General features: G+C 43.2%; 2 protein-coding genes and 1 long non-coding RNA gene across 9 annotated transcripts; 2 read left to right on the forward strand and 1 right to left on the reverse strand.

The window, feature by feature from the left end:
* The first annotated feature begins 4,372 nt into the window (after nt 1-4,372).
* fbxo42 (F-box protein 42) lies at nt 4,373-39,568 on the forward strand. The gene is made up of 10 exons (XM_033048344.1): nt 4,373-4,480; nt 11,793-12,050; nt 15,868-15,984; nt 22,547-22,681; nt 25,713-25,866; nt 27,364-27,474; nt 29,678-29,774; nt 30,662-30,718; nt 31,961-32,077; nt 33,734-39,568. Exons 2-10 carry the CDS (start codon nt 11,804-11,806, stop codon nt 34,862-34,864), a joined length of 2,166 nt encoding a protein of 721 aa, XP_032904235.1. The 5' UTR covers nt 4,373-4,480; nt 11,793-11,803; the 3' UTR covers nt 34,865-39,568.
* Nucleotides 39,569-42,888: 3,320 nt separating this feature from the next.
* Nucleotides 42,889-49,592, reverse strand: LOC116990561. The gene is made up of 2 exons (XR_004416574.1): nt 49,168-49,592; nt 42,889-43,091 (listed from the first exon to the last, which is right to left on the reverse strand). It is a non-coding gene; the product is annotated as an uncharacterized LOC116990561 (long non-coding RNA).
* A 76-nt stretch (nt 49,593-49,668) lies between these two features.
* Nucleotides 49,669-59,740, forward strand: cplane2 (ciliogenesis and planar polarity effector 2). Of its 7 annotated transcripts, XM_033048351.1 has the most exons (7): nt 49,669-49,804; nt 51,341-51,348; nt 53,443-53,592; nt 54,315-54,467; nt 54,843-54,967; nt 55,951-56,087; nt 57,098-59,740. In XM_033048351.1, exons 3-7 carry the CDS (start codon nt 53,481-53,483, stop codon nt 57,336-57,338), a joined length of 768 nt encoding a protein of 255 aa, XP_032904242.1. In that variant the 5' UTR covers nt 49,669-49,804; nt 51,341-51,348; nt 53,443-53,480; the 3' UTR covers nt 57,339-59,740. The 7 variants fall into 7 exon arrangements, with proteins under 7 accessions (XP_032904242.1, XP_032904236.1, XP_032904238.1 ...); XM_033048345.1 differs by lacking the exon at nt 51,341-51,348 and having other exon boundaries at nt 49,669-49,826; nt 53,427-53,592; XM_033048347.1 differs by lacking the exon at nt 51,341-51,348 and having other exon boundaries at nt 49,669-49,826.
* The last annotated feature ends 11,993 nt before the right edge of the window (nt 59,741-71,733 follow it).

A 71,733-nucleotide genomic window follows, 5' to 3' on the forward strand; every position in this document is an offset into this window, starting at 1 on the left:
AAGACAATAAATTAAACTTTAAAAATAAATAAATAAATAAATAAACAAATAAACAAATAAATAAAGGGTGCCAGGATCTGGCAACGGGGGGTAAAAAAACCCAAAACAACAAAAACAGACTTGGTTGGTAGTCCCCTTTCTGCGGAGTTTAATGTTATAATAGAGCGATTGTTTCTCCTTCTTTTCTAGGGTCTACTTTCTTTCTTTACTTCCTTCTCTAACTTCTTTTCTAAGGGGCTTTCTTTTCTCAACACTCTCCTGCACCTTCACGACTCTTGCGCACTTTCTTTACTTCTATCTTTTTCTTAAAGCTCAAAAAATGAAGCGGTACAAAAAATGTATTAAGACATGTGTTGTGTAGTATTGTAACTTACCGTACTTCTAATAAAAAATAAATTAAAAAAAACACGTCACGATGTGCTATCGGGGCCATTTTTCAGGAATCTTGATATCATTTGTTACCAAACATCAACTACCCACTTGCATTTGTTGCTCATAGGTTAGTTTACACATAAAAGGACCTCAGTTTCTACACGTCATTTTTATGTTGAACTTAGTCGGCGGCACAGTGGTGCAGCGGTGGAGTTGCTGCCTTACACCAGAGACCCAGGTTCGATCATGTCTGTCTGTACGGAGTTTGTACATACTCGCTGTGACCACATGGGTTTTCTCTGGGTGCTCCGGTTTCCTCCCACACTCCAAAGACGTACAGGTAAAATTGTAAATTGTCCCTAGTGTACAGAATAATGTTAGTGTAAGGGGTGATCTTTGGTTGGCGTGGGCTGAAGGGCCTGTTATCACGCTGTATCTCTAAAGTCTAGACCTGTGTAGAGTAGAGTCTAGAAGCTGTATCTCTAAAGTCTAGACCTGTGCTGCAAAGATCTAAATTGAACGTTTCCTCATGGTGAAGTGATTGAGGTCATAAGAGATAGGAGAAGAATCGGCCCATCAAGTCCACTCTGCCATTCAATCATGGCTGATCTATATCTCCCTCCTAACCCCATTCTCCTGCCTTCTTCCCTGCCACCCGTACTAATCAAGAACGTGATTATCAATGTGAATTGGAAATTATTTTGTATAATAAATCCCATCGTCAGTTGGCCATGACTTTTCTTAATGTTGTTTCATTCTGATTCATTCTGGCAATTGTTGACATCACAATGTAGACATTAATACATTGCAGTAGCTATTGTACATGATAATTAGACCTGTCTATCTGGTACTCAGCCTCTTTATGTAGTTTTGTGTTTGGTAACGTTTATAACTTTACACAAACAGACTTGATCATTGGGCAGAACCAGAATGGCACTGTCCTGTAATCCAGGTAGCATTCTGACAAACCTCTTCTGCACCCTCTCCAAAGCCTCCACACCCTTCCTGTTACAGAACAATCAAAACCAGAGTAAGCCCTTGCTTTCTCTCTCCATCCCCTTCCCCTTCCCGGTTCCCCCACTAGTCTTACTGTCTCCGACTACATTCTATCTTTGTCCCGCCCCCTCCCCTGACTAGTCCGAAGAAGGGTCTCGACCCAAAACGTCGCCCGTACCTTCTGTCCAGAAATGCTGCCTCACCCGCTGAGTTACTCCAGCATTTTGTGTCTACCAGAGTAAATTGAGTTTCGTTTAGAGATACAGCGTGAAAACAGGCCCTTCAGCACGCCGACCAGCAATCCCCACACACTGATACTATCCTCTCTCATTTATCATATTGTTTACAGTGTACTGTTTACATATTCTGTTGTGCTGCAGCAAGTAAGAATTTCATTGGTCTATCTGGGTCATATGACAATAAAACACTTCACACATTTGGGATAATCTACAATTTTATCAAAGCCAATTAGCCTACAAACCTGTACGTCTTTGAAATGAGGATAGGAAGCTGGAGCACCTGGAGAAAACCCACGCAGGCCACGGCGAGAATCAATCAATAAACCAACCTTTATTGTCATCTTGCAAAGCCACAGTTGCACAGTGCAAAATGAGAAGACGTTTCCCAGGGAATACCGGAGCATCGCACATGAAACTTAAAACATTTCACACATAATAACAATAAAAAACAATCCAGTCCCTGATGAAACAGTATAAATAGTTAAAAGCAGGTAAAACAGCAACATTAAAATACAGTAAAAACAATCATTAAAATGTCCAGGGCAGCTGATTTGAGTGGCCAGTGCCAGAATTATTAAAATGTCAGTGCAAAGCCGCAGAATCAGGTGACTGTGAGTACAGAGTGACTGTTTAGCAGCCTCACAGCCTGTGGCAGGAAGCTGTTTAGCAGTCTTGTAGTCCGGGCTTTGATGCTACGGTATCTCTTGCCTGATGGCAGGAGATCCAGGTGTGTGTGGAGGGGGTGCAGTTTGTCCTTAGCTATTCTCACAGCTTTTTTCAGACAGCGGCTCTGGAACAGTTCTTGTACCGAGGGTAGGGAGACGCCAATGATCCTCTCTGCTCCCCTCACGTACAAACTACATGCAGACAGTCAGGATCAACCCAGGTATCAACCTGCCTCCACCGCCTCAGAGGGTGGTGGAGGCAGGTTCTCTGGATGCTTTCAAGAGAGAGCTAGATAGGGCTCTTAAAAATAGCGGAGTCAGGGGATATGGGGAGAAGGCAGGAACGGGGTACTGATTGGGGATGATCAGCCATGATTACATTGAATGGCGGTGCTGGCTCGAAGGGCCAAATGGCCTACTCCTGCACCTATTGTCTATTGCCAATCTGAAGCTGGGAGGCAGCAACTCTACCATCATGCCGCCCCAAATTCCTTCTGCACAAATCAGTTCCTTTAAGGCAGTCTTCCAATTATTTTTCACACAGAGAGTGGTGAATCTCTGGAATTCTCTGCCACAGAAGGTAGTTGAGGCCAGTTCATTGGCTATATTTAAGAGGGAGTTAGATGTGGCCCTTGTGGCTAAAGGGATCAGGGGGTATGGAGAGAAGGCAGGTACAGGATACTGAGTTGGATGATCAGCCATGATCATATTGAATGGCGGTGCAGGCTCGAAAGGCCGAATGGCCTACTCCTGCACCTAATTTCTATGTTTCTATGTAAATGAAAATAATAAATGAATGGCAGACTAGTCCACAGTTAAATGGAAAATATAGGATAATGTCAGAGTTGCTCTTTCATCAGAAGTCCATGATGTTAAAAGGCTGTTTTGTCCCAAGGCCACAGAGGAAGTCTGCCACTTGTATCCAACATTCCCTTCTTTCCTCTGCCACCGATGAAGTGTGTACTGTGTGTGTGTGTGTACTGTGTGCGTGTGTACTGTGTGTGTGTGTACTGTGTGTATACTGTGTGCGTGTACTGTGTGTGTGTGTACTGTGTGTGTGTACTGTGTGTGTGTGTACTGTGTGTGTGTACTGTGTGTGTACTGTGTGTGTACTGTGTACTGTGTGTGTGTGTGTACTGTGTGTATGTGTGTACTGTGTGTGTGTGTGTGTACTGTGTGTGTGTACTGTGTGTGTGTGTACTGTGTGTGTGTGTGTACTGGGTGTGTGTACTGTGTGTGTGTGTGTACTGTGTGTGTGTATACTGTGTGTGTGTACTGTGTGTGTGTACTGTGTGTGTGTGTACTGTGTGTGTGTGTGTGTGTACTGTGTGTGTGTATACTGTGTGTGTGTACTGTGTGTGTGTGTACTGTGTGTGTGTGTATACTGTGTGTGTGTGTGTACTGTGTGTGTGTGTGTACTGTGTGTGTGTGTGTACTGTGTGTATTGTGTGTACTGTGTGTGTGTGTGTACTGTGTGTGTGTGTGTACTGTGCTGTGTGTGTACCATGTGTGTGTGTGTGTACCATGATTGTGTGTGTACCCTGTGTGCGTGTGTGTGTACTGTGTGTGTGTATACTGTGTGTACTGTGTGTGTGTGTACTGTGTGTGTGTATACTGTGTGTGTGTGTACTGTGTGTGTGTGTACTGTGTGTGTGTGTATACTGTGTGTGTGTGTGTACTGTGTGTGTGTGTGTACTGTGTGTGTGTGTGTACTGTGTGTATTGTGTGTACTGTGTGTGTGTGTGTACTGTGTGTGTGTGTGTACTGTGTGTGTGTACTGTGTGTGTGTACTGTGTGTACTGTGTGTGTGTGTACTGTGTGTGTGTACTGTGTGTGTGTACTGTGTGTGTGTACTGTGTGTGTGTACTGTGTGTGTGTGTACTGTGTGTGTGTGTACTGTGTGTGTGTGTACTGTGTGTGTGTACTGTGTGTGTGTGTGTACTAATGTGTGTGTGTGTGTACTGTGTGTGTGTACTGTGTGTGCCTAGCGCGCCTGTGACGTGTACGCGCGCCCGCCTAGCGCGCCTGTGACGTGTACGCGTGCCTCCGCCTGCCCGCGTGCGTGCGTGCGCGTCGCCGTCGCCGCCGCCAGTGGGGGCACGTGCGCGCGCGCGGCTGTGACGCGCTACCCCGCGTGCGCGCCGCCGCCGCCGCTGTTGGTTGTGGCGGAAGATGGCGGAGCTGTGCGAGTGAGGGCGGGAGGCGCCGGTAGGTGGGAGGGTGGGAGGGAAGGAGGGCAGGCGGCCGGCCGGTCGGTCGGGGATCACGGTAGCGTCGCCACACGCGGCTCGGCCTCCGGGAGCAGTGGCTGCTGCGGCTGCGGCGAGGCGGCCCCTTCAGCGCACACGGCCGGGCGGCGGGGAGGAGGGCAACGAGCTGGGCCGGTGAGGGGGAGGGGGGAGAGTGAGGGAAGGGTCGAGGATGAGGGTGGGATGGGGAATGGGTGGAGGGCAAAGGCGAGGATGAGGGTGGGATGGGGAGAGGAGAGGAGAGGGGGGGACGGCGAGGAGGAAGGGATGAGGGAGAGGGGTAGGGGTGGAGGAGGGTAGGGGAGAAGGAGAGAGGGGGTGGGATGGGAGGAAAGAAGGGGGCGAGGGGAAGGGAGATTGAGGGCTGGAGCCTGGGAATGGGCCAAGCCCCATCAGGGAGGGTTCAGCAGGTTGCTGACTGTGGGTTGTGGCTACTCTGGGCCGGTGTCTGGCCCTTTGTACAGGAAGCCAGAGAACGGTGTTGGCCACATGCCAGTGGCAGCTCCGTAGGGCCCGTGGTCTAGGGTCAGATGCAAAGTTCACCTGCATTGAGATCCATTCTATCCCTATAACTGGGACATGGAGCTTGAATACAGAGTGTTAGAGAAGCCAATATTATCCTGTGATGTGGGTCCAAAAAGTGATGGCGAATGAATCCTATTAAGTAATTTTTGTTATATCAAGGTTGTGGATAAGGGACAATAGTAACAAGAGTCAAGAATGTTTTATTGTCATATGTCCCAGATAGACCAATAACTTCTTACTTGCTATAACATAACTATAATGCAAGGAAGTAGTTTTTGGATATAAGTTCAACATGAAGGCACAGTTGTGAAACACAAAATATTAATAGGGAGTAACAATGAATTATTGTATCTGTAATGTGGCAGAGAAGGTGTGTCATAGAGTCATATAGCAAGGAAACGGGCCCTTTGGCCCATCTCGTCCATGCCGGTCAAGATGTCCCATCTAAGCTCGTCACATTTGCCTGCATTTGGCCCATATCCGTGGGATATTATCAGATTTTCTTTGCTATGTACAGAGCATTACATTGAGAAATTGTCGTGATAGTCAGGCAATGTTGAGACTCTATTTTGGTCCAGTTTGTTTATGAATTTCTAGGGTGAGGAGGACTCCTTTTCAGTTTAACCCTAAAAGATCTAAGTGGTCAAATCAGATGAGTATTAGCAATGAAACCGATCATTCTTGTTTAATAGAAATTAATCATCTGATGGACTGCTTTACAATAATGGTTGGGAGTCTTGTAAGATTTGTTTAAAAAAAAAGTGTAGTTCGGTTGTTCAACCAAAACAATCCCATATGTGTTCTCAAGAAGGGTTTCGGCCCGAAATGTTGCCTATTTCCTTCGCTCCACAGGTGCTGCTGCACCCGCTGAGTTTCTCCAGCATTTTTGTGTACCTCCCATATTTGTTCTATTGTTTAAAAAAATCTGCAAATGTCTTGAAAAGAGAAAACATTTTATTTTGAACCAGCCAGAACTACATCATTTGAGTCTCGGATGACATCTGAGAACTGAGTTTATATATTTGAAATGGTTATTATTAAACTAACCATACTTTGTAGAATTGTTACAATGGTAACAAAGTGCATGTGAGTGTTTACATTGTTCATTTAAATCATGAAAATGATTCAGCTATTTCCCAAGGAAAGATACAAAGTGCTGGAGTATCTCAACGGGTCTGGCAGCATCCCTGGAGAACATGGATAAGTAACTTTTCGGGTCAGGACCCTTCTTCAAACTGATTTGAGTTAATCTAGCATTTTGTGTCTTTCCTTGGTAAACCAGCATCTGCAGTTCCTTGTTTCTACTGCCAACTCCCAATGGGTTTTTCCAACATCCTTTTCCAGTTTGTAAAACAAGGGTGATATTTTGGTTACAGAAGGAACTGCGTATGCTGGAGTCTTGTGTAGAACACAAAATGCTGAAGTAACTCAGCAGGTCAGACAGCATCTATGAAGGACATGTATAGGCAATGTTTTTGTGTTCAAACTGAAGAAGGTGTCACAACCTAAAATGTCGCCTATCCATGTTCTCCAGAAATCTCCCTCAGTCTCTGGATAATGTTTAGTGTGCTGAATTGGGTAGAAAATAAATAAGTTGTACTGCACATTAGAAATCTAAATAGTTGGCACTTAGTAGTATATTTTGTAACATTACGTCACCTGCTGCCCTGTTCTGCCACTAGAAGCTTCCGTTTCCAAAATAACTAAAAGGGTAATGGAATATTATCCTTCATTTCAAAAGGATTGGAGTTCAGAAATGTGGATCCAATCCTCGGTTACTGAGAACCTAGGTTGGATCTCATCTGGTTTTCCGTGTTCAATTTTGGCTACAGGATCTCCGAAATATATAATTGGTCTTGAAAAGACTACATTACGGATTCACCAGAATTATGCCAGGATTTAAATGGAAATATTTCATGTAAACTTGCTAATCCCTCGAGCTTAGAAAGTTGAGAGGTGAGCCAATTGACGTATTTAAAACGTTAAAATGGAGCAGATACAGTGAAACTGTTTTCTCTGGCAGAGGAATGCAGAATAGAGGGAATAATAAAATTAGAGTGTGGCCATTTAGGGATGAAATCAGGAAGTTTTTTTTCCTCTCGTCAAAGGACACTGGAAGTCTGGTATCGGATTTCTCTTCCCCTCCCATCTCATCACGCTGCCAAAAAATGCTCTGAATGTGTTAGACCAATTGAAGGTTTGGGTTATTGTTAGCCTGGCCTTTCAATGAATAGGGAATGTGAATAGGTAAATTAGTTGAAGTACAAATTGGCCACAATTGAATGGCAGGAAAAGCTTGAAGGAATGTATCACCCACTCCCCTTTTTGTGACTTCATGTCATTCATATTTATTCTGCAAACACGAACCTATACAAACTGTTGGAATTTTTGTTTGGTTGGAAAGTTGTGGTAAGTTTTTAACTCCAATGTTTATTTGAAGGGATCCAACATTTCCTCTGAAGTTTAACTTTACCGAGGTACATTGAAATGCTTTGTTTTGCATGCTATCCAATCAGATCAGATATAATATACATAAGTACAATCAAATCAAACTCAAGTACAATAGACAGCACAAAGGGAAACATGCAGAGTGCAAAATGTACTCAGCATTGTAGCGCATCAGCTCTATAGATAAAGCACAATTTCCTCAATGGGGTAGAGGTGAATTGGACAATACCCTAGTTTGTGGAAGCATGGTTCAGAAGCCTGATATCAGAGGGGACAAAGCTGTTCCTAAGTCTGGCGGTGCGTGCTTTTAAACTTCTGGATCTTCTGCCGGACGGGAGCAGCGAGAAGGAATGACCAGGGTGGGATAAGTCTTTGAATGTGAATAATGTTGGTTGCTTTTCTGAGGTAGTGTGAAGTATAGATGGTGTCATTGGTGGTTAGTCTGGTCTGTGTGATAGGAGAACCCCTGTAATTAAAACAAAACAGAGGAACAAAGACAATCCATCAAAACTCTCTCACCAGGCTGCTTGTAAAATATAGGGATAGGTGCAAGATGCAGTCAGACATTCCATTGAGAGATCCATTGATCCCTCTGGTTTCTATTGACACAATGTAATCAGTAGAATTGGCCGGGATAGAATGGTAATGATGATAAATAACAGTAATGGAGTCAGACTGTTGAAGTGGAAACAGACCTTTTAACACAGTCGTTTATCAATGATCAAGCACTCATTTTTACACTCAATCTTTGCAATCCCATTGTATTCTCCCCACATCCCCCCCACCACCCGACCACTAAATTTACCCACAGCTTATCCATGCAGGGGCATTTTACAAGTGGCCAATTCACCCATCAACCTTTTGAAGTTTTGGACATTAGCTTGATAATGTGGTTGTGGAAGGAATGTATCTAATGGGCAGTGTAGACTTCCATTCATGGTTTTACATTCACTAAAATTAGAAAAGAAATGAGATTGCCGTGTGACTTTTTATAAAATTCAGGAATTAACAGTATAACACAAAATGAAAGTTGTATTTTCTTCCTTGTATATTTTGAGAGATGGAAAGGTGTGGGTATGCGGAAGGATCAGGGTATCTTAGAACATGAATTGCTGGGAATTATATGGGGATTCGGTAAACAATTAGGAAATAAAATGGATTATGTGTTGGACGACACTCCCCCCGCCCCCTTCCTCCACCCAAGTTGTTTTACTAGTTCCACAGCTGTCTACATTGTTTCCCTGTGAAGATCACACCTTCCCGAACCACTCTGCCTGAAGTTATTTGTGGCTGGACTTGACTGGTCCTGGTCTATTCTCACCTCCAGCTCTTCACCCCCCCCCCCCCCCCCCCCTACATTCAGTCTGCAGAAGGGTCACCCATCCTTATTCTCCAGAAATGCTGCCTGGACCCGCTGAGTTACTTCAGCACTTTGTGTCTATCTTAGGAAAGCAAATGTTACATTGACTTTTATTGCGAAAGTGCAAAAGACCTCTTGCTCAAATTATATAGAGCCCCGTTCAGACATCATCTGAAATATTGGTATAGTTTGCTATTTCCCTACCTGAAGGAGGGTGTACTTATGTTTGTGAGTGCAGTAAAGGGCCTGTCGCACTTAGGCAATTATTTTAGGCGACTTTTTTTCGGCACCCGTCATAGCCGCAACAGCTTGCCGAAAATTTTCAAAATGTTGAAAATCCAGCGGCCACCAGAAAAAGGTATGACTCTTTGGGCGACTACTCACGACCAAACAGGCGTCACCCCGCGACATGTCGCCGAAAAAATGGTGTAAGTGGGACAGGCCCTTAAAGTTCACTGGATTGATTTATGGAATGGTAACTTTGTCATATAAACAGAGTAAGCAGGCGAGGTTTTATAGTCAGAAGTTATAAAACGAGAAGTGATTTCATTGAGACATATGGAACTCTTAAGGGGCAAGAAAGGGTACAAGCAGAGTTGAAGTTTCCTTTGGAAGGGGTGTCTAGAAGCAGGGATTATAATTTCAAAATAAGATGTTGGCCATTCAGGACAGACATGAGAAGAATTTCTTCAAGTTGAAGGTAGTGAATGTATAGAACTTCTCTTGCTGTGAGGCTCAGTTACGAATATGCTCAAGATACATGATCGATACATTTTTAGATATTAAGGGAATCGAGGGAATTTGGGTCACTACAAGAAGATATAAAAATTCAGCCATGATCTTATTGGGAAGGTTGAGCAGGCACAAGGGGGCAAATGGCCTATTCTTGCTTATTTCTTAAGTTCTCATTCTGGGAATTTGGATTCAAACTGCAAACCTAACTTTAAACACAGCACCATTATCTGCAGGGCTGTGGGGAGATTTGGTTCTTTTTGAAATGCTTGGTTATACTCCTGGTTTGTGTGTAGCTTTTGGTTGACCCCATTCCCTCCTTGGCAGGGTAAAAACATTTATTTCATCTAGTGGGTCAGATGAATCGAGAGATTTCATACACAACCATTTGTTCCTGCAAAATTTCAGGCCATTCTATGTAAGCCTGGGAAATGTTGGTGTGTTGACTTTCTGAATGTGGAGTTTGTTGCAAAGGTATACATGAAGCTTTCTGTGTTGCCGTCGCTGTGACGTGTGAGAGGATCCATCACTGCGGTGACAGGGTTCATTTTTCTGAACAATGGCTGTGTGATGACCGAGCATTTTGAACATGATACTGGAGAGTACTGTCAGATATTTCACTGTTAACCATATAACAATTACAGCACATAAACAGGCCATCTCGGCCCCTCTAGTCTGTGCCGAACACTTACTCTCACCTAGTCCCATCTACCTGCACTCAGACCATAACCCTCCATTCCTTTCCCGTCCATATACCTATCCAATTTATTTTTAAATGATAAAATTGAACCTGCCTCAACCACTTCCACTGGCAGCTCATTCCACACAGCTACCACTCTCTGAGTAAAGAATTTCCCCCTCATGTCACCCCTAAACTTTTGTCCCTTAATTCTCAAATCATGTCCTCTTGTTTGAATCTTCCCTACTCTCAATGGAAAAAGCTTATCCACGTCAACTCTGTCTATCCCTCTCCCTGTTGTGTGTGACTTTTTCCTGGTGTGCCTGTCTCTGTAGGACTGCTTCTTTCTATCTTCCCTAAACTGGTGTAGCTTCGACCTTTCCCAAAAAGAGAGAAAATACATGGATGTCAGCGGTGAAAGACCCCGAGATGATTTTGAGGCATCACAATAATAATAATAATTTATTACAACTTTACAGTAATAATTTTAACTGCAGTTTATTACTCCATAAGGTGGATGCATTGAGTTTTACAAAGTAGATCTAAATGTTGAGTTGCAGATAACGAAGGGATTATAAACCAAATGCAGAATGTCACAGTCGCGAGGTTTTCATCCAAGGGTTGCCGGCTGAGTAGGATGATTAGATATCTGGTGGATTCTCTCTCTGTGTTGCATAGATAGGCAAGATGTCCAAAACCTGAGCGTTTTGGCTTCATTTCCAATCTTTTTGTTTGTCCTGCTCTTTACTTTTCCATTTTTGCAAAAGGACATTTGGACAGGTACAGGGATAGGAAAGTTTTAGAGATATGGGCCAAACGGCAGGCAGGTGGGACTAGTATAGATGGATCACCTTGGTTAGAATGGGCAAGTTGGGCGAAGGGCCTGTTTCCATGCCTTCTGACTCTATCCTTCAATTACTATGACTGCCCTCATCTGACAACAGTTGCATGATTCCATGAAGTGGGGAAATTGTGAGCTCCAATGACATATTAGATTACTGACTCCATCAAACCACAGACAATACTTGTGCAAGAGAAGAGTTAGGTCCTGTTAAATTTTGACAACGTGATCATTTTGACTTCATGATTAATACGGGTGTCAGAGGTTATGGGTAGAAGGCAGGAGAATGTGGTTAAGATGGATAGATAGATCAGCCATGATTAAATGGCAGAGTGGACTTCATGGGCCGAATGGCCTAATTCTGTTCCTATCACTTATGAACATGAAATTTCAAGAAAGAAAGTTTGAGTCATCTGAGATATGAGGTTTTTAACCTTGCAGTGATGACGTGAACTATGGGGAGATAAAGTATTCTATATGTAGCTGGCGGTGCTCAAGACTCTGAAGAAGCAGGAGAAAAGGTAGATGGAGTTTGACCTTGGACCACTCAATAGTTATATTACCAGTATCTGGGTGATTTCATTGGTATTAACATTGAGTATTTCATTATTTAGTCTTTTGTGCAAGGGTGCTTATTGTTTCTGAGAGTTAATGTTTTCAACCTACATCTCTCATTTACAATCCAGAGTGGCATGCGATGGCCAGTTCATCGGACAGTGAGGATGACAGTTTTATTGCCATGGACACAGAAGAAGTATTGGACGGGCCCATGGAGCAAGACGAAGAAGCTCACGTCGAATTGGAAGTTGAAGAAATGAGGCATAACCGGTCAATGTTAGAATTGCCTGAGGAGGTGTTGGAATACATCTTGTCCTTTTTATCACCGTACCAAGAGCACAAAACAGCTGCTCTTGTTTGTAAACAGTGGTATCGACTCATTAAAGGTATGCAACATGGTTCAGAATAAAGGTTTGGAGTGGGATAAAATTTGGGAGTAAGATCAAAATGTTTATAATTTATAAGTGAAAAGACAAGAGATTGAACTTGAGTTGACTGCAGGAGCATGGCATTTCTATGAGCAAGCAAAGGTCAAGTACAGCAATAAACTGGTTCCTTTTTGATAGACAGGCAGTACTTTTTCCACTATAAACCATTTCCTAAAATAACATAATTTCTTGGACCTGTTTGCAACACCCTAATTATATCCTTTTCCCATAATATAACTGTTTTTTGAGTTACTCCACCTTTTCCTTTTCACAATTTCCTGGTCTTTATCTTAAATATCTTTTGTATCATTGTCTTCACAACACTAAAGAATTTATTCATAGCAATATGTTTTTAAAAAGTAATGTGATGTAGACACCAAGTCTGTGAGCCTTTTCATTTGATCCATGCAATTTGTTGGAGTCGAGAGCCTGTGAATCTTCCATTATGAGCACTGAATTTTCCCTCCAATATGAAACCTCTGTAGTAGATCTGTGTCAGTCTTCGTGCTGTATTGAACGTTTACGAGGAAGCCTGTCTGATGCTTCACTGCGCAAGAGTTGTCTTCATGTGCAGTCCTTTGGGAATGACTTGTTTTTGTTAGTCCTGTGAATTCTGAGGTAACTAATGAGCCCAATTCAGTATCTGCAGAACCTGCTGCAGATGCATCTCAATGGTTCTGGTGGGTAGATTGATTTGATTACTATTTTCTGTGATTGTTCCCATCAGATCTGTGATTAGTAAGTTCGCCAAGGCATAAAAATTGATGGTGTTATGAACAGCAAGAAATATTTCTAAAGCTGCAGCAGGATATAAATCTGATGCAAATTAGGCAGAGCATTGGCAGATGGAATTTAATCTTGACAAGTGTGGAATGATACGTTTTTGGAAATTAAAATCAGGGTAGGGCGCATACAGTAAATAGTAGGGCGATAAGGAATGTTGATGAACAGAAGGATCTTAGGGTTCAAGACCATAGTTTTCCTGAAAGTGACAACACAGGACTACATAGGATGGTGAACGCATATGGCATGGAGGAACAAGAGACTACAGATGCTGGAACTATAATAAAACTAAATTGCTTGAACAATTCAGCGGATCAAGCAGCATCTGTGGAGGCAAAAGGAGGGTCAATGTTTTGGGTTGATTCCCCGCTTCAAGACTACGTGTGTAGAGGGAAGATAGCCAATATATAGAGGGTGAGGTTAGACGGAGGAGAATGGTAGGTGATGGTACCGACAAGATGAGTGGGTAGGGAAGTGGTGATGGGCAGATGGGGGAGATGGTAGGAAAGGTGAACCAAGGAAGAAGAAACTCAAGATAAACACAAAGGTAGGTAGAAGTTTGAGTGAGGAAGTTGGGGGAGGGTGATGTCTAGGTAATGGAGGGGGCGGGGGTTGAAAAAGAGAGACCCTGGCTTGCAGATGTTGTGGCCTGCATCTCGGACTTAGTTGAGAAAGGATGCTGACATTAGTTTGTCAATCCTGCCAGTGAATTTGATTTTGCTAAGGCAATTTAAAATGGCACCTCTGGCCTATATCTCCCACTGCGTAGAGGAGGCTATGGATTGCTGCTGCTCTGTAGACCATGTGTTTGGTGCCTTTTCTCTTTAAACACTTTGTCAGCTGGACAAATGCTGTGTTTGTGTATTAGAGGCAGTTATGGATTTTATCATTGATGTTTGCACTCGTTGAGATATGGCTCCAAGATATGGGAATTGATCCATGTACCACGGGATCTTAGCATGGACTGTCAGGGGGTGGTATTAGGCTGAAGTTTTGATTGTGCCTACCTACCCTGTCAAATGTTCCAGTGACAAAATCGGTGATGGTTTGGAACTTGATGTGCGAGTAAGTTAGCGTCATCTGTATACTGTAAACAGGACTGTGGCTAGACTGATCTTGGTTCTGGATATGGGGGCAATGAAGAATGAGCAGATTCCCACTTGTCCAGTAGATTAATTCTAGTGGGGAGCTTGGTGTTGAGGTGAAATATTGCAGAAAGATTGAGAAGAAGACTTTTGTAATGACACAGCTTCTTTTGAACCCACTTTGTACAGAGATAGTTTTGTTTAGAGATACAGCGTATAAACAGGCCCCTTGGCCCACCGAGTCCACGCTGACCAGCGATCGGCCCGCACACTAGTTCTATTCTACACACGGAGGCAAATTTAACTTACAAACCTGCACTTTGGAATGTGGGAGGAAACCGGAGAAAACTCACACGGTCACAGGGGGAACGTACAAACTCCGTCCAGTCAGTGCCCATAGTCAGAATCGAACCCAGATCTCTGGTGCTGTAAGGCAGCAACTCTACCGCTGCACCACTATACTGTCTGTGCCCATGGTGCCTCTGTTAGTGAAGTTCACAGATGGCATGAAGTGGATAGAAGGTATTGATGAAGGGTTGAGCCAAATTTGAGAAGAACTCTCCACAATCTTGCTCGGGTGCATGATTTGAAAGTTTTCTTTGAAGTCACAAAACTTCAATTTTCAACTATGGATGCAGCTCCCTATTTTGTTCTTGTGTTTGTACGGTGATGGAAATTGTATTTGATGGGCTTTCAATGGACATAATTGGCATTGCAACAATGCAAGATGCTCTTCAGTCACTTGGAGTAAGTGGTTGAGAAGATTTCCATGCTAACTTTCACTATGATAGATAAAGGGGAGATTCTTCTGTTATTGCTGGAATCGGATATCTCTTGCCATGATTGTGGCACCTCCGGTATCCTCAGATGCTCTCCCTTTCCCAAATTAGAAAACTGGGGCATCCAGAGAAAACCCACGAGGTCACAGGGAGAACGTACAAACTCTGTGTAGACAGCACCCATAGTCAGGATCAACCCCAAGTCTCTGGCACTGTAAGGCACAACTCTACTGTGCCACCCACATGAAGACCATTCAACTTCCAGTTTGCTCTGCCAGCTGATGTATTTGCCATCTTGTTCCTTCTGCTGGCCTTCTCCAGCTCGTTAGGCCTCACTCAGGCCAGTAATATCAATGTTGAGATGTCTTGAGTTCTTGGGCCATAATGGTTTTGCAATATTTCTGGTCTATTGCTGTGGTCCATGTTGATCTTTATGCTCCAGGTGATCTCAGTAAACAAGGGGGTGATTGTTGTACCATGCTATCATGATAGAACATTATAGTTTAAAGGCAAGGAGGCATAAGATGGTGGAAACCAGGCTGTGATGCATGGATGCCACTCTTCCAATATGCATGTATCTGCTCACACTATAATCGCAGACAGATATTTTTGCCTACAACCTCTTTATGAGTGTCTCTCCTTCATACCTGCTCAAGGTAAATGGGAGAAGTGGAGGGGTGGGGAGCTGGAGCATGTTGGAGTGGGGAGCTGGAGCATGTTGGGAACTGAAGGGTTTTCGGAGGTGGAGATACTGAGAGAGGGCGGACATCAGAGGACAGGTGTACAGTGAGACTGTAGTGATAATGAGTGGAAAGGCCCCTTATTAACCCACTTACAGTTTTGTAGCTTTTCCTTGATCTTTCTTTGCAACTTCTAATATTTTATAGATTTTTCCAAATCTTGTGTCGAATTCTAGCTGCATCTTCAGAAAGTAGACCGAATCAAAAAAAAAATTGTCATGCAATATGCAACTTCATAAATTGGTAATAAAATTTGTGGGTTGTTGATAATGAACTTCTCACGGGAAACGAGGGGGAGGGGATGGCAAGGAGAAAATTTTATTAATTACATTTATTCATTATTTATGTATTAAAAAGGCCACTAAGCTTCTGTGTCTCTAACTCCCAGGTGTGGCTCACCAGTGTTATCATGGTTTTATAAAAGCTGTTCAGGGAGGATATATTCAGTGGGAGAGCCGAACCTATCCATATCCTGGGACTCCGATTACCCAGCGCTTCTCACACAGTAAGTAGAATCTCACAATACCATTGCTTTGGCCTGGGTAGACAGTGTTTATTAAAGTAGCGATTGTATAATAGCCCTGTCCCACGGTACGAGTTCATTCCAAGAGCTCTCCCGAATTAAAAAAAAATCAAACTTGTGGTAAGCACGGAGAATGAATGTAGCGGGTACGTCAGAGCTCGGGGACGTCTCTTAGCGACTCGTAACGCGAAAGGCAGGTACTCGGGAAGACTCGCTATCGGCGGGTAAGCACGGGAAGACACGTGAAGATTTTTCAACATGATGAAAAATGTCCACGAGAGCCCCGAGTACCGATGAGCGGCCATTACCGTAAATCTCCGCGTTCGAATCAGGACAAACTCGGGAGAGCTCTTGGAATGAACTCGTACCATGGGACATGGGGTTTAGTGTGCAAAAAAACAAAGTGCTGGAGGAACTCAGCAGGCCTGGCAACATCTGTAGAGTGAAATGGACAGGTGACGTTTTGGGTGTGAACCCTTCATTAGACTCGGAGACATTTGGCAAAATTATAACTATTGACGTGTGTTGCACAGCCACACAATTTCCATCACAGACGCTGCCTAACCCACTGAGTTCTCCCAGCACTTTATATTTTGCTCATGATTCCAGCAACTGCAGTCTGTTGTCTCCTGATTGTATCGGTGTCGTTGATTGAACTGAACCTTGTTGCGTACCGGGAGCAAACCCGCAAGTTTGTGCTAATCTGTAGAATTACCACTTGGGGGATATTTTGAATAGAGTTTTGGGTATGTAAAATGGGAAAGAATTATTCTTTTCAACGAATACTTGGTTTGTATTGGGATTGATTTATTATTGTAAGGTGTAGAGTGGAAACACTTTGTTTTGCCTGTATCCTGGTAAATCATTCCATACATGACTCCTACAGGCATTGCAAAAGAGAAAGTAACAAGATAGCGTTACAGCTACAAAGAAAATGCAGGTTAAAAAAATGCAGATTATCAATCTTGTCTGTGTGATGGCCTAGGCTGTGTCCAAAACCCTCTGTAACTTCCTGCGGCTTTGGGCAAAGCAGTTACCAAACCAAGTTATGATGCATTCCAATAGAATTGCTTTCTGTGGTGCATCTGTAGAAATTGGGTTGAGTGATTGGAAAAATGCCGAATTTTCTCAGTGTTCTGAGGAAGACCTGCATGTCCTCATCAACTATGCTGACCTATAGATAAAAGATTCCTTGAAAGACATTAATCTCTGATCGTGAGGAATTGTTATTGAAGAACTTTCAAGAATAGTTGTGTCCTTCTCTTTTGTATCTCTACACTTCCCTCCTGCGCCCCCAAAATGCTAACTATGACTGGGATTGTGTGGGGTTCTGTGGGTGTTGCAGGGGATGGTAACCCATAATATCTTTAATGTCATGTATTTTTCGATGACATGGTGAATGTCAGCAGTTTATTCAGCAATGCAAAGTCCATCTCTCGTTTCCCTCCCCTTGACTCTCAGTCTGAAGAAGGGTCTCGACCCGAAACGTCACCCATTCCTTCTATCCAGAGGTGCTGCCTGTCCCACTGTTACTCCAGCATTTTGTGTCTATCTTAGGTTTATTTAGTATTTCTCTGAAAATATCCATTGAAACTTATAAGGAAGTTAGTATGTTCTTTTGTCTCATTTGAGCAACAAGGGAAATATGTTTCTGTGGTCCTCATCATTTTAATACTTTCCCCACATAAGACATTGACTCAGAGAAGTTAAAAGGCAAAGGTGTTTGTAGCCTTGAGAATCCCTTAAGTATCAGTTTATCTTCTGTGTTTTGGCTCCTTTAAGTAGGAAAAACCTTCAAGTTCTTTTTTGCTATTGATTCTAACGTTTATTAGGAGATTGTGGTTCCTTGATCAACGTTCGTTCTAAGCTTGGGGCTTGTTTATGTTTTCAAGCCAAGTCTCCATCAATACTGTTAATTCTTCATGCTCCTCACTTGACCAGCTAGCTATATGTCATTATATCATCATTTATTTCAATAGTACATCATGAAGAGGAAAAACCCACAGTAAATTCCTGCGGCTGCACATTAATTAGTGGCTAGCTAGTCAGCATCGGTTCCATTCATCGTTTTTTCAATTGAAGAGCTTCCACATTTTAATGATCCTTATCAATGGGATGTATTCGGACATTATTAGAAGATCACATCCAATGCGATGATCTTAGTTTGATTTTTAGTTCAATTAATAATTCCAATATACTTTTTCACATTGTCCAAGTTTATGTTTACTGCTGCAATCTTTAGATGAAGTTAATATTGATGGAGCTTTGGCGTGATATGAATATAAATAAATCTCAAGCTTAGTACAAACTTTGATCAAGGAATTATAATCTCCAAATAAAAGTTCACCATTGCACAATCTTTTCTGAAGCATTTTTCCGAGTATAGGCTGTTCCCCGGTTATATCCCCGAACACATCGGCACCCGTACATACGAACAAGCTCCCATAATATTAAATTCAAAGGTCTAATGGACATACACAGTGCCCTCCATAATGTTTGGGACAAAGACCCGTCATTTATTTATTTGCCTATGTACTCCACAATTTGAGATTTGTAATAGAAAAAAATCACACGTGGTTAAAGTGCACATTGTCAGATTTTAATAAAGGCCATTTTTATACATTTTGGTTTCACCATGTAGAAATGACAGCAGTGTTTATACACAGTCCCCCCCCCCCATTTCAGGACACCATAATGTTTGGGACACAGCAATGTCATGTAAATGAAAGTAGTCATGTTTAGTATTTTGTTGCGTATCCTTTGCATGCAATGGCTGCTTGAAGTCTGTGATTCATGGACATCACCAGTTACTGGGTGTCTTCTCTGGTGATGCTCTGCCAGGCCTGTATTGCAGCCATATTTAGCTTATGCTTGTTTTGGGGGATAGTCCTCTTCAGTTTTCTCTTCAGCATATAAAAGGCATGCTCAATTGAGTTCAGATAGGTGATTGACTTGGCCACTCAAGAAATTACCATTTTTTAGCTTTGAAAAAGTCCTTTGTTGCTTCAGCAGTATGTTTGGGATCATTGCCTTGCTGTAGAATGAACTGCTGGCCAATGAGTTTTGAGGCATTTGTTTGAACCTGTTTGAAGCAGATAGGATGTGTCTATACACTTCAGAATTCATTATGCTACTACCATCAGCAGTTGTATCATCAATGACGATAAGTGAGCCAGTACCTTCAGCAGCCATACATGCCCAGGCCATAACACCCCCACCACCGTGTTTCACAGATGAGGTGGTATGCTTTGGATCTTGGGCAGTTCCTTCTCTCCTCCATACTTTGCTCTTGCCATCATTCTGATATAAGTTAATCTTCGTCTCATTTGTCCACAAGACCTTTTTCCAGAACTGTGGTTGCTCTTTTAAGTACTTGGCAAACTGTAACCTGGCCATCCTATTTTTGCGGCTAACCAGTGTTTTTTTTTTTTTGTCCCAAACATCGTGGAGGGCATTGTACATGGCAAAACTCTCCACTTTTCGTAACTTATTTCATATCAGTCTTGTGTGCTCTTGATGTCATTCATTGCAATACTGTGGAGGTACTGTTACCCTATCGAATGATTTTTTGAGTCTTTTCTGACAAAATTGACTTATGGATGTCTGAAAAAATAGAACCCATTTGTAACCCAGGGACGGCCAGAACTAAGGAGAGAGGAACGGAGATGGCATTTCCGATCGATGACCTTTCATGAGAACTGATTGAAAATCATTGACCTGAAATGTTCACGTTGTTTTTCATTTTCTTGATGCTTGCCTGATCTGACATGTTTCCCGTGTATTCTGTTTTTATATCTGATTTCTATCATTCAGGAGAATTTAGCATTAATGTTGGTGGGTGCCATCTATTGCAGGTGATGCACCTGCATTTAAATCGTGCAATATTTTCCCATGACATGCTTAAGTGATAAGTCCTTGTGTCCTTGTTTTCTAAGTTAAAATAACAAGCTGCAAGTACCATCATTTTTGTGAAAGTCGTACTGATCAGTAAATATTTTGCGGGCATTTTTTCACAACTAATAGGTATGTAATGTTGTGTAAATATCATGAAGCGATTATTAGGCAAGTCCAGGGTACCTATGTGGTCATGGAATGATCTTATTTGAAGTACAGGTGCACAACCTTTTATCCGAAGATCCAAATAGCGAAAACCTCCGAATAGCGGACATTTTTTCGGTCCTTGAAGAAAGGTCCTTGAAAACGTTCACCGAGGGCGGCCCGCAGAGGTGACAGCGGAACCTCCAGTCGGTCCTCCAACAAAGGGGAACTAAATCCCCATTCATAAAAGAGAAGGTGAGAGTATATTGGGTGAGTGTATATTGCGCGGGAGGGTAGGAATCATTGTAAATCATTGCTTAAATGTTAGTCAGTTAGTTTGGTGGGCTTTTGGATGGGAACTTTAATTCTTAGTCCCCTACCTGGTCGGAGAAGCGGGGAGCGGGCAATGCCTTACGGGGTCGCCGTGCAGTAAGCTCCGGACAGCTGTGCCGCGGCTCCCAACATCGCGGAGCTGGGGCTGTGGCCGGCCGCGCTGGATTTGGATTTGTAGCGCCGCGCAGCCAGGGGTAGAGTTCGCCGTGGTCGGAGCTACAACCGGCGCCGCCCGTGGCCGGCCCACCGCAGCCCCAGCTCCACGATGTTGGGAGCCGCGGCCCACAGCGGTCCGGGCTGCGGTGGTCCAGCCACGGGCGGCGCCGGTTGTAGCTCCGACCACGGCGAACTCTACCCCTGGCTGCGCGGCGCTACAAATCCAAATCCAGCGCAGCCGGTCACAGCCCCAGCTCTGTGATGTGGGAGCCGCGGCACAGTACTGCACGGCGACCCGGTAAGGCATTGCCCGCTCCCCGCCTCTCTGACCAGGTAGGGGACTAAGAATTAAAGTTCCCCCCTTCACCCCCACCACATAAAATCCCTCCAAACTAACATTTAAGCAATGATTTACAATGATTCCCCGGTCTCCGGGGAGGAGGCAGCCGCTCCAGACTTTCCAAGCCGCCAGCGCTACCTACCTAATCTACGCTAAAAATCTTCCATTCCGAAACCCGAAAATGTCCGATATCCGAAATGTGTCTGGTCCCAAGGCTTTCGGATAAAAGGTTGTGCACCTGTATGAGGTATTTAGCATTTATTAAGTGGGAGAAGGAACTGCAGATGCTGGTTTACACCGAAGATAGACACAAAAAGGTCTCAACCCAAATCGTCACCCCAGAGATTCCTTTTCTCCAGAGATGCTGCCTGACCAGCTGAGTTATGTCAGCATTTTGTGTCTATCTTTAGCCTTTAATAGTAATCTTTGCAAATGTAGATATCGCAACCTAGGGTTGCCTGTAAGTGAAGTGAGATTAAATGTTGGGTGAGTCCAGAACTAGGGGCCACAGTTTAAGAATAAGGAGTAAGCCATTTAGAACGGAGACGAGGAAACACTTTTTCTCACAAAGAGTGGTGAGTCTGTGGAATTCTCTGCCTCAGAGGGCGGTGGAGGAGGGTTCTCTGGATGCTTTCAAGAGAGAGCCAGATCGGGCTCTTAAAAATAGCGGAGTCAGAGGATATGGGGAGAAGGCAGGAACGGGGTACTGATCAGCCATGATCACATTGAATTGCGGTGCTGGCTTGAAGGGCCGAATGGCCTACTCCTGCATCTATAGTCTATTGTCTGTTGTCTAAATGATCGATACTAGCAATAAAATGAAAACTGCAGATGCTGGAAATGTGAAATAAAAACAGAAAATGCGGGAAATGTTCTGACGGTCAAAGATAAGAAACGTTAACTGTATTTTCCCCCCTCCACAAATGCTCCCTGACTTGCTGAGTGTTTTTCAGCATTTTCTGTTTATATTTCAAATGATGGATGAATGGACCGCAAGGTGCTGACAAATGTATCCCTATTTTCAAGTTCCGATTTTATGATTTTTGGTATTTTTTCTCATTTTAATGAAAACTGCTTTAGTATATATTATTTACAATTGTAGGCTATACACTATACCTTTCTCCCAACTAGTGGCATTGCAGCGTCCCTTGCCCAGATTATTGTTATTGATTGCCTCTAATTTGACATGGAATGTATAATTGTCAATAACTTGTCGATGTGTACAAGCATACTTGTTTCAATATCTTATTCTAAGCTTGAATTTAGCAGCAGCATTGACGATAAACACATTTGCATATCTGATTGTAAGTACAAGTTTGGAGTCCTATTTAAGACGGAACTGCAGATGCTGGAAAATCAAAGGTAGACAAAAATGCTGGAGAAACTCAGCGGGTGCAGCAGCATCTATGGAGCGAAGGAAATAGGCAACGTTTCGGGACGAAACGTTGCCTATTTCCTTTGCTCCATAGATGCTGCTGCACCCGCTGAGTCTCCCCAACATTTTTGTCTACCTTGGAGTCCTATTTACTGGAATTCAGTGTAGCGATAGAATATCATTAAGATAGTGTGACAGTTTAGCAGTTTTTTCAAGAAAATTGATTCTCCTCTATTCCTCCCTCTCCCTAGCTTCTCCACACCGAACTAATGTCAAACACTGTTCAATGTCTTTAATTCCAGGTGCTTGTTACTATGATGCCAATCAGTCTATGTACGTCTTTGGGGGTTGCACTCAAAGCAGTTGCAATGCAGCATTCAATGACCTCTGGCGGCTTGACCTCAATAGCAAAGAATGGATCCGACCTCTGGCTTCAGGTACGTCTAAAACCACAGTGAACAATGTCAAACTAACAGAAATATGACATTGATCGTAGTAACTGAATTTGGCTGCCAAACACAAGCAAGCAGGGATACTGGATAGACTTGGCTTGTACTCGCTAGAATTTAGAAGATTGAGGGGGGGAATCTTATAGAAACTTACAAAATTCTTAAGGGGTTGGACAGGCTAGATGCAGGAAGATTGTTTCCGATGTTGGGGAAGTCCAGAACAAGGGGTCACAGTTTAAGGATAAGAGGGAAATCTTTTAGGACCGATATGAGAAAAGAAAAATTCACACAGAGAGCGGTGAATCTGTGTAATTCTCTGCCACAGAAAGTAGTTGAGGTGAGTTCATTGGCTATATTTAAGAGGGAGTTAGATGTGGCCCTTGTGACTAAAGGGATCAGGGGGTATGGAGAGAAGGAAGGTACAGGATACTGTTGGATGACGGTGGTGAATGGCGGTGCAGGCTCGAAGGGCCGAATGGCCTACTCCTGCACCTATTTTCTATGTTTCTATGTTTCTATACCTGAATTGATAGATTGATGATGTTTGAGTGGTTTTAATGCAGAATTAATAATCCAGTGCCTAGTGTCAATCAGTATCAAATAGTGAGTGGTCACACAAAAGCTATTTGTTAATGGTGCAACAACTGCAGAGTGGAATAGCTGTTGCACTGTTTTTTTTCCTGAACTAAGTGTTTCAAGAATCTTTGGAATTGACTCGTGGGAGATGCACTAAATGGGATCCTGTTTGGCCAAAATCTGCGCAGCTGATTTCAGACAGCAACTTGAATGTAGCTTTTGTCCTAACACCTCCTGAGCGTGGTCAGTAAATATTAAGGAACGGCACAGTGGTGCAGCTCGTAGAGAAGGTTTGTAGGTTAAATGACCTCTAGTGTGTTGGGAGTGGATGCAATAGTTGGATAGCAGAACTAGTGTGAATCGATGGCCCCCATGGACTCTGGGCCAAAGTGCCTGTTTCAATGCTGTGTCTTCCAATCAGAGTTTCCACTAGTGTGTGTGCGCGCACGCTGTGTTTGCGTGCATTGTGTGTGTATGTGCAATGTGTTGTGTGTGTGCGTGTGTCACGTGCTGCATTGCGCATGTGTGTGCGTGTGTCACGTGCTGCATTGCGCATGTGTGTGCATTGCAAGTTTGCGTGCAGATGTTGAGGGAGGGAGTATGTTGAGGTCCTGAATCAGTCAAGCAGGATGAAGACTGGACACTTGGTGGCATCTCAAAGGGCGGTTGGAACCCATGGAATCAGTCAATCTTGGAGCAGAGTTGGCTTGTTCAGGAAAGCAAAGAAAATAGGCAAAAAAACTCCACATGAAGGGATGGCCAGTGCTGAATTTCAGAAGCACAGCATATCCACGGATACTTCCCACGTAATACAGAGAAGTGAATGAGTTTGACTTTATATGCAGTTATAATGCAGTTCATTTGACTGTTATTGTGGGTTGAAAACTAGCATTATCAGCACATTTTTAAATGAAGATTAAAATTTACATTTTTGAAAAGATTTAAAGCAATCTTTGCTGGGATATCACAAAATTAGTTATGATTTTTGCATTATGTGTACGACTCGATTGTAATCGTGAATAGTCTTTCTTGCGATCGGATAGCATGCAAACAAAAGCTTTTCGCTGTATCTTGGTACACAAGACAGCAATGAACTAAACTAAACTAATTTAGCTTTTATTCCTTTATATCATATTTCTAGGGTTGATTAAAACAATTAAGGGATTCAGTAGGAAAAAAACCTAATTACTCTGAGCGTTGAGATGTGTGTCTTGATTTATCTCCAAACTCCTTGAGGATTACAACATAAATAATTAGAGGATTTTGTTATTATTAAATTGAAATTTATTTTACACTTCTTCAACATGACAGCAAATGTTCAGTATCTTGTTACAGTTAATATATATTACATTTGATTTGAGAGAATGGATATTGGCTGGTTATTTGACCACAGAAACGTCTAATCTCAGTATTGGATAGATACCAAGGCTGTAAATGGCTCGATTGTAATCATGTATTGTCTTTCCGCTGATTGGTTAGCGCGCAACAAAAGCTTTTCACTGTACCTCGCTATACGTGACAATAAACTAAACAAACTAAACGGATAGTTAGACACATGAACGCATGGCCTCTGCTCTGACTCCATGCTCCTCCTGCAGCCTGCCTGAGTATACCCTGAGGGCATGGGAGGTGAGACCTCAGCCCGCTCACCGGCACTATTTCTCCCCCCATCCTCCTCCAGCATCTAACCTTCTCTCTCCAACCTTTTTTGTTCCGCACATCCATTGAATCTTGTCTATTTGGTGAATTAGAAGATAGCCATTTGCTCCACTATTCCATCCGATCTAAAACAATTCCAAAATACTCTCTCCAGAATACCATCTTGTGTGCATCTATTGTGTACGTGCTAAAGTGTTTCCTCACACCCGTGTTTAATGGCCTGCATCTGATCTTGATTTCATTCCCTTGCTTTGATCTTTGCACTTGAATGTAATTTCTATCTCATCGTATCATATATCCTTTAATCATCTTAAACAGATCATCCTATAATCTTCTATACTCAAGGGCATGCCAGGCAAATCTATTAAATCATCTACCAATTTAACCCTCTCAGCCCAAGTATCTTTCTGATAATTATGACGTGTAGCTTTTCAAGATCAGAATCTCATTCCTGAAATGTGGTGTTCCAAATTTAATGTTGCAACTCCTGGCGGGGTCTAATCGGTTGGAATAGCTGTAATTACAACACTAGGGAGATTTCTTTTTAAAATCATTCAATTTTCACATTTGAACTCCAGCTTGCGAAACAATGCCAAGTTAAAATTCTTCCAGTTTTCCGATGTTCTCCATTTGAGGGTTGTGGTGTTGAGCATGAGGTATTAATCGTTTCATTAAAGAGTAACTGGGGGCTGGAGAAGTCCTGGCTGCTTAGGTTTGTTGATTTCACATTTTCTAAGATGCTTTACACAGAAATATAATCGTTTGTGTTCCTCAATGTTCCTAGGTTCGTATCCCTCTCCAAAGGCTGGAGCCACGTTAGTTGTGTACAAGGATCTTCTGGTGTTATTTGGAGGCTGGACCAGGCCAAGCCCCTACCCTCTACATCAACCTGAAAGATTTTTTGATGAAATACATACTTACTCACCTTCCAAAAACTGGTAAAGAACTTATCATTGCTTAACATTTCTCATTTAGTTCGAAACTGGAATATAATGAGAGAATTGCAACAAATGTATAGTTTAAGAGAATGCACTGATTTGGTTAAATGTAATAATCTGGTAACCACAGGACACCCCTCATCCTGCCAGTCCATGTAAAAGATTGACTTTCCTGGCAAATTCCGTTATTCTGTTTTGTGGTTAATCTTGTATTTAATAATTGTGCCAACTCAAACTTAAACCAATGGAAGATTGGAGTTAAAGATAAATGTGTTATTTGGAATGCACTAAACGCAGGCACGGAAATCGCTATCAAAACATGGTAGAGGGACAAAATTTCTTGGCGGCTGCGCGCGCATGCGCACACACGCGGGGCTTCGGCCGTGGGCCCTGTGGACGGTAACATCGGAAGCTGACCTGGTTGGTGACCGACTCCGAACTCCAGCAACGGCAGCCCTGAATCGTGGGGCTTGAATTGGCCCATTCACGGGGCCTTTCATGGGCCGACGGGGGCTTCAACATTGAGAGCCTGGATCGCCTCGATGCAGCAGTTTGATTTTCAGCCGCGCCGGGCGCTGAAAGGCCCCGCGAACGGGCCAATTCAGCCCTTAGAAAGCGTCTGATGAAGTCTGGATTACAAAACATGGGGGGTGGGGGGGGGGGGGGAAGGAGTGCCCCCCGGCCCCCCCCAGGATTTCCGCACATGACTAAACGGCACAATAATTAGTGCGACCTTGCATCCTGGGTGATTAAACATGCGGAGCAAGGCTTTTAATGTAATTACTACAGTTTAATGGTGAAGAAAGTATATAATGCAGTGTTGGGAATCCTAAACGCTTAGATACCAAAGGTATCTTCAGGGTGTTGCAGGAAACCTCATTACAGTTTGGGTTATTTTTATAGTTTCAAACATTTCTGACCACCATTTATTCCCAAGATGCTTTGTTATCAAGATGCTTATATTAACAGCTCTTCATTAAAGAATTGTAAAATAGATGTTAGTTTCCGTAAGGTAATTGCTGGTAAAATGAGCAGCAGATCTTGTGAGCAAAAGATAGACACAAAAAGCTGGAGTAACTCAGTGGGGCAGGCAGCATCTCTGGAGAGAAGGAATGGGCGGTGTTTCGGGTCGAGACCCTGTCCCGCTGAGTTACTCCAGTTTTTTGTGGCTATCTTCAGTTTAAACCAGCATCTGCAGTTCCTTCCTACACAGATCTTGTCAGCAAGGGGTTAATGGAGTGAGTGAGCGCATTCTGAGTTGAGACATAGTTTTGCCTAAAGCTTTGTAGCTGAAACCACATAATATGTGAAACCCAAACTGATTTTTGGCCCGGCCTAGGTGCATTGAATACCATTTCAGTCTGCAACCCTGGCTGTGATGCATTAAAGCAAAATTATTTACACATCTTTTCAATGTGGTTTTCTGTATGTCAGACCATGAGACTGAATTGTGAGTATTTTCATCAGTGTAAATCTCTCTTCCTTCCTCTCTTGAAGGTGGAACTGCATTGTTACAACTCACGGACCCCCTCCAATGGCTGGCCATTCATCTTCTGTAATAGGAGATAAAATGATTGTATTTGGAGGGTCATTAGGCTCTCGACAAATGTATGTATACATAATTTGTTTTTTGGTAAATTAGATGGGAACTATGCAATGCAATGAGATCCTGTATGGGAGAGTCTAGAACCAGAGGGCACAGCCTCAGATTAAAAGGATACTCCAGAAATAGTGGATGCATTAGTAATAATCTTTCAAAACTCTTTAGATTCTGGAGTAGTTCCTGAGGATTGGCGGGTAGCAAACGTAACCCCACTTTTTAAGAAGGGAGGGAGAGAGAAAACGGGGAATTACAGACCAGTTAGTCTAACATCGGTAGTGGGGAAACTGCTAGAGTCAGTTATTAAAGATGGGATAGCAGCACATTTGGAAAGTGGTGAAATCATTGGACAAAGTCAGCATGGATTTACAAAAGGCAAATCATGTCTGACGAATCTTATAGAATTTTTCGAGGATGTAACTAGTAGCGTGGATAGGGGAGAACCAGTGGATGTGGTGTATCTGGACTTCCAGAAGGCTTTCGACAAGGTCCCACATAAGAGATTAGTATACAAACTTAGTATTGATATGGATAGAGAACTGGCTGGCAAACAGGAAGCAAAGAGTAGGAGTAAACGGGTCCTTTTCACAATGGCAGGCAGTGACTAGTGGGGTACCGCAAGGCTCAGTGCTGGGACCCCAGCTATTTACAATATATATTAATGATCTGGATGAGGGAATTGAAGGCAATATCTCCAAGTTTGCGGATGACACTAAGCTGGGGGGCAGTGTTAGCTGTGAGGAGGATGCTAGGAGACTGCAAGGTGACTTGGATAGGCTGGGTGAGTGGGCAAATGTTTGGCAGATGCAGTATAATGTGGATAAATGTGAGGTTATCCATTTTGGTGGCAAAAACAGGAAAGCAGACTATTATCTAAATGGTGGCCGACTAGGAAAAGGGGAGATGCAGCGAGACCTGGGTGTCATGGTACACCAGTCATTGAAAGTGGGCATGCAGGTGCAGCAGGCAGTGAAGAAAGCGAATGGTATGTTAGCTTTCATAGCAAAAGGATTTGAGTATAGGAGCAGGGAGGTTCTACTGCAGTTGTACAGGGTCTTGGTGAGACCACACCTGGAGTATTGCGTACAGTTTTGGTCTCCAAATCTGAGGAAGGACATTATTGCCATAGAGGGAGTGCAGAGAAGGTTCACCAGACTGATTCCTGGGATGTCAGGACTGTCTTATGAAGAAAGACTGGATAGACTTGGTTTATACTCTCTAGAATTTAGGAGATTGAGAGGGGATCTTATAGAAACTTACAAAATTCTTAAGGGGTTGGACAGGCTAGATGCAGGAAGATTGCTCCCGATGTTGGGGAAGTCCAGGACAAGGGGTCACAGCTTAAGGATAAGGGGGAAATCCTTTAAAACCGAGATGAGAAGAACTTTTTTCACACAGAGAGTGGTGAACCTCTGGAACTCTCTGCCACAGAGGGTAGTCGAGGCCAGTTCATTGGCTATATTTAAGAGGGAGTTAGATGTGGCCCTTGTGGCTAAGGGGATCAGAGGGTATGGAGAGAAGGCAGGTACGGGATACTGAGTTGGATGATCAGCCATGATCATATTGAATGGCGGTGCAGGCTCGAAGGGCCGAATGGCCTACTCCTGCACCTAATTTCTATGTTTCTATGTTTAGAATGGAAATGAGGAATGTCTTTCCCCAGAGGGAGGGTGAATCTGTGGAACTCATTACCACAGACAGCAGTGGAGGCCAGGACATTGGCTATTTTTAAAGTGGAGATTCTTGATTAGTAAGTGTGTCCGAGGTTATGGGGTGAAGGCAGGAGAATGGGGCGGAGAGGGAAAAATAGATTAGCCGTGATTCAATGCCAGAGTAGACTCGATGGGCTGAATGGCCTAATTCTGCTCCTGTGTTTTACGGTCTTATTTAAGTTACCCCCACCATTCAGATTGCTTGTCCCACATTTTTTTTTGTTCTCCCACACCAGAGATATTTCGCAGTCTAGCTCCTGTTATTAAAAACGATGAGTAAATTTGCTCTTGAATTGATTCCCAGGAGTTTATAGAGCTGCTTCATGTGAAGTGCCTAATTATATTAATTGTCCTTCGTGAAGTGGCTAGGTTCATTATTGCCGATGGCATTTCCTGGATAAAAAGGTTGTTGGGTGAGAAATCATTTGCATGGTTTATGATTTTGAAATCTTGCCCGCTTATTTCCATCTTGACCTGTACTGCGTTGACTTCTGTTCAGGAGTAATGACGTCTGGATTTTGGATATGGAGCAATGGAGCTGGTCCAAACCAGCAACGTCGGGCATTTTGCCACATCCAAGGGGTGGGCAGTCCCAGGTGAGTGAAAAAGAGACGATCTTTCCACTTTTTAACGTCTAGGCTGCTCATTTTAAATGCAATGGAAATGTACATTTGAGATGTTCATGTTGAGTTGAGTTTATTGTCACCTGTACCGAGGTACAGTGAAAAGCTTTTGTTGCATGCTAACCAGTAAGTGGATAGACAATGCATGATTACAATCGAGCCATTGACAGTGCACAGTTGGTGTCATTATATCAGGGTTTTGCTGCTGATATATGTGGGATGTGGGATGTATGAGTATCTGGAATAGCAAATGATTTTTTTCAGGGTTCCGAGAACTGTTTGTTATCTGAAGTTTCTGTAAATTGGAAATGCTGTCAGCTGAAATCGCAAAAAGCTGCACTTCCAAGTTAATTATCTATAAATGAGTACAGATCTCAGTTAATTTTAAGATCTTAGTTAGAATTAATTAATTAGCGTAGATCTGTACTACAGATTCAAAACTTGCCAGATCAGAGAGGTTGCCGGTCTAGAGAGTTTCGACCTGTATATTGCTTCTGTGGTTTGCTTCCTTAAAGTAAGAGAATTTTATCATGTTGGGAACTATTACAAGGTTGACAAAAAATGTTGGAGAAACCTAGCGAGTGAGGCAGCATCTATCCATCTCTCCATAGATGCTTCCTCACCCGCTGAGTTTCTTCAGCATTTTTTGTCTACCGTCGATTTTTCCAGCATCTGCAGTTCTTTCTTAAACTATTTACAAGTCCTGGTTTGCAGACTCTTGGTTTTAACTAGGTCATCTGGTTGACACCAGGCGTGTGGCCTACATTTTAAAAGCAGCTTTTTGAAGTAGCTGGCAGAGTAGCAGAAGTAATGTTACATCTGTGCGGCATTAACCAAAACATATTTACTTTTTATTGTAGATTATTATTGATCATGAAACTATCCTGATCCTGGGAGGCTGTGGAGGACCCAATGCAGTGAGTACCAGTGAAGACATAAGAAACCGTGGATTGTGGAATCTTGAGTAAAAAAACAAACTGCTGGAGGAGCTCAGTGGGTCTGGCAACTCTGTGGAGAGAATCCTCAAATGACGTTAGTGTGGGAACCATTCTTCAGTCCTGACCCAAAACATCATCTGTCCATTCCCTCCACACATGTTGCCTGACCCGCTGAGTTCCACCAGCACTTTGTATTTTGCAGTGCATGTTAGTATCGCCATCTTAAACCGGAATATTTTCACCAAACCTAATGCTCTTGGAGTCTTAGTTACAAATGGTGAAATAAATTTGCCATATCCAAGTAGAGAGAAAAAAAAGTGATTTTAAGTTCAGTTACTTAATCCTTTCAATAGTTTAAAGCTTTGCATACATTTAGGTATTCTGTGAATTAGTGAAAGAAACAAGCAGATTCTCAACGGGCCGATAATGCACAGATCACGTGGTTGTCAGGAAACAATCTCATTTAAAAGTAAATGTAGAAAAAAAGTATTGGCAGGGGAATAGGAGAATGCTGAACACATGACTCCTGAAGGCCTATTGATGCCGAACTGGAGTTGCTTAAAAAGGTGGGAAGTGAAACAATTTTACATTGGTAAAAATTTGGTTTTCTTGGTTTAGCGCTTATCCTATTCTCGCATGTACGTTGTATTTTAATAGTAATTTAGTTACTTCTAAGTACTTCAATATAATCCCCTGCTTGGCGTTCAATTTTGTTGTCTATCCTTGTTTACAAGGTTTGGTCTTAAAGGTGTTTAAGAAGGAACTGCAGATGCTGGAAAATCGAAGGTACACAAAAAAGCTGGAGAAACTCAGCGGGTGCAGCAGCATCTATGGAGCGAAGGAAATAGGCAAAGTTTCGGACCGAAACCCGGAAGGGTTTCGGCCCGAAACGTTGCCTATTTCCAACGTTGCCTATTTCCTTTGCTCCATAGATGCTGCCTCACCCGCTGAGTTTCTCCAGCATTTTTGTGTACCTGGGGTTTCGGCCCGAAACGTTGGTTTCCTATATTGGAGATTGTTCAACTCTTTGCATGGAGCGAAGGAAATAGGCAACATTGCCTATTTCCTTCGCTCCATAGATGCTGCTGCACCCGCTGAGTTTCTCCAGTTTTTTTGTGTACCTTTGGTCTTAAAGGTGTTATGTTGGAATTGTTAATCTGTCTGAATATGACTGTCCTAAAAATGACTGAGCATCTTTCTTTGGTCACTGTTCCAAACCAGTTGTTTAAGGATGCATGGCTGCTACACATGAGCGTGAGCCCCTGGACATGGCAACAGTTGAAAGTGGAGAATGAGGAGCATGGAGCACCAGAGTTGTGGTGTCACCCGGCCTGTAGGGTAAGCCTGAACAATGTCTTTGTTAAACACATCGCGGCGCAGTGGTGGAGTTGCTGCCTTACGGTGCCAGAGACCCAGTTTCGATCCTCACCACGGATGCCGAGTTTGTACGTTCTCCTTGTAGCTTTCCTCCGGGTGCTCCGGTTTCCACCCACAATCCAAAGACGTGCACCTTTGTAGGGTAATTGCCTTTTGTAAAACTGTCCCTGGTATGTAGGATATTGCTGGTGCGAATGGGGCGATTGCTGGTCGGCGCGGATTTGGTGGGCCGAAGGGCCTATTTCCGCACAGTATCTAAGTTAAACTAAACAGATTTTAGAAGGTTCAAGTCTGATGCCACAAGTGATAGAACAAATAAAATATATCCTGGTTAGGATTCACACTGTGTTTTTGATTTTCTGTTTTGGATTGAATTCTGTTTTTAATTTGTGTCTCTGTGATGTCTTTATTACTTGTTATATTCCGATTATATGTTTTTCCGATTACTATGTAAGGTGTCCTTGAGATGTCTGAAAGGCGCCCATTAAATAAAATTTATTATTATTATTATTATTATTGACCAATTTTACCTGGAATTGGTAGATTCATCAAGTAGAATGTTCTTATGTAGTAAAGATCGGATTACCTAGAATATTTGGCTCATATACAGTAATCCATGTAAGAAAACACTTCAGCAATGATAGTTGTAGTTGAATAGCTGAAATTCTACCCATGACACAACTCCTCTTTCCCTCTCTCTGTGCCAGCCCTAACTTGCTCTTGCTCCTAATCCAATTTGCCCCTGCCACAGAAGAGACTCTATATCTTACCCCAAACTAACTCTTGCTCTCCATCCTCATCTCCCTCTTGCTTGTTCCCTCTTTCTGCCACTCATTTCCTTCCCCTCTCCGACTCACCTCTCCCTCCCCTCTCTGGTCTGCCGCCCTTTTCCTCTTGAATCCCAAATTGATTGTGGCTCCCATAAGTCCTGTAGATCATATGAATTCCAATTTTCCAATTGAATATTTGATTTCTATGCCTTGTTTGGCTCCTGCCATTGCATTACCAATTGCCTGCTTTGAAAACCACTCCTTGTTTGTGGTGCTCCACCTTTTGGTTAATATCACATCATGTCCAGTACACAGGTTTGAATGTAGGATTCTTCTCTTTGCTGGTTGCTATATTATCACAGAACCCTTGTGCCACTCACTAGAAGCCTATGTATCGCTATTGAGGACTAAGATCTCAGTACTAACCATAGGTTTTCTCAAACAATCCCAGTTTGTGACAATTTTATTATAGAACATAGAACAACACAGCTCATAGAAAGGCCTCTCAACCCACCGTGTCTATGCCGAACAGGCTGCCAAGATAAAGTAATCACCTGCACGTGATCCATATCCCTCCATTCCCTGCATTTCCATGTGCCTATCTAAAGGCCTGTTAAATGTCACTCTAATGGACATGGCTCTCCACAGCCAGTCACACAAACACTTCCTATTATCTTCCTTATTATGCTCGTGTTTGGATTCCTGTTTTGTTTATTTCTTTGGGAAGGGTGGAAAGAGAATTATGTTTGCGAGTTAAAGGAATAATTCTGGTATTTTATTTTAAATTATGTATGCTATATATATATATATAAACAAGATGAGCTAATCTCTCTCATTTACTTTCTAGGTTGGACAGTGTGTGGTGGTCTTCAGCCAAGCACCCAGCGGCAGAGCCCCCCTGAGCCCCAGCTTACATTCCCGCCCATCTCCCATCAGTGCCACGCCACCAGCCCTTGGCGCAGAAATGAGAGAACATCGCTCCCAGTCCCCCGTTCGGAGTACCGACGAAGTTCCGTGCGTGAACGGGCGCTGGGGCACATTGAGGCCAAGGACACACAGGCCGACTACATCCAGTTCTCGGGAAGGCAGCCTATCTCCAGCGAAAGGAGAAAGGTCACCGGTTTTAAATGGTGGAACATTATCCCCGGTATCCTTATCTGGTTCTTTGGATAGCCCAGTGCAACCAGGATCTCCCGTCACATCGGCTGTGGTGGAAGGATATGATCTTCGAGGTTCTATTGGGGGACTTCCGCAAGTCACGAGGCAAAGCACACCAGTGGAACAGAAGGCCGAGTCAGGATTAGATTCGTACAGGTCCCAGGACTTGGTAAATTGGGATTCGAAACCCTCTTCCAGTCACGGAGTGGAGGGGAACGTGACAAGCCCAGGAACTGAGATTAGCCTCGGGAATGCCGCAGAGCAAACCAATGGAATTCACACGCCACCTCACGTCGCCAGTGCTTCTTCGGGTCCAGTTTCACCCGGAGCGCTTCGAAGAGGACTGGAGGCAGTGAAGGATTTGTTGCCGCAGAGTTCAACGTCCGCCGTGCCGGCCAGCTCGAGTCCTGCTTCTTCACCTGTCTCGCCGGGAAACCCTGGTCAAAGCTCAAGCAGTACTGACGCACCGCAACGCTCTGCATCCGCCCAGGCAGATGGACATGCACTGCCACCTATTGCACGCCGATTAGGCCACCACCCACCTCAGTCGCTAAATGTAGGAAAGCCCTTGTACCAGAGTATGAACTGCAAGCCAATGCAAATGTACGTGTTGGATATAAAGGATGCAAAAGAGAAGAGGAAAGTTAGTTGGAAAATTTTCAACAGCGGGTCGGTTGTAGGCCCACCGGAAACCAGCCTCCACACTGTGGTGCAAGGCAGGGGAGAATTGATCATTTTTGGTGGACTGATGGACAAGAAACAGAATGTGAAGTACTATCCAAAAACCAATGCGTTGTATTTTGTGCGAGCTAAGAGATAATGCACCGCCAGAAGGTATTTCACATTACCTGATGCACACCCATAAGCTGTGAATTCAAGAACAACATTATCTGTAAAACTATGCTGCAAGTGGTTTAAAGTTTGTGTTAAAACACAAATTTTTTGCTCCTTTCCAGTGAGTTTGTTATATCCAGACTTATTTGATTCTCGCTGTGTTTCCCGAAAGCTGCTTCTGCTTTCAATAATTGGATAAAGGAGTGACGCGTGAATACTTCTGCCCGTGGCCGCGAACACGTGGGGTTAGGGTACAAGTAAGCAAACTCGCTTTAGCTAGGTGAGATCTTACTTTAAGCAAATGCAGTTGAGTCGGCAGGGCGCAGCGATTCTGCAGGAATCTGCAGTGCCTGGTTTTGAAATTGCAGCTTATCTACAGGACGAAATGCCCTGTTCATTGAGGTGGGTCATTTTGCGATTCAGTAATTTGGTTGTCATCTTCAGTCTGCTCTGTGACAATTTCTGTATCAAATCAACTAATTGACATAAACCAATCACTCCAAAAATTGCACATGTTGGCCCCAAAGCCAGTGAGTTAACACGTACGTACATGCTAATGAAAGGTGCTGTGAAGCATTTACATTTTCTCTCACTGCATTTTATCACTTAATTTATTTTTTAAGGAGAAACAGTGTAGGTAATTATCAAGAGAGAAGTTTAAAGTAAGGACACGATTAATGTACGTGGTCCACTGCAGATGGTAGCATGAAGCCTTGCGGGTACACTTGTCCAATTGAATGCCGAAATGCCCATTCCTCGTTGTACGTATACATACTGGGGAGAAAGCTCTAAACCTCACTGGTGATCGATCGGTGCACCTGCCCCATTATTGGCCGGAGACAGGAAACCTCGCAACATTGGTATTTCTGGACTTATCCTGATGCAGATAAGGAAATGCTTGGGTGATTGTAAGCCTCACAACTGAGTCCTGTTGCCGCTGTTTAGAATAAATTCAATCTCAATAAAAGGAGGCCTTCTTTACTGACAGTGCAATGGTGGTGGTAATCAGTTAGATTGTGCAGAAACCCTTATGTATATTAAAGTCTGCCTGTGGTCTGATATGATAAACTGCTTTTATTTCAGTCGAGGTAGAAACCAGTGTTTCTGTATATTTAAACATTGGAGCTGTCTGGTTTGGGAGCATTTCCTTTTGATTTCAATTAACTCTTTTCAATGTCATAATGAACTCCTAGGAGATGGTTGCAGGTTTCTTTCGTTAAAAAAAACCCAATGTTTTATCTTTCCACTTCAGTTTAGCTTTTGGTTATGGCTATTGGCAACATGTGATGGCCTTCTTCACCCAGTTCTATAATAAGGGTGTTTGCACCATAAACAGTGAAATGTGTTATTGAAATCACTTTGGAATTTGTTTGTCTTTTTATTCACCTTTTCCATCATCTGTTTTATAATTATCTCCAGTAGTTGATACAAAGACTAAATTTGGAATTCACTTGCCATGATGAAGTGCGTACTAAGCTGCAAATTTTACATAGGCAACATTTCACGGATGGTTTTTCTTGTTACTTTTGTGCAGAATTTTCATTCTTGCCCAGACACGATGATAGTATAATTTACTGGCATTTTATTACAAGGCACAGTTCTTGTGGTGTTGCATTTAGGATTGCTTTGGTGTGGTGTGTTGTACATGTGATTCCCTGCACAGAGATCCCAGTTTCATATGCAGGATCTTTGGTAGCAGCCAGAGTGAGACTGTGTAAGGGAAATCTAAGACAGAATTAACCTACCTCTCCTATAGATTTCATAGTGCCCTTGAAGCTACTTTGAGCGCTAAGATAACCTTGCCGCATAATTTTACTGAACTGATCGGTCTCCTTTCTCAAGTTTCAGCGAGAAGAGAGATCACAACATTGAATCCCAGCTTTTGCAACATTCCATAGGAAATCTGCTGTGGTTCAACCTCATGAGCATAGGAGAGAGTGGCTTTACTTAGGACCTTAGATGACACTGAGGCATGTGTGCACAATCCTCGTAGCATATTGTCTTTGTGGGCAAACGTGGCGTTCTTGTTTCATTCACTTTATGACTGGTTCACATGTAAGAAACTGCTAATTAAAGCGGATGGAGGAGCTTGTGTGAGATGTAGTCAACGGCAGTAAAGAAGGAGGAATTGCGCCCGTTGTGAATGGATGGCAGTAAATGCAGGTTCATCAGATGAAGAAATTGCTCCAGTTTATGGAGAGCTACTGACCAAGATTGTAGTCTTCAAATTAGAACTCAAGAATTTTGAGGGGAGAGGGAGGTTTTGATTACTAGCATGTATTTGTGTAATCATTTACATATTGTCTGGCAATCTAGAAGAAAATAGTTCAGACCTGTGATTTACGCAGTCGAGAAAGCTATCCAAGACAACTAGTAGATTCAGCGGTTCACACTCTCCTTCTGTGTGTGTGTGTTGCGTGCGTGCGATGGTTTGCAAGCGTGTGTGTGATGGTTTGCAATTTGCTGGAACCGATACGTCTTTAAAATGCACAACATTTTATATAAAGTGACATTAGTAGAGGGAGCCAAATACATTTTTCTGCTGTTTTTGGTTTCTCTACCGTTGCCAGATCCTTACAAAATGCAGCGTGGCAATTTTAAAGTGTTGAGTTTTCCCCAAAATCCAGAAGGATCCTGTACAGTCCTTGAGGACGTGGGAGAATCCCTCTGGACAAATGGAGCTTGTCACAGTTCGGAACGCTGCAGTTTGCTGGAAACTTGTGCATGCAGTGATGCGCTGCTGCCCAAGGTGACAAATATGTTGCAATAATGGGGCTTTAAATTGCAGATATAATCCCTTTGCCAGTCCTGCTGCTTTGATTTATTTTCTACAGATTTTAGGGAAATATAGGGATGAACTAAAATGCTGCTCAAATTCGAATCAAGTAAATATAGCTGGTGTGAAAACTTTTACTTTTTGATGTGTTCCTGGTTGATGGCAAGACTATTGGCAGTATGGGTACTGTATATATCTGGTAAATATGTTACATCCTTCAATTCATTGAATTTATGCTCTGCTTTGATGAGGTCTGTGGTGAGATGTATTTGTATTTTCCCACAGATATAACCACAGCTTTGGTGCTATTTATGTTGACCTCTTTCCTGATGAGATTGACTGCGAAAATCGTGTTAATAGCAAATTCTATGCAATATTTTTAATCCCCAAAACTTAGCTGTTCCTATCTCCTTACTTATCCTTCCACTGATACTTAAAAGTTTGAGAATCCATCCCTTTTTATGCAGCCACTGACTCGGTTGTGTATCTACTGCCTCTACACGGTTAAAGCCTGGTCATACATGTTTTGAGCCAGTTAACTATTTGTTGCAGATGTGGTAAAATGATAACTGGCAGACAGGTCCACAGTGCACTATGGCCTTGTTAATGGTTGATCATCTGATTTCACTCATTGGACTTGATGGGGGCAGATCTTTGTTAGGATTTGGGAATTTTCTCACTACGGCCAAAAAAGGGCAATAGGCATTGTTGTCGGAACACAAACAATGAGAAGAGTACTGGTGGTATGTCTTATGGTTCTAGCCAGATATGAATCAGCATGTATCCCTGTCTGTTTAATGTTATGCTCTGCCAATTTGTGCCTATGAGAAATGGAGGTCCATGCCATTATGAATCCATTCACTCTACAGGTGTAGTCTGATTCAAAGACACATGTAATGTCTTGTCCTTTGTCAGATGGCTAGTTGTGTGGTAGTTGTCTGTATTTTGGTTATCAGTACTTTCCTCTTTGCACATGCTTGCCTTTCAGGCCTGATTTTCGTATGAAAGGCACTTGGTCATTCACCAAGTGTACTCGGAAAACGCCCACATTTTGATTCTCGCTTCACTTTGGCTGCTAGCTGTATATCTGATGATTTCACAAATTCAGCTCTTGTGAAACTGAATATCAAAACAAATTTGCACCATAAACCCCAAACACAGAAAGAGCTGCTCAAAGCCTAAAATGTGATTACTTATCGCCTCCAGAAAATCCTCTCCATTGTTGTATTAAGCAGAGCAGTTGAGGGTCAGTTTCCATCAATGTTTTTTTTTTTTCATTATTGTCTTGGTTTAATGATTTAAATTTAACTTTAAATGGCACATTTAACTTTTGAGTTTTGTTAATACTACTAGTGCCACTGTTATAAATTTCCTCTCAATTTTAGACCCATTACATTTTTTTTGTTTAATGATCCAAAGTGGTCAAATTCCATATTGGACTTCAAACACAGGTTAGTGTCATTTAAAGTACCCTACCTTCAGAAGAACAACTCTTGTACTCCATATAATAAGTCTCCACTACCCAAGTCAGAATCATACAGTCTTTTCAAATGAACGTATTTTCTATTGGAATGGCTCAATCTTAAGAGCAAGCAGATATTGGAAGACCATTCTGTTAATCCATGAGGATAAATAAAAATCTTAACCTTTATGATCTTGACAAATTTGGGGAAAGAAACCTAACGAAAGAAAATATAGATATTTAAATACACATTGTAATATTCTCAGAATTTCCCAAAAGAATTAAGAATTCTTGAAATAAGTCATTTAACATTTTTTTCACAAATCTCTATAGTTTTGTAAATGAAACATACTTTGTTCTTTCTCAATACTCCATTGAAGGATTAATCTAGAATATGGTGTATTTAAGACCTGATTAACTTCTATGAATAAATTCAGAATGTTCAATCTCAAGACATAAGACCAAAATATATAATGGGATTTACTTTATAAGATATGCTGCCAAGTGTATGTTTCAGGTGAGTTTATGGAGTACTAGGGGTGATAACGCTCAAGAAAAAGTGAATGGGAATTTAATTGGTGTTTGTGCTTATGAAACAGCACGGTGGTCTGCAGTAACACAACGTGCCATTTTAACTCCTGTCAGCTAGATAGATTTACATTTGGTTTCAGTTAGTTGCATAGGTTCGGAGGTCTATGCCCTGAAAATTATCACAGTCTGTCTTTATAATATTTAGTTTTCTTTACTAATGACTTTTCTGATATGCCGCTGCTAGTTTGAATAGAGCAGGATTTTTTGACTAGCAGTGCACAAATCGCTCTCGTTTCCATGCAGTATATTTGAGTACATGTGAAATGAAAAATGGTGAAAAAGCATAATCTGATGAGATTTCTGGAGAGCAACTGGGTAGAACGGGGTTTTCTTTCCTTGTGATTAATTGGCGTCAGATGTCTTCATACTGTGTTTAACGGTACCAATAATATTTTTCCTGAAACTCAATATACATTTTACAACTCAACAAATTGAAATAATGCATTTCACCAATTAAGAGATCATTTGGCATTGACACAAGCGGCTGGCACTACCCATGGAACACGAACATTTGCACAGCGTATTTCTACCTTTATGACTTACTTTGATCTTCAGTCTCCAAAGCATTAACTTGATTTGTCATCCTTATTTTCCAAATGATTTCTTAACGAGGCACAGTGGCCAGTGAGTCTATGCTGACCTCCATGGCCTTTTCTATACTAAGCCAAATTACCTGCAGCAATTCCATAACCCTCTATGTCTTGCTCATTCAGCTATCTACCCATCCTGATGCATCTTAAACATGACTGTTCCTAACTCCACCACTTCTCCTGGCAGCAAACACCAGATAGCAACTACTCTGTGCGAAAAATATACCCCATAGGTCCCCTCTTAAGCACCTCCCACTCAAATTGAACCCATGCCCGCTAGTTTTAGACACCTCTAAGATGTGAAACAGTCTATATCTACCCTATCTATGCCTCTCTTTCCATCATGTCACCTCTCAGCCTCCTTCGCTCCATTGTAAACAGTCCCAGCGTATCCAATCTCCTTATAACTCGAGCCCTTCAGTCCAGACGACATCCTTGTGAATATTTTCTGTAGCCATTCTCGCTTAATCACATCTTTCCTGTAGTATGGTGACCAGACTGTACGCAATAAAGTAAGTTCAGCCTGACCAACATTTTGTACAACTGTAACATGATGTCCCAACTCCTTGCTTACTCAGACGATGAATGCAAGCAAGCCATATGCCTTCTTTACCACCCATCTACCTGCGTTGCTACTTTCAGGGAAACATGTACTTGTGTCCCAAGGTGTTTGTTCTACGACACTCCCAGGACCCTGCCATTTACTTTATATGTCCTGCTCTGGTTTATCTTCCAAAAATGAATCACTTCGAACTGGTCAGAGTTAAATTCCTTTTGCCATTCCCTTATTCATTTTCCCAGTTGATCTATTTCTCATTATAACCGCTATAGAGAACCGCTTTAACTGTTCATTATACCACCAGTTACTACTTATGCCAACTACGTTTTCATCATATATCATTAATATATATATTAATACGTTTTATATATTATATATATATATAAAACAAACAACAGAAGACCCAGAATAATGCTGATCACAAGCCCCCAATCTGAAAAACAACCCTCCACAATCACCCTCTTACTACCAAGCCAATTTTGCATCCAATTCGTATCTAAACTTGGATCCCGTGTGTACTAACCTGGACCAGCCTACCATGCTGGACCTTGTCAAAAGCCTTGCTAAATCCATGTGGACAACATCGATTGCTCTGCCCACGTCAGTCCTCTTGGAAAGTAAGACATAATCTGTTGTCACCCCCTCTTCCCACCTGACAACCCCATCATAGACACAAACATTTTCTCTCCCTCTCCCTGACCACCTCCCACCCAACACACCTTTATTTTTTACAATTTGTTTTGTGTTGTTCCACAGCACAATCGGCTTCAAATTTTGAAATCAAGCTTTTCACTGGAAGGAGAAAGTTTAATGGCGATTTTGAGAAATTTCAACAATAGTAAGTTTAATGTGAGAACCAGTAGGATTTGGTAAAACTTCCTTTTGTTCTCAAATTACTGTTATGTTGAATGCATGTAATTAAATCAGCTATGGTAAGCTGTGCTAAATTGGGATTCTTCCTATCAAAATTTCTATTTGTGTCAGAAACTTTTTTTCTTATACAGTGGTCTTGTGTGAAATCTGCGTAGTATTTCTACACAAATGCAACAGTGGTTTTGCATTATGAGCTAATCAGGTGTGTTCCTGAGTCCATGATTTAGAGTGTAATGGAAGTTTTGTAAAAATGAACCAACTTTTAATTAAAAAGACATTGTTTAAAGAAAGATTGGAATTATTATTGCTGCTGAACAGACTACTGACCTAATTGGGCAGTTGTAATACTCCATGCATTTGAGTTAAATTGCCAAGGAAGGTCAAGGGCTCAATTGCTGATCTATTTTTGCTTTATCTGATCTCTGCCAGATTAGCAACAGGAATGAATGGTACTGACCTAATGAGAAAGATCAACCAGGGTTCTAATGCATGTATGTGGGAGTTTGGATGTTCTTCATGATAAAATAGCTCTCAGGCACATCTCAAGGAAGCATGCATATGATGAATAGTTATTTGGGCAACTTGCTGAAGGAAGGATACCTGGCTCTTCTGGAGCCTGTACCCCAGTGATGATAGATATTGTGAAAAAGAAGTGGGATGTGTGGGTAGGATTTGTACAATGGATGGGGGGGGGGGGGGGAAATAGTGTCCTCTGATTCTCTGCCACGGGTACCACGGTAGATAACGGTATTGGCCATTGATAATTAAATGTAGATGGGATCCCTCATTACCCACATTGATTATATTAGTGACAAGTTACTCTATTTCTACATTTTCAGTCAAACATGCACGTGATGGTCTTGATGCCCTATAAAGTTGTGTAGGGTTTGAGAAGCTACCTCAGCAATGAGTACATAATATAGGGTAGACAAAAGTGCTGGAGAAACTCAGCGGGTGAGGCAACATCTATGGAGCGAAGGAAATAGGCAACGTTTCGGGCCGAAACCCTTCGGCCCGAAACGTTGCCTATTTCCTTCCCTACATAGATGCTGCCTCACCCGCTGAGTTTCTCCAGCACTTTTGTCTACTTTCGATTTTCCAGCATCTGCAGTTCCTTCTTGAACATAATAGGGTGCAGAATTGAAGTCTGAAACTGTCAAAGCTCTAGTCGGTTTTTACTTTTCTCAAGCTGATGCTTACAATAACAGATATTTTCTAGTAGTTCAATTCCTGTCATTGCTTTATACAAGTAGGCGATTTTGTCCATTCTCATCTGTGATTTCTTGAGTATAATTGATGGCCATTTGACATTTCATCGGTGAGAGTAGTTCATTGAGTCTCCATCCTTTATCAAAGCCATGTCTAAAAAGAGATTTGTTTGAGAATTAATGAAAAATCAATGAAATGGATTTGTAGGTCAGAAAAGTTGTCAGTTACAGACTCCAGGGACAGCATAGTTTTCCCAAGTAGCTTGCATTATCTTCACTGAATCATCTTATCGCGCTTCAAATGTATAGATTTTATTTAAACAAAATATGGTTAATCCCTTCTTGTTGGGAATGATATTTTTCTAAGAATATGTCCTGCTACCGACAGGGTGCAGCACACTTGATGCCCTTGTGAGAGAAAATATGCAGATGGATTTCTTTTCCAGGTGATTCCCACAAACCGCTTAAGATTGGTTCATGTCCAGAGTGATTTGATATTTTATAACATTATATATATATATAACAATATATATAACAATATTGATATTTTATATATATATATAACAATTTTATATATATATATAACAATATATATAACAATATTGATATTTTATAACATTATATATATATATATAACAATATATATAACAATATATATATATATTCTCAGGCTGTAAAACAGACTTAGTACTACTATGTTGGAAGTTACAGACCAACCTAAACAATTGCAGAATATACACACAGTGAGCCTGGTAGATTGGCTGGAAGCCATACTTATCAAGAATGCAATAAAGGGAAGTCATGGCAAGTAATTACAGTTCTACATACATCAGAAGCTAAGCATGCAAGGTCTTTTTTTTGGAGAAGTTTCCACTTTAAGTGCCTGGCATCCACAGCTATAACTTTGAGACAAGCTTAAATCTGCTTTACCTAATGCTCAATTGTTTTTCAGCAAGGCACCCATGTATTCTAAGAAATGACAAAGACTGCAACAGTTAATACAAAATCATGGTACCTCATGTTACGTTTTGTGTCATATTTAATTCCATGCAGGTGGGAATTGGCATACCTCTAACTAAGGTTGAATGTTTACTGGCCAGATGAATTTGGGCTGGGTTGCTTGTGTGCTTCCATCCACATAACACTAATAGCCAGCACACAATCAATTTATTCCATAGTGTAGGATTGCTAAATACAATGAACATGTAGCCACATAGTACATGTTAAAGCAGCAGCAGAACTTTTACCTCAAAATGGATACAATTTCTTCAGCTTCAGAAAACTTAAATTTATGTTTTTGCTGCTGGAATTAAAGTAGCCTCATTTGTTTGTTAATATAGGACATATATTTAGCTGCCTTGTTTGGAGACTAATCAGTATAGTTTCTTATTTAAAAGCTATGAATAGAGCTAACTGCTGCTATGTATAAAATATATCTAGTATTTAATTACACATTGTTTGGGAAATTTGCCTCATTGACTCTTTAAGGATGCATAGGAAAGATTATAATTCAGCAGAAAAGCTGGAAATCTGAAATAATTAAACCTGCTGTTTGCAACATTTGCCAGCTTTTGCTAAAAGCAAGATAATAGTGTTTAACTCTGAATAGTTTGATCATTGTAGTTAATTATTTCTTAAAAGAAAATATTAAGGATGGGCTGCTGGTAAAAATCACTACCTATTAATCTTGCAGGTTAAAAAGCCCAATTTCATTTTTTATAATTGATACTGTTCTTGGTGTAAGGAGGGGGGTAATGGTCTGCAGCCAAAGTATTCCAGTGCCTTCTACAATAAGTTACATTTTATATACCACCATTAACAGTGTAAAAGCCCAAAGGTGCTTAACAGGACTGTTATCAAAATATGTACAGAAAATATATATATGGAGCTCAGTTTAGTTTCTCACAGCCTAAACAACATCTTAACACTTAATTAGGGCGTTTGGATGTGTGGAGCAAGTTAGCACAGGGCAAATGCTATCTGAAAAAAGGTTGGAAGTTGGAATAGGTGAAGGGATAAAAGGGTTTTCCAGTTTTTGCTGGTTCACGAGACTGACCTGAGGCACAATTTATTCACAGAGTGATCAGAGTTGGGGTTTCCATGAAAAATGTTTCAATTAAATAATCTGGAATTCTCTCTCAAACTGTCTGAGTGGATCCATAAATGTGTATAAATGGGAATTATAGTTGTTCAGAAAGAATATAGAGTTATGGAAATCAAACAAGGAGAGAAATAGACTGAGTTGGTCTGGCAGAAAACTACAATGGGGATTTGTTGCTGAGCTGTGATATTCTATGAACATTAATAGACTGATCAGTACAGTTTCTTCCTACTATATAACTACATCAAATGTGCCTTTACTAATGAGTCTCAAAGGATTTTGGAATTTATTATGATTAATTTTTCTGAAATTGACTATCCGTCCCAAGAAATCTCTGTTACAACCAGAAAAAGTCCTTGCCTCCTGAGCATACTGAATGAAACAAACCCTAAATCAGCTGAAGGGCATTGGTGGGTCTGTTTGCAAGACTGAGGCAACTCAAAAAGATATGCAGATTGAGGTATCTAATGCTAGATGAGATTCCCACAAAGAAGATAAATGGGTGCAGACATTCATAGAATTGCTGTGAAGTAATAATACCCCCATCATTAAATAATAATTTAATTATTTACCCCCATCATTAATACCCCCATTATTAAATAGTACTGCCGCAGAATACTGCAGATGGTGTAAAATCTTGAGGTAGAGATTGAAAGGATTTGGCAGATTAAGCAACATGTCTGGTGAGAAATGCAAGGTTTTCAGGTGACCTAAAAGATGCTGGAGATGATTCGTTTTTCAGCAGGTACATAGCCAGAGCTTGGATAGAGCAGTGAATACCTGTAAGGGTTTGCTTTGGGGATGGTAGGAATGATCAAATAACCCAGTGTGGTGAAAAATGGGTTACATGGGACATATAACAGCGAAGGATGGTTTCTAAAGATAACATAACCACAGAGTAGTACAAAATAGAAATGGGAAGAGAGGATGGGTAATCTGTCACAGCAGGAAGAAATTGGCCTGTCCAAGAATGGAGAAAAGGCAAATAAACTTCAGGAGCGAGTATCAATCCATTGGGCTGTAGCATCAGGCTATTCCTATTTCATGCATCCTTTATTCCCAATGATCTTAGCACACACAATGTCCATTATGATCAAATGAAAATAGGAGTTAAAGCAAGCATAAAATTGACAAAAAAAAAGCTCCAAAATATTTAATAGAATGGAGTGTTAATATTCATTGAATTTGTCTAAAGAAAAAGATCATGAATTCTGCTCTATTATTATCCAAGTTTGAATCTTTACATCAACTTCAGCTTCCAACACTATATACCATATATCCTGGTGTCCAAACCTCTGCTGACTACAGCTAAGCGGCCAACTCTTCATTCTGTGACCAACCTCCTTTTCTGAACTCTTTTGTTAGGATGAACAGCTTGATCAGCATTGACCCCATCAAGTCCCTTTACCAACGAGACCACGTCTTGTTCTAAAGAGGATATATTTGTCGTTGGACAACCCTCTTAATTTTACGGGATCTATTTTTCAAAACACATTTCGCAAGGCTTTAATTTAATGTTGTGCCTGAATTATGTTTCTGGCGGTATCATAGTTTGGCATTGGAATGTTCACAAGTTATAGGAGTAGAATTAGGCTATTCGGCTCATCGGGTCTACTCTGCCATTCAATCATGGCTGATCTCTGCCTCCGAATCCCATTTTCCTGCCTTCTCCCTATAACCCTTGACACCAGTTCTAATCAAGAATTTGTCTATCTCTGCTTTAAAAATGTCCGCTGACTTGGCCTCCACAGCCCTCTGTGGCAATGAGTTCCACAGATTGGACTATAAAAATATATAATTGGACAAAATAAATAGATAAAGATGAACTACCCTCTGACTATAGAAGTTCCTCCTCGTCTCCATTCTAAAAGAGCGCCCTTTATTTCTGAGGCTATGACCTCTGGTCTTAGACTCTCCCACCAATGGAAACATCCTTTTCACTCCACTCTATCTATGCCTTTCATTATTCGGTACATTTCAATCAGGAATGTTAGCCTGACATTTTGATGGAGAACACTTGGTCAGTCTGATAATGGGGTTGCTTTACACACCAGCACACTATATGTTAATGAAACTTTTTTTCCTGTATCCAGGCTCCAAGGGTCTTTTACTCCACGGTGATTTAGTTAATTATCTGGAATTATGTAATTTTAGATTCTCAGATTATTTGCTTCCTCCATTCTGAAGAAAAATCACAAAATAAGCAATACATTAATTTCTTATCTCTGAAATGGTAAATTTAATGCAATTGTGAAAAATTGAACTCTGGATTATCTTTGTAGTGCATGTGTGAATTGCATTGATGGGGATGATGCCATTTAAATTGGTACTGGAATAAAATGCTTAAATGTAAGTAGTTTTCAAATTATTTTTCTCTACCAAATTCTTAAAGTACATAGGCCAGATTTTTCCATGGATCATTGTGCCCTAATTCTCTGTCTAAATTTAATATTTAAGAATGGGTAATATAGAGGATATTGCCTACCTGTTCTTAGTTCTCACATTAGTTACAGCTGGACTATGAATATGAACAAACCTTCAGATTTCTTTACTTTCAAGTAATAAAAAATGTTTAAATGTCCAAATGCAAAGGCCAGGAATTGTTCAATCTTAGCTCCTTTCTTGCCTGCCTTGACCAATATGTTAGAGTAGTGATAGGTTCCAGGGCTTTGTAATGTTTGTATTTTAAATGTGCACTAATTTTTTTCTACTTTTGGGAAAAATGCCATTTCAAATTTACTTGAAGTCTTTTGCAATTAGGTGTTTTGTTACCTTCATTGAGTGGAGTCAATGTGACAGGTGTTCAGACCTCAGCTTGTATCTGTCCTGTGTTAAGTGTCTGTAAAGTCCTGCCTGATCAGATCTTGGTACAAAGAAGCTGTTTCTTTTATTAAAGTCCTTTTTTAAAAAAAAAACAACTAATGTTTGCATTGTTAGTACTTTTTCTAAATATTTGCCTTGACATTACAGTTTAATAATATTCAAAACTATTTCTCAATATTTAAATACTTATGCTGCATTCACTGCCATGCCTTACGACAATTCAATACCGAGAGATGATGAGCAAGAGTCAAGAGTTTTTAATTGTCAAATGTACCAAAATGGAACAGTAATTTCTTCATTAAAGAAAATACGATCAAGAACAGGGGCATCATTTTCAAGGAAGTTAATTCATTATAAGTTTGGCGGGTTTGCTTATTTGCATCAGTTTGGCTCCAAAGCTCAGTGTTGACTGAAAATGGTAGAATTTGGAGATGTGTAATTGGGGATCTCTTTGGTGAAATTTAAACAGTTTTCAAATTATTTCTCAACCAAATTCATGCCAGATTTTTCCAAAGATCATTGTGCCCCAATTCACTTTTGCAGAAAATAAAAAATAAACCAGGAAACAAGCATTAATCAAATATGAGCGTAACCACTCATCAGTGCGACATCCTTTAATATAATAATGGATGTCCAGTAGTAGCCCCTCATGCACAATATTTATTTAGCTTCTACTCTATTTTATTACTCTCTCACTTTCTTTGCCTTCCAAAATAACAACATAAATATTTTCAGCCTTGTTTTCATGTTTGCCCCACCGCTTTCAGTTTCTTATCAATACCTAAGTTATAAGAGTAGAATCAGGCCATTTGGCCCATTGAGTCTACCATGCCATTCAATCATGGCTGATCTATTTGTCCCTTTCAACCCATTTGACACCCTTACTAATTAAGAACCTATCAAAATAAAAGGAGTTTATAAACGGAGTTTATTTTGATTATCAAAATAAAACGAACTGAGTCTGAAGAAGGGCTTCGGCCTGAAACGTTGCCTATTTCCTTCGCTCCATAGATGCTGCTGCACCCGCTGAGTTTCTCCAGCATTTTTGTCTACCTAAGAACCTATCAAACTCTGGTTTAAAAAAACCCCAAAGAGTTGGCCTCCACAACCATCTGTGGTAATGAATTCACAGATTCACCACCCTCTAGTTAAAGAAATTCCTCCTCCTCCTCCTCCTTTTTAAATGTTCATTGTTTAATTCTGAGACTATGCTCTCTGGTCCTAGACTCTCCCACCAGTGGAAACATCCTCTCCACATCCACTCTATCCAGGCCTTTCATTATTCAATTTCATTTCTTTCTCTAACCTTTTCCAACTTCACTTGGTTCTTCTTGGCTTCTCTTGGTCCTCCAAAATATTCCAAATGGGATTTAAACTGGAGGTGGTGAAGGGAGGCTTAATTTGAGTGAAAATCTAGAGCGTTGGACTGACTCAGCAGGTCAGGCTGCATCAGTGTGGGGGCCATCCATGGACAGGCGATGTTTCATAGAGGGACGCTTCTTCTTCACACTCAGTTCGCGGCGGCTCTGCCTTTAGCTTGATTCATCCATTATCAGGCAATCACTCTCGCACTCTGCACTTGTCACCTAGACACACTATATTTACTTGGCAGCACAGTCCTATTCATCGCCCTGCTCTGAAATCCTGCGGAAAGCTCGCAGCTTGTTGCCTCTGGGTGTTTTTTAATCCTTGTCCTAGGCCCGGAAACCATGGCAACGGGCCGGCTCAGGGGACCGGGAAGCGACGGCGTGACGACGTACGGCGGGTGACGGTGACGGTGACGGTGACGTCAGACGCCAGGCGGTGCGCGGCTGCCCGGTCGACGGTCGACGGTTGGCGGGAGCCCGGAGGGAGACGCGGGGCGGCGGCGGCGGCGCTGTTGCTGGGCCCGGCCTGTGGTCCGGTCAACGGAGAAACACGGACTGGTGCTGTGGAGCAGGGGGGTAGGTGGGCTAGTACTGTAGGGTAGGTGGGCTAGTACTGTAGGGTAGGTGGGCTAGTACTGTAGGTGGGCTAGTACTGTGGGGTAGGTGGGCTAGTACTGTAGGTGGGCTAGTACTGTAGGTGGGCTAGTACTGTAGGTGGGCTAGTACTGTAGGTGGACTAGTACTGTAGGGTAGGTGGGCTAGTACTGTAGGTGGACTAGTACTGTAGGTGGACTAGTACTGTAGGGTAGGTGGGCTAGTACTGTAGGGGGGCTAGTACTGTGGGCTAGTACTGTAGGTGGGCTAGTACTGTAGGTGGACTAGTACTGTAGGGTAGGTGGGCTAGTACTGTAGGTGGGCTAGGTGGGCTAGTACTGTAGGTGGACTAGTACTGTAGGTGGACTAGTACTGTAGGTGGACTAGTACTGTAGGTGGACTAGTACTGTAGGGTAGGTGGGCTAGTACTGTAGGTGGGCTAGTACTGTAGGTGAGCTAGTACTGTAGGGTAGGTGGGCTAATACTGTGGGGTAGGTGGGCTAGTACTGTAGGGTAGGTGGGCTAGTACTGTAGGTGGGCTAGTACTGTATGTGGGCTAGTACTGTAGGTGGGCTAGTACTGTAGGGTAGGTGGGCTAGTACTGTAGGTGGGCTAGTACTGTAGGGTAGGTGGGCTAGTACTGTAGGGCTAGTACTGTAGGTGGGCTAGTACTGTAGGTGGGCTAGTACTGTAGGGTAGGTGGGCTAGTACTGTAGGTGGGCTAGTACTGTAGGGAAGGTGGGCTAGTACTGTAGGGTAGGTGGGCTAGTACTGTAGGTGGGCTAGTACTGTAGGGTAGGTGGGCTAGTACTGTAGGGTAGGTGGGCTAGTACTGTAGGGTAGGTGGGCTAGTACTGTGGGGTAGGTGGGCTAGTACTGTAGGTGGGCTAGTACTGTGGGGTAGGTGGGCTAGTACTGTGGGGTAGGTGGGCTAGTACTGTAGGGTAGGTGGGCTAGTACTGTAGGTGGGCTAGTACTGTATGTGGGCTAGTACTGTATGTGGGCTAGTACTGTAGGTGGGCTAGTACTGTAGGGAAGGTGGGCTAGTACTGTAGGGTAGGTGGGCTAGTACTGTAGGGTAGGTGGGCTAGTACTGTAGGGTAGGTGGGCTAGTACTGTAGGGTAGGTGGGCTAGTACTGTAGGGTAGGTGGGCTAGTACTGTAGGGTAGGTGGGCTAGTACTGTAGGTCGGCTAGTACTGTAGGTGGGCTAGTACTGTAGGTGAGCTAGTACTGTAGGGTAGATGGGCTAATACTGTGGGGTAGGTGGGCTAGTACTGTAGGGTAGGTGGGCTAGTACTGTAGGTGGGCTAGTACTGTAGGGTAGGTGGGCTAGTACTGTAGGTGGGCTAGTACTGTGGGGTAGGTGGGCTAGTACTGTATGCGGGCTAGTACTGTAGGGAAGGTGGGCTAGTACTGTAGGGTAGGTGGGCTAGTGCTGTAGGTGGGCTAGTACTGTAGGGTGGGTGGGCTAGTACTGTAGGGTAGGTGGGCTAGCACTGTAGGGTAGGTGGGCTAGTCCTATAGGTGGGCTAGTACTGTAGGTGGGCTAGTACTGTGGGATAGGTGGGCTAGTACTGTAGGTGGGCTAGTACTGTAGGTGGGCTAGTACTGTGGGGTAGGTGGGCTAGTACTGTAGGTGGGCTAGTACTGTAGGGTAGGTGGGCTAGTACTGTAGGTGGGCTAGTCCTGTAGGTGGGCGAGTCCTATAGGTGGGCTAGTACTGTAGGTGGGCTAGTACTGTAGGTGGGCTAGTACTGTAGGTGGGCTAGTACTGTAGGTGGGCTAGTACTGTGGGGTAGGTGGGCTAGTACTGTGGGGTAGGTGGGCTAGTACTGTGGGGTAGGTGGGCTAGTACTGTAGGTGGGCTAGTACTGTAGGTGGGCTAGTACTGTGGGGTAGGTGGGCTAGTACTGTAGGTGGGCTAGTACTGTAGGTGGACTAGTACTGTAGGTGGGCTAGCACTGTAGGTGGGCTAGCACTGTAGGTGGGCTAGTACTGTAGGTGGGCGAGTCCTATAGGTGGGCTAGTACTGTAGGTGGGCTAGTACTGTAGGTGGGCTAGTACTGTAGGTGGGCTAGTACGGTAGGGTAGGTGGGCTAGTACTATAGGTGTGCTAGTACTGTAGGGTAGGTGGGCTAGTACTATAGGTGTGCTAGTACTGTAGGGTAGGTGGGCTAGCACTGTAGGTGGGCTAGTCCTATAGGTGGCTAGTACTGTAGGTGGGCGAGTCCTATAGGTGGGCTAGTACTGTAGGTGGGCTAGTACTGTAGGTGGACTAGTACGGTAGGCTAGGTGGGCTAGTACTATAGGTGTGTTAGTACTATAGGGTAGGTGGGCTAGTACTGTAGGTGGGCTAGTACTATAGGTGTGTTAGTACTGTAGGTTAGATGGGCTGGTTCTGTAGGGTAGATGGGCTAGTACTGTTGACAGATGGGTTAGTACTGTAAGTTAGATGGGCTAGTACTGTGTGGTAGATGGGCTAGTTCTGTGGACGAATGGGCTAGTACTGTAGGGTACTGAATGGGCTAGTACTCTGGACTGATGAACTAGCATCATTTGAACTACCAGATGCACTCATATAAAGGATGATCCACCTGAAGAACACACAAATTAAAAATTTCACTATCTCAGCGTGCTTGATAATTCAAACCAATACCAATAACAAGCAAGCATCAATATTTATGATGCATGCCTGATTTTTGCATCAACATTTTTACTCTTCCCACTGGAGATGTGTGCATGTGCACTTTTCTATAAAGGAAGTGAATAGTGATTAGTGGAGGAAATACAGGTTAATTTCCCAGCTCAACCTGGATTGCTGCCAAATTACTAGGGACTTAAACTGGGGCCTTCTCAATTATTGTTGCACAAACTGCTGAGCCATCATAGCTAAAAACATAGCTGAATTGAAGATACATAAACTTAATGTTGTTTTGAAATCTTGAATTATGTCTTGTGGTCTGCTGCCAACATCTGAACTTTTACAATAAAAAAGCAAATGGATGATAAATTATGTGTACTTGCTAGGTACACAAAAATGCTGGATAAACTCAGCGGGTGAGGCAGCATCTATGGAGCGCAGGAAGTAGGCAACGTTTCGGGTCGAGACCCTTCTTCAGTCTTTGGTTCATGCCGCTGGGGTGTAAACTGCCCAAGCAAAATATGAGGTGCTGCTCCTCCAACTTGCGGTGGGACTCACTCTGGAGTATTAAAAGGATAAGTGTCAAAGGATAGACAGACACCAAATGCTGGAGTAACTCAGTGGGATAGGCAGCATCTCTGGAGAGAAGGAATGGTTAACGTTTCGGATCGAGAGCCTTCTTCAGACTGAGAGTCAGGGGAGAGGGAGACAAAGGGTGAGACGGGTTCAAATTCAGCAAAGAGCTGACAACCAGATTTGCTACAATTTATTGACTCAATTGACAATTAGTACCAAGTAGTGGGAACTTTGTGATGCCTTTGAGGAATTCCTGTCATGTTTTCTATATGTTCTAGATGTCAGCATTCAGCCCAGTACGTGGTCAGCACGTGGGGTTTATGTTTTGGAGTTGCAGCCATCCAGAAATGTAACTTTATAAACAAGTTTCTTCAATTTTACACAGCTTCCATTTTACACAGGATGGTAGTCTGAGGATCTTAAACTACATGGTCAAGCAATGGCAGTCGTTGTAAAATCTGGATCTCTGGTAACAGTGAATTGGCTTAACTCAGTGGAAGCCCGAGAATATTTGGCCAGCATCGTACGCAAAAACAAAAGGAAAATGTTTGGTGAGTAAAGATTTAACCTTCCCTGACTTGAAATGGTGCATCGATAGTCATGGAGCATAGGAATGTTTCTGAAAACTATCTTGCTTCATACATACCCAGGTAAACAGCTAGTCCATTAGAACTTTCTGTTCAGGGATTTAATCTGGGGATGGGAGATTGCAACCTTCACGTGGTCCGTCCTGTTTCGACGAATGCAATCAACCTGGCATGCACGATCAAATAGAACAAGTTGTCCTCCAACTTTAGGCTGTGCACGCCATACGCAAGAAGAAGAAGGGATGAATTAATTTGTACAGTTTCCTTTTTTCGAGGAAGTACATCTTTTATTGCCCCACTTCCTGTATATACCATTATACGGTACATATAATAAGCTAATTTAGTCTATATTCTTGCAAACAAATGGTCTAAAGATATTGTATACAGATTGTGATGGTGCTTGATGTGTCTATTCTGAAGTTGATATGCCCTCTACAGTTCATTAAATATATCCTTACTGTTTATATTAATTATTTGTCCTTGAGGAACTGGAATCTTTACGATGATTCAGGTTTAGGAATGGAGTCACTGCATTATTGTTGGAAGTTTAATTTTGAAATTTATTTCCAGTTTAGTTTTGTGGGTTGACAGCCCGAGCTAGAATCAGCGATAAATATTCACAAAGTTAGTTCAGTTCATGTCAGCATCTAAATTGGTAATGCTGATGTGAATGTGCTTGTCTCTAGGATTACTCGAGCGACCAGTGCTCTCCCCACAGGCTGCTCCTGATATTGCCAGTTACAAGATCTTTCTGTCAGGGAAGGGCGGCGTAGGAAAAACAGCAGCAATTGCCAAATTTGCCGGTGTTGAAGTCCCCAGCCTTCATCACGAGACCACAGGTAAAGTCTCGTGTATGCAATCCTGTTTTGTATATTCTGTATGAGGGTGTGAACAGCAAAGTGTATGTAATGGGGACTGTACATGCTGTATACTGAAGACACAAGAGACTGTAGATGCAAGACAAAGTGCTGGAGGAAGTCAGGCAGCATTTGGGGAGATAATGGGATGTTTCAGATTGGGGCCGTTCTTCAGAGACTGTCCATTCCCTCCCCAGATGCTGCCTGAGTGCTGAGTTCCTCCAGCACTTTGTGTTTGTACTGACTGTGTTGAAATACTTACATGGAATTGGGCACTGAATTTTGTTGATATTTTTAGAGTAAACCAAGATTTTGATTCTTAAGAAGATAAAGGTCTAATGTTTGACTTAACTACAGGAATTCAGACAAGGACGGTCTATTGGCCCGGAAAGCTGGTGGAGAGCGGCAGAGTGATCATGTTCCGCTTTCAGTTCTGGGACTGCGGTGAAGCCTCCCTGAAGAAGTTTGACCACATTCTTGCTGTAAGAAAGCATCAAATACATTGTAACTATAACTCTTAAGTACATTCCTCGTTTCATGCACAAAAAAGGATAAGCAGTAACCAAACCCGCAAAGAACTAACTTGGCCACCGAAAGAAGGAATCTCAGACCTACCCTTTCTTAACCATTAAATTAAATAATTTATTTCCTCAAATCTCTACTCTACCTATTTTATATGTTTCTATGTTACCCTGTCTCCCTTCGGCCAGTCCCTTCCCACCTATAACTGGGGCACCTCAATTTTAAGAAATACTTTCTGAAAATTCATGTGAAATATTCATAACTATTGTTTAGTCCTGGTGTTTGTCAATTCTTCAGATAACTAAGACAACATTTCTGTATTTACAGAGAAGTCTCAACCAAATCACATTGATTCATCATCTGCATTGCTCACTTACTTTGCTACATCAAATATAATTTCTTTCCTGTGGACTTGAATGGAAGTCACTGATTTACTGCAGTTAGGACATTGAAGGCCTTTATATGTTTGCATATAACTGCGGAAAATCAAGGCATTGTCTTGAGATTGAATAAACCCAGCAGTTTATCAGGTTGGGGCCGTTCTTCAGTCACTGTCCATTTCCTCCCCAGATGCTGCTTGAGTGCTGAGTTCCTCCAGCACTTTGTGTTTATACTGACTGTTGAACATGTACAGTTTATAATCAGCCATCATATAACCATATAACAATTACAGCACGGAAACAGGCCATCTCGGCCCTTCTAGTCCGTGCCAAACACTTACTCTCACCTAGTCCCATCTACCTGCACTCAGACCATAACCCTCCATTCATTTCCTGTCCATATACCTATCCAATTTATTTTTAAATGATAAAATCGAACCTGCCTCCACCACTTTCACTGGAAGCTCATTCCACACAGCTACCACTCTCTGAGTAAAGAGGTTCCCCCTCATGTTGCCCCTAAACTTTTGTCCCTTAATTCTTGGCTCTTTTCTTTTCCTCAGGCCTGCAAGGACAAAGCAGACGCAGTCTTGTTCCTCTTCTCTTTCACTGATCGATCATCGTTCACTGATTTGCCTGGTCAAATGTCGCGCATCCTGCATGATACTGAGAAGATGGTTAAAATCATTATCGGCACCAAGTATCCTTTAATTACAAAATCACCAAGCTTCAACTCAATGATATTCTACAAACTTTCTTAGATTTTGATGTAAATTGTGATTGTCACATGAAATATCTTATTGTTTTTTATTCATTAACAATATTTAATTTAACCTGTGTATTTTATGTGCTTCTTAATCAGATGAAGGTGATTTACTCTTTTTATTTAAGATGGAACTGCAGATGCTGGAAAATCCCAGGTACACAAAAATGCTGGAGGAACTCAGTGGGTGCAGCAGCATCTATGGAGCGAAGGAAATAAGCAACGTTTCGGCCCGAAACGTTGCCTATTTCCTATATTGGAGATTGTTCAACTCTTTGCATGGAGCGAAGGAAATAGCCAACGTTGCCTATTTCCTTCGCTCCATAGATGCTGCCTCACCCGCTGAGTTTCTCCAGCATTTTTGTGTACCTGGGGTTTCGGCCCGAAACGTTGCCTATTTCCTTTGCTCAATAGATGCTGCTGCACCCGCTGATTTACTCTTTTTTACTGTGAATCTGTGAATTTTAATTGGTTATAAGACAGTTGCAGGGTTAACTTTCAGTTCTTTTCCTGTCCCTGCCTTTCGAAGAAAACACTAACACCTGCTGGGAACCAGCAGTCCGTCTCAATGAAGGACAGGTTAGACACATGTAGTCTGAGTTTATCAATTGACCACTTGATTGAAGATCCCATCTTGTGGTAGCCCAATGCCTGCATTTGTACACTTTTTTTTAGCAAAATATAAAGATAGCAGTTTGAAACTGTCATTTTACCCGATGTGTACAAATCTAATACCTTACCAGTAAAGATAAAGGATTCCAATACCCTATTCCAGTTTGATTTTTATTTTAAATCAATAGTTTTTACAAGCTTTGGCATTGTAGCAACGCAATGACTCACACAATTGTAGACAACTAATAATAAGTGTAACCTTTTGATTGTTTCTGTTAAAGAATTGAGGGATCGAACTTGAATCTACTTGTTTTCTTTAACTGAGTGTTGACAAGGTTTGACCAGTACATGCACACGGATGTCACAGAAAGGGAGGTCTGCTCTTTCCAGCAGACATGGCACCTGCCTGTCTTCAAAATGAAGAGTGTCAATGGTCCACGCATGTCAGATGGAAGAACTCTTGATGGCAAAGCAGGGCTTCTGGAGGTGGAGCACATACTGAATGGAATGGCTGAACATCTCTGGTACCAGGATCAAGTGACTGCGGGACTTGTCCCTGCTCCGCACCTCCACTGAGAGCCTTTCAGCCCTCCCGGAGCTGCTTGCAACCTCTTTCCTGATGATATTCTTCTTGATCTTCAGGTACTCGCTGCACTAAATATGTTTAGTTGATACCACAGTGGTTCCAACTGAAACGTATGTGATAGTTTCCCCCATTCTATCAACCATTCGCATTTTGGATGGTATCTGGGGAGGAACCAAATTCACCTTAAGACAACAACGTGACATAAAATTAGGCACTAAATGCTGGAATAACTCAGCAGGACAGGCAGCATCTCTGAAGAGAAGGAATGGATGACGTTTCGGGTCGAGACCCTTCTTCACACCTGACATAAAATGAGTTCAGCATGGAGGAACGTTTGAAAATCTGAACAGCCTTTGTCAACTCAAACTGCAAAATCAGATTTAACCTATAGAGCGAACTGCTGTGAAACAAAGAGACATATTCTGCATCTCCGTTCAATTTCCCGTCATTCACATTGCTTAATGGAAGCAGTGACAGCGGGTGAAGCCAAGTTTAAAAGTGCAGGTTTGACAAAGCCAGGAGTAAAGCTGGCAGTCTCTGGGAAATCTGGCATACTTCACACCATGTCATGACATAACATTTTTATAACAACTCAGATGGATATCCAAAGGAGACACAAGGAACTGCAGGTGCTGGAATCTTAAACAAAACACAAAGTGCTGGAGCAACAAGGCAGGTCAGGCAGCATCTGGGCAGGGAATGGACAAGTGACTTTTCGAGTCAGGACCCTTTTTTAGAAGAAGGGTTCGACCCGAAATGTTGCCCCTCCATTCTCACCAAAATTGCTGCCTGACCCGCTGCGTTCCTCCAACATTTAGTGGTTTGCTTAAGTATCCCAAAGAATATGTATTCCAAATAAATCATTCTCTGGACTTTATTCCTGATTTTTCGAGACCCCCATGATTACCATGTTGCACAGAAGTCATCAGAGATCATGGTTTGGTGATAACCACAGAAATATTAAAGAATTTACTACTGAGAGGCACTAACCAGAGGCCCATGCCTCAGCTGCAAACAGCCTGCAGTTCATCCAGTCCTTCCTTGCTGTGGAAGTCTGAAGACCAAATAGTGACATGGGTACAGTTGGAGAAACAAGGAATTACAGATGCTGGGATTACAGGGCTAGTCGAACCATCTGCGGCGCTGGAGCTCCCGACTAGCCTCTCCCGAGACTGCGAGCCCTTGATGGTAAGTCCGCAGGCCACGGTGGGAGTGATCCCAGGCAGGGGATCAGCTCCGATGTTAAGTCCGCGCCCCGCGATGGGGCTCATGACAGTCCGAGGAGGCCTCCAGCTCTAGCGATGGTAGGTCGCAGAGCCCAGAGAATGTGATCTGAAAATTGATCACATCTCCGGGAAGGTAGGAACTTGAAAAAAAGTTTCCCCCGATCCCCTCCCCCCTCCCCCCACATAAAACAAACCGAAGTACATTAAAGCAAACATTTAACAAACGCTAAAAATAACAAAAATATGAAAAACGAACAGACTGCCGGTAGGGCTGCCATCTCCCCGGCGCACCTGGTGGTCCTATGCCATCACAACATGGGCCAATTAGGGGGGTTTCAAGTGCGCTCGTAATTTCGACCAAGTTAAAGGAGGTGCCAGACCAGTTGCTGGAAAATCAGTGGTGGACCTGTGGGAAATGCAGCTGGGTAATTGGAAGTATAGGATATTAGTAGCTTACGACCTGAGCTAATGGAACAGGCAAGACCACCGTACCAAAGGATTCCAACCCCTGCAACATGAGAGCCAGTTGTCTTTACTGTAATGATTTTCAAAGTAATATTATCAAGCAAAGGTAGACATAAATTGCTGGAGAAACTCAGCGGGTGAGGCAGCATCGTTTGAGCGAAGGAAATAGGCGACGTTTCGGGTCGAGACCCTTCAGACATTTTTGTCTACCTTCGATTTTCCAGCATCTGCAGTTCCTTAAACATTATCAAGCAAAGGTTGTTCTCTAGCCTCCTAATGTCAGTGCCCATGTTGCTCAGCACAAGAGGAAGCATGAAGTGACGACTGCATTTGTACCATATTTTTAATCTAATTGCCCATCCATCTGTAGCTTTATTTCAACGGAGATCAATTTCCAAGTCGTGTGCAGGAGGCAGCTTTTAATGCTTTGTGGATCTGATGACTACAGTTCTTGAAATGGGATAAAATGACAATAAAGAATCTGATTCATGTTTAGTTTGTTGTCATATGCGCTGGGATGTAAAGATATTCCTTGTTCATAGAGTGAAGAATATACGCGTAGGAGCAATAAGTACAGCGGCTCATCACTCGGCACTGCCGACATTATTTTCTCAACCTGTCTTCACGTAATGGATGGCAAGTGTAAAGGGTGACTGTTTGACTATTTCCATTGCTCAATAAAGGGATCAGTACTCACTGAATGTTGAGTCTCCCTGTGCTATGATCGAGGATAAGGTGAACCACGATTTGGGTTTTGCCCATCCAGATATCCGGGCATCCTAAAGGATATCTCGGATAAGGTGGACAAAAATGCTGGAGAAACTCAGCGGGTGAGGCAACATCTATGGAGCGAAGGAAATAGGCAACATTGGAAATAGGCAACGTTTCGGGCCGAAACCCTTTCGGGTTTCGGCCCGAAACGTTGCCTATTTCCTTCGCTCCATAGATGCTGCCTCACCCGCTGAGTTTCTCCAGCATTTTTGTCTTCCTTCGATTTTCCAGCATCTGCAGTTCCTTCTTAAACATCCTAAAGGTACGGGTTGTTTGGAATAAGGGGTTTGTTCATTCATTCAATACGATATGATACGATAGAACTTTCTTTATCCCAGGAGGGAAATTGCTCTGCCAACAGTCATAAAACACAACATTCGTTGCCAATGTTAAGTGACAGTGATCAGTGAAATCAGATGGGTAAGGCCAACTCCAGTATTTGCTATTTAAGATCAAAAATGTGCCTCTTGTGATTATTTTACTGGACTACTTATACAGATGGATCAATGGTTCAATTTATTATCACATTCACCGTTTACAGTGAAATTCTTTTTTTGCATACTTATCAGTAAGATTCTTAACATACATAAGTACATAATACATAGAAATGGTCTACACTGAGTCTAACTGCAAGAGTCGTCCAGGTTTTGGCACCATTTCACGGTTACAACCGCGGCTGCCCGTAAAGGCCCATTGCAGCCGTCATCTCCATCCGGTTGTCGTGTGGACCGTCGTCCCTCTCCTTGCTCGGCCATCGTTAACCTTCACCTCCCGCAGCCAACCTTGAATGCGTGCAAGGTAAGACGCCCCCGGTTCTTTCTCGCCGACCCTTTGCCCAATGCCTGCCGCTGGTGCCGACTCCTTCCACCGCCTCAATGGTTCCCAGTGTTGGTGTGGGGGGGGGGGGGGGGGGGGAGGGGAAGCTGGGGCCAGGGTTTGTGGCTTGCCTCCTCCGAATCTACAGTGGGCGAGCCACGCCTACTGTCCCGGTTTGGCCGCGACTCACAGGGGAACCTGCCGCGCCCTTCATGTCCTGCAGATATGAATTAACCTGATGTACTGGAGTGCCTCAGGAAGGCAGTCAGCATTCACAATGACTCCTCACACCCTAGCAATAGTCTGTTCGAACTTCTACCAGCCGGCAGACGTTACAAGGCCTACGCCCGCACCTCCAGACTTAGGAACAGCTTCATCCCCAGAGCTATAGCTGCTCCGATCTGCTGAGTGCCCCCCCCCCCCCCCCCCCCCCATGAACTGTCTCCCTCGGATGGTCACGTCGCAAATCGACCCGGCACAGACCTAGTTGCACTTTATACTGGGTTTTTTTTAATCTTGTTTCTGGGTGTCTACATTTTTAGTTAATTAAGTTATTGCATCGGATGGAAGCTGCATACCAAATCTCATTGTACCTCTGTGCAATTACAATAAAATATATTATTATTATGAATTCATAAGGGCAGACAAATTTAAATTCAGTTAATTAAATACGTTTGAGTTTGGTTTATTGTCATGTACAGGTGCACCGAGGTACAGTGAAAAGCCTTTGTGGTGTACTAACCAGTCGGCGGAAAGACTACAAAGGTAGACAAAAGTGCTGGAGAAACTCAGCGGGTGCAGCAGCATCTATGGAGCGAAGGAAATGGGCAACGTTGGAAATAGGCAACGTTTCGGGCCGAAACCCTTCCGGGTTTCGGCCCGAAACGTTGCCTATTTCCTTCGCTCCATAGATGCTGCTGCACCCACCGAGTTTCTCCAGCACTTTTGTCTACCTTCGATTTTCCAGCATCTGCAGTTCCTTCTTAAACACAGCGGAAAGACTACACGTGAGGGCGATCCGGCTCGGGGCTGGAACGTTGCTCCGGTGGCTGGGACGGCGTTCTGGCGGCGGTGACCTGAGTCCTGGGTTCAGCCGCGGGCCAGCGGCTGCGTGTGCTGGACTGGAGGGCGGCAGCTTCGACCACCCCCGGGCCGCGGTGTTTGAACCGGCCCGTTTGCGGGGTTCGGTGAGCCGCGGGACTGTTGTGCCATCGCCCGGTGGGGAATCGCCTCAGCGCAGAGGGAGAAGAGGAGGGAAGAGACAGTAACCCTAAGATTTTTTCCTCCACCACAGTGAGGAGGTGCTTGGAGGATACACTGTGGTGGTGTTAATTTGTGTTTATTGTTGTTTATTATTGTATGATTGTATGTATGACTGCAGGCACGAAATTTCGTTCAGACCGTAAGGTCTGAATGACAATAAAGGTATTCAATTCAATTCAATTCAATGATTACAATCGATCTATTCACAGTGGAATATAAAGCAAGTACCAGAGACGTTGATCGTGAAAAACATCTGGTGTATAAATGACCACTGGGGAAGAAAACCCATCCTCTGGAATAACTCAGCGGGTCAGGCAGCATCTCAACGCCACCTATTCCTTTCCTCCAGAGATGCTGCCTGAGCTGCTGAGTTACTCCAGCATATTATGTCTATCCACTTTCTGTATGTCCAGATTTGGAATGTGGTCGATTTCTGATTGTCTTTTGAGACGGCCCAAGAAGCCACACAGTTACACCGAACTATTCAACAAACTATAACGGGGGAAAAAAAAAAAAGACTAAAGGGCCTGTCCCACGAGCATGCGACTCCATGCGGCAAGTGCGGCCTAACGTGGTCACTTGAGCCATACGGCCTCGCGGGGCCGGTCCCACTTTGATCGCCGGGGGGCGTATGGAGTTGTGCGGAGCTGGTCCCGACATCGCGCGGGGCTCCGAAAAACTGACCGTGTTCAAAAATTCTGCGTGGCACCGGCCCGCAGCCGCCTCGACGCCGTACGCACTGCCTCGACGGGCGTCACCCGCAGCGTCTCGACGCTGTACGTCACGCGCGAACGTCCCGCGGACTTCGCTCAAACTTCATGTCACACACTCGACCTCCGCGCGGCCCCTGCTTCTGGTTTGGTTGCGCTTGCCGCATGCAGTCGCATGCTCGTGGGACAGGCCCTTTAGGTCGCGCTTGCCGCATGGGGTCGCATGCTCGTGGGACAGGCCCTTAACCATCCAGCACTGCTGTGGATGTAAGATTCAAACACCACAAAAAAACATAAGTGATAATGGACTGGTGTTATACAGTTGAGGGAGTGTGCACCTCAACCCTGACATAAGGCCTTATTGCTGTCACATGCTTTCCAGACAACGCAAGCACCTACTTAACATAATGCAGCGTGCGCCCTACCTTACGTCAATAATGCCACATCCCTGGGATGGACAAAACTCCGCTGGAGGAGGTCATGTGTTAGTGGTGAAATCTGAGTGATTTTTTTCAGATAAGTCGAAGTTATTCAAATATTTTTTGAACACGAGGCACGGTTCCAACCAATTAATAAATTGTTCCACCTCTCTCCGTGTTCTGTCAAGGTATCCACGTCTGGTTAATTTGTCCCCCGTTCTCTGCTGACCTAGTCTTATCATGATCTGGATTGTTGGCAGACTGGCAGATGGAAAAACCTACCCTGGACCTTGAGCTATCAAGTCACCAAACAGAGGATCCAAGTCTTTCTTTGGTGAGTGCCTTAAGGGCCTTACTTGTCATGTACTCCTAAGCATGACCAGTTTTGCCTTATTAATGCTATCTATCAACCAAAACTACTTTGGTAATTTAGTTTTGCTGGCTGTTTTAATTAACAACATTTTCATATTGTAGAACTGAGCCAGAAGGATTAGCACGATATCTAGGTGGATGGTTCAGTACCATAAATGTTTATGCTCGGATTTAGACAGTACAGGCCCTCCCTGACTTACGAAAGGGTTATTTTCCTTTGAGCTTTTGCCTAAGTCAGGGAGGACCTCATTGAAACTTGAATAGTTTTTACAAGTAACTTGAGCAAAATACAAATTGCTGGAGTAACGCAGCGGGTCAGGAAGCATCAGTGGAGGACATGAATGTACATTTCCACCACAGATACAGGGGCGAGGTTTTGTTTTTAGCTGCCGCTGAATTGCAGCGTGCTTGAGCCTAGCTTGAACTTACCAAATAGTGAAAGGTCTGGATGGAATGGATGTGGAGAGGATGTTTCCACTAGTGGAAGAGTCTAGGACCAGAGGCCATGGACTCAAAATAAAAGGACGTACCTTTAGGAATGAAATGAGGAGGAATTTATTTCGTCAAGAAGATGGTGAATCTGTGGAATTCATTGCCATAGATGGCTGTGGAGGCCAAGTCAGTGGATATTTTTAAGGCAGATATATTATTGATTAGTAAGTGTGCCAGGGTGTATGGGGAAAAGGCAGAAGTATGGGGTTGAGATGGAAAGATAAATCAGCCATGATTGTGGAGTAGACTTGATGGGCCAAATGGCCTAATTCTGGTCCTAACATGAACTTGAGTAAGTTTGAATCACCACCTATGTTTGGTTTCCATCCCCTGCCCAAATTAACTCACAGAGAGTATGCACTCAAACTACAAGTCTGTACTGTTCAAAAGGGAACTGCAGATGCTGGAATATCGAAGGTACACACAATTGCTGGGGAAACTCAGCGGGTGCAGCAGCATCTATGGAAGGGTTTCGGCCCGAAACGTCGCCTATTTCCTTCGCTCCATAGATGCTGCTGCACCCGCTGAGTTTCCCCAGCAATTGTGTGTACCTACAAGTCAGTACTGCTGGGCTAAAGCTCGCGATCATCTCTCAACCAAAGATCATAGAGGTTTTTGATCTTTGCTCTCAACTCAGCAGCAACTAAAAACTCAAATCCTCGCCACAACATCTGTGATGGAAATGTACATCCATGTCCTCCACAGATGCTTCCTGACCCACTGAACCAGGGTGGAAATCCTGGGGGGGGGGGGGGGGGTGAGGGGGACAGGGGGGAGATGTCCCCCCCCCATGCTTTGAGAGGCGGGGGACGATTGAGGCACACCACTTGCAGAGACTGATTGAGGCACACCACTTCCTGATTGAGGCCTTTCTCACCATTCGCCTGGGGTGTGCAGTAGCAAGGTTCGTTTGATTTAACGGACGTGAGCACACAGTTAGCTGCAGACTCCGCCCAGGACAGGAAGGCTCTGCAGGAACGGAAGGGACGTCACGACCGCGGTGCCACAGGTGCTGTCGCCGAGGGAGGACGGACGGAGCCGCGGCTCGAGAGACTAACAGAGACTAACAGAGGCAAAGAGGTTTGCCTCGCACTGCAAGGGAGCAGTGGACCAGACAGGAAGAGCGGACGGAATTACCACTAGACAGCCAAACCAGTAGGTAATTTACGGCTGGGGTGAGTACTTTCCCATTTATAGGAGGTAGGATTATATAAATAAGGGGTGTATCAATACAGTAGGGGATTCTTAAACAGGACCAGTTAATTACCTATATAAGATGGGCGGTCAGGAGATGTGCCAATACTGCGAGATGTGGGAATTTGTCGACACCATTGATGTAGAAGATCCCTACAGCTGCAGTAAGTGTTTGAGGCTAGAGGAACTCCAGCTCCGCATTGATGAGCTGGAGACCCAACTTCATACGCTGCGGTACATCAGGGAGGGGGAGTATTACCTGGATGTTTTGTGCCAGGGGATGGTCACACCGACCAGTTTAACTAATTCAGTAGGCAGTGAGCAAGGAAAGGAAGGTGTGGCCATAAGCGAGGCAGGTAGGGGGAACCAGGAGGAGATGCGGCAGGAGCCACAGCCCTTGTCCCTGACGAGCATGACCGAGGCACTTACTCAATGTAAGGACGGGATCAGGGGCTGTGGGAGGGATGAGCAACCTGGCTGCAGCACCGTGGATCAGGAGGCCATTCAAGAGGGGGGAGTTAGAAGAAATGCCGTAGTGATAGGGGATAGTATTATTCGGGGGGTAGATAAGGTTCTCTGCGGCCAGCAGAACATGTCCCGAAGGCTGTGTTGCCTACCCGGTGCTAGGGTTAAGGATATCTCTGCGATGCTGGAGAGAAATTTGCAGAGGGAGGGGGAGGATCCAGTGGTCGTGGTCCATGTGGGGACCAATGACATAGGAAGGACGAGGAAGGAGGATCTGCTGAAGGAGTTTGAGCAGTTAGGGAATAAATTAAAAAGCAGAACCTCGAGGGTACTGATCTCCGGATTGCTACCTGAGCCACGGGCCAAATCGGCGAGGGTACGTAAAATTAAAAAGCTAAATGCGTGGCTCAAAGACTGGTGTGGGAATAATGGGTTTGGTTTCTTGGGCCACTGGCACCAGTACTGGGACAGGGGGGATCTGTTCTGTAAGGACGGACTTCACCTGAACGGTGCTGGGACTGGGGTCCTGGCAAATCATATAACTAGGGCAGTAGAGAGGTCTTTAAACTAAGTAGCGGGGGGGAGGTATCAAGGGGGGTAATAACGGCAGGGGTAGAGGAAATAGAGCAGGGTATCAGTGGGGAAGCGGAAATTCAAAATGTGACAGGAGACAGAATTTGTGAAGATAAAGATCTAGATGTAAAAGGGGCAAAAACGGAAAGGAAGGGTAGTAAAAATCATCTGAAAGTGCTTTATCTAAATGCACGGAGTATTCGTAATAAGATAAATGAATTAACGGTGCAATTAAGTATATATAGTTATGATATCGTGGCCATTACGGAGACATGGCTGCAAGGAGATCAGGACTGGGAGTTAAATATAGAGGGGTACTCGACAATTAGGAAAGATAGACAGGAAAGAAAGGGAGGAGGGGTGGCCCTTTTAATAAGGGAGGGAATAACGGCAATAGAGAGGAAGGATATTGCGTTGAAGGATCAGGATAGTGAAACAGCTTGGGTACAGATAGAGAATAATAAGGGGAAAAAAAACACTAGTGGGTGTAATTTATAGACCTCCAAATAGCTGTGACGCTGTTAGTCAGAACATAAATCTGCAAATAGTTGACGCATGTAAAAAGGGAACTGCTGTAATCATGGGGGACTTCAATTTTCATATTAATTGGGCAAACCAAACTGGGCAGGGTAGACTAGAGGAAGAGTTTATAGAATGTATTAGAGACGGGTTCCTAGAACAGTATGTCACCGAACCGACAAGGGGGGAGGCAATCTTGGATCTGGTCCTGTGTAATGAAGCAGGATTAATTAAAAATGTCATAGTTAGGGACTCGTTGGGAACAAGTGACCACAATATGGTCGAATTCCATATTCAAATAGAAGGGGAGCAGGTTGAAACTCAGGCTAGGGTGCTTAGTCTAAATAAGGGGGATTATGAAGGTATGAGGACTGAGCTGATCAAAGTTGACTGGGATAGCAGACTCAAGAATAAGACGGTACATGAGCAGTGGTGTACGTTTAAGGGTATACTGTATAACCTTCAAGAAAAATTTATTCCTATGAAGAAAAAAAGGGGTAAGGGTAAGAACAGTCAGCCATGGCTCAGTAAAACTATAAAGGATAGTATTCGGCTGAAGGCAAGGGCATATAAGGTAGCCAGAGATAGTGGGAGGGTAGAGGATTGGGAAGCATTTAAAGGTCAGCAAAAAATAACTAAGAGATTAATTAAGACGGGGAAAATAGACTATGAAAGGAATTTAGCGAACAACATAAAAACTAATAGTAAGAGTTTTTATAGCTATATAAAAAGAAAAAGGGTGGCTAAGGTGAACGTTGGTCCATTGGAGGGTGAGACTGGAGAGTTGTTGGTGGGGAACATGGAAATGGCAAAGGCATTAAACGAGTATTTTGTATCAGTCTTCACCATAGAAGACACAAAAAATATTCCAACGCTGGATAAACAGGGGGCGGTAGGAATGGAGGAGCTAAATACTATTAAGATCACCAAGGAGGTGGTATTAGGGAAATTAATGAGACTGAAGGAGGATAAATCCCCTGGGCCTGATGGATTACATCCAAGGGTCTTGAGGGAGATAGCGGTGGGGATTGTGGATGCATTGGTGATAATTTTCCAAAACTCCCTGGAGGCAGGAACGGTCCCAGTGGATTGGAAAATGGCCAATGTAACACCTATATTTAAAAAAGGAAGTAAACAGAAGGCGGGTAACTATAGACCGGTTAGTCTAACATCGGTGGTGGGTAAAATGTTAGAGACAATTATTAAAGAAACACTAACGGGGCACTTGGATAAACATGACTTCATCGGACAGAACCAGCATGGTTTTGTGAAGGGGAAGTCCTGTTTAACGAATCTGCTCGAATTCTTTGAGGAAGTAACAACCCGGGTGGATAAAGGGGAACCGGTGGATGTGGTATACTTGGACTTCCAAAAGGCTTTTGACAAGGTGCCACATAAGAGACTATTGCTAAAAATAAAAAATTATGGGATTGGGGGTAATATATTAGCATGGGTAGAGGATTGGCTAACAAATAGGAAGCAGAGAGTGGGGATAAATGGTTCATACTCGGGATGGCAACCGGTAACTAGCGGGGTTCCGCAAGGGTCGGTGCTGGGACCCCAGTTGTTCACAATTTATATAAATGATTTGGAGGAGGGAACCAAGTGTAATATATCAAAATTTGCGGACGATACAAAAATGGGAGGAAAAGTAGGGGATGAGGAGGATAGGAAGAGTCTGCAAAAGGATATAGATAAGCTAGGTGAGTGGGCAACAACTTGGCAGATGAAATTTAATACTAATAAATGTGAAGTCATTCACTTTGGGAAAAAAAATGATAGGGCAAGTTATTTTCTAAATGAGGAGGAGCTGCGTTGTAATGCAACGCAAAGGGATCTAGGGGTATTAGTACATGAATCACTAAAAGTTAGTATGCAGGTGCAGCAAGCAATCAGGAAGGCCAATGGAGTTTTGGCCTTTATTGCTAGGGGGATTGAGTATAAAAACACGGAGGTCTTGCTGCAGCTGTACACAGTATTAGTGAGACCACATTTGGAATACTGTGTACAGTTCTGGGGTCCATACTTAAGAAAGGATGTACTAGCCCTGGAGGCAGTGCAGCGAAGGTTTACAAGATTAATTCCTGCAATGAGGGGATTGACATATGAGGAAAGGTTAAGTAGGCTGGAACTCTACTCTTTGGAGTTTAGAAGAATGAGAGGCGATCTCATTGAAACATATAAGATCGTGAGGGGCCTTGATCGGGTGGATGCACCGAGGATGTTCCCAATGATCGGGGAAACTAGAACTAGGGGACATAGTTGCAGAATAAGGGGGGGCTCTTTTAAAACTGAGATGAGGAAGAACTTCTTCACCCAGAGGGTGGTTAATTTATGGAATTCACTGCCCCAGGGAGCAGTGGAAGCAGAAACTTTAAATATATTTAAGACTAAAATAGATGGTTTTTTAGCTGCCAAGGGGATAAGGGGCTACGGGGAGAGGGCAGGGATATGGACCTAGGTATGGTTAGTATAGTAAGACCTGAGTGATCTCCTGGACAAGTGTCGATCGCCTGGATTGGGGTCGGAGAGGAATTTCCCGGATTTTTTTCCCGAATTGGACCTGGGTTTTTATCCGTTTTTTTGCCTCCCCCAGGAGATCGCGAGGTTCTTGGGGTGGAGAGGGGTGATAGCGGTATAAAGGGGAGGGTAGTGTCTTGTGTTCTGTGTCTTGTGTCTACTGTTTGTGGGTAAGTGTGTCTGTTTAGTGTTCAGCCATGAGCGAATGGCGGTGCGGGCTCGACGGACCTGGTGGTCTACTCTCGCACCTACTTTCTATGTTTCTATGTTTCTATGATCCCGCCCCCATGTTTTGACAGTGATTTCCGTGCCTGCCCACTGAGTCAGATTCATAGAGTGATACAGTGTGGAAACAGGCCCTTCAGCCCAACTTGCCCACACCAGCCAACTATGTCCCAGCTACACGAGTCCCACCTGCCAGCGTTTGGTCCATATCCCTCCAAACCTGTCCCATCCACGTACCTGTCTAACTGTTTCTTAACTGCCGGGATAGTCCCTGCCTCCTCTTGCAGCTTGTTCCATACACCCACCACCCTTTGTGTGAAAATGTTACCCCTCAGATTCCTATTAAATCTTTTCCCCTTCACCTTAAACCTATGTCCCTGATTCACCTACTCTTGGCAAGAGACTCTGCGCGTCTACCCGATGTATTCCTCTGTTACTCCAGCACTTTGTATTTTGCTCAAGTTACTTGTGAACGTGTAAACTTGAGTTCCGTCTCGCCGGGGGGGGGGTACTTTCCCCAGCGCCGTCCCCTGCGTGACCCGGCTTGAGTTCCGTCTTGCCGTTGGGGCACTTTCTGTGGCGCGTGACCATTGCAGCCTTGTTTCCGATGTAAACTTGAGCGATCGTATGGTGCCGTGGTAATGACAAACAGCTTTGATTGCACGGAGTACACTAGTGTACTAAGTACACTATGACTGAGTACAGAATTGTTTACATAAGTGCGAGTTTACATAAGTCGCCTATTGAGTAAGTCGGGGAGTGTCTGTATTCAAGCAGCAGTCATTAGCAGATGAAAGACTGCATATCCTTGCAGTAAACACAAAGAACCCACCCCCCCCCCCCCACTCCTCTGAAGTCATGAACTCTAGAATGTTAATTGGTGTGAATGAGATTTCCTTCATATTTGGTTAGCATTGAAAGGTGGACCTCACAATTTATATTCACTTGTCACATAGACAGAAAATGACAGAAACTTGGGAATGTGTTACACAGCAAGTGAAGGTTAGGTCCAGAAAGAGATTACATTACACAGAGGGGGACAAGCTAAGCACCCATCACAAGCAATAGACATCACAGTTTGAGTAACACAGAATGATTGGGATTACGGTGTACGTTGCACAGAGACAAATGGAAATGTGGGTTGCAGGAACCAGAGTGTGTTGTAAAACAGGTTGGAGCTGATAGGCAAATGAACCAGAAAATGAGATTATCTCACCGACTCTCCCATTTCAACTACATATTCAAACTAGATTGCATGCACAGGAATGTACAATTCTGCAGAGAAAATTAGTATTGTGTAGAGAAGATGACACTATCCTAGATTGGGAAATTTAAACATGGAGTGGCAAGCTGGTACCAGAGAGTTTGTTACAATATGGACAGCTTTGAGTTACAATAGACAATAGGTGCAGGAGTAGGCCATTCGGCCCTTCGAGCCAGCACCGCCTTTCAATGCGATTATGGCTGATCATCCCCAATCAGTGCCCTGTTCCTGCCTTCTCCCCATATCCCCTGACTCAGCGCTACCTTTAAGAACCCTATCTAGCTCTCTCTTGAAAGTATCATGGCTAATCATGGCTGATCTATCTCTCCCTCCTAACCCCATTCTCCTGCCTTCTCCTCATAACCTCTGACACCTGTACTAATCACGAATCTATCTATTTCTGCCTTAAAAATATCTACTGACTTGGCCTCCGCAGCCTTCTGTGGCAAAGAATTCCACGACTCACCACCCTCTAACTAAATACATTTCTCTTCCTCTCCTTCCTTAAGGAACGTTCTTTAATTCTGAGGCTCTGGCCTCTAGTCCTAGACTCTCCGACTAGTGGAAGCATCCTCTCCACATCCACTCTATCCAGGTCTTTCACTATTCGGTAAGTTTCAATGAGGTCCCCCCCCTCATCGTTCTAAACTCCAGCGAGTACAGGCCCAGTGCCGTCAAATGCTTATCATATGTTAACCCACTCATTCCTGGGACCATTCTTGTCAATGTTTCCTCTCTGCTATTTTTCATTCATCCCTCTCTACTTACATTCCAGGTCATTTTAGTTACTGAAGCCCTTCATCACCCTCTCTCAATCGCATTCAACAGCATCCAAGCAATGTGCCAGTTTTGTTTAGTTTAGAGATACAGCGCGGAAACAGGCCCTTCGGCCCACCGGGTCCGTGCCGACCAGCGATCCCCACACACTAACACTATCTTACACCCACTAGGGCCAATTTTTACATTTATACCAAGCCAATTAACCTACAAACCTGTACGTCTTTGGAGTGTGGGAGGAAACCGAAGATCTCGGAGAAAACCCGCGCAGGTCACGGGGAGAACGTACAAACTCCGTACAGACAGTCGGGATT

This window comes from Amblyraja radiata, chromosome 31, assembly GCF_010909765.2.
Source record: "Amblyraja radiata isolate CabotCenter1 chromosome 31, sAmbRad1.1.pri, whole genome shotgun sequence".
Classification (NCBI taxonomy): Eukaryota; Metazoa; Chordata; class Chondrichthyes; order Rajiformes; family Rajidae; genus Amblyraja; species Amblyraja radiata.

Bases quoted from the DNA above. Each gene is read 5' to 3' on its own strand.
- fbxo42 (XM_033048344.1), top strand. From the start codon at position 11,804: ATGGCCAGTTCATCGGACAGTGAGGATGACAGTTTTATTGCCATGGAC. The intron at 29,775-30,661 runs GTGAGTGAAAAA...TTTTTATTGTAG, and splicing joins CAAGGGGTGGGCAGTCCCAG to ATTATTATTGATCATGAAAC. The intron at 30,719-31,960 runs GTGAGTACCAGT...GTTCCAAACCAG, and splicing joins GCTGTGGAGGACCCAATGCA to TTGTTTAAGGATGCATGGCT.
- cplane2 (XM_033048345.1), top strand. From the start codon at position 53,481: ATGGCAGTCGTTGTAAAATCTGGATCTCTGGTAACAGTGAATTGGCTT. The intron at 53,593-54,314 runs GTGAGTAAAGAT...GCTTGTCTCTAG, and splicing joins AAACAAAAGGAAAATGTTTG to GATTACTCGAGCGACCAGTG. The intron at 54,468-54,842 runs GTAAAGTCTCGT...ACTTAACTACAG, and splicing joins CCTTCATCACGAGACCACAG to GAATTCAGACAAGGACGGTC.